The 72,089-nt window shown below is 37.6% G+C and overlaps 2 protein-coding genes and 2 long non-coding RNA genes across 7 annotated transcripts; all 4 read left to right on the forward strand.

The window, feature by feature from the left end:
• Positions 1–21,350: 21,350 nt before the first annotated feature.
• LOC131220078 (uncharacterized) lies at positions 21,351–23,924 on the forward strand. Its single transcript, XM_058215050.1, has one exon. The coding sequence runs from the start codon at positions 21,351–21,353 to the stop codon at positions 23,922–23,924; it is 2,574 nt and encodes an 857-aa protein (XP_058071033.1).
• A 13,968-nt stretch (positions 23,925–37,892) lies between these two features.
• LOC131220079 (uncharacterized) lies at positions 37,893–41,090 on the forward strand. The gene is made up of 6 exons (XM_058215051.1): positions 37,893–38,063; positions 38,923–38,967; positions 39,538–39,840; positions 39,926–40,105; positions 40,205–40,486; positions 40,560–41,090. Exons 1-6 carry the CDS (start codon positions 37,893–37,895, stop codon positions 40,848–40,850), a joined length of 1,272 nt encoding a protein of 423 aa, XP_058071034.1. The 3' UTR covers positions 40,851–41,090.
• A 77-nt stretch (positions 41,091–41,167) lies between these two features.
• LOC131221400 (uncharacterized) lies at positions 41,168–47,184 on the forward strand. Its single transcript, XR_009159242.1, has 2 exons — positions 41,168–41,276; positions 46,869–47,184. It is a non-coding gene; the product is annotated as an uncharacterized LOC131221400 (long non-coding RNA).
• Positions 43,291–45,163, forward strand: LOC131221399 (uncharacterized). 4 transcript variants are annotated; one of them, XR_009159241.1, is made up of 5 exons: positions 43,291–43,419; positions 43,602–43,647; positions 43,885–44,169; positions 44,398–44,782; positions 44,915–45,158. It is a non-coding gene; the product is annotated as an uncharacterized LOC131221399 (long non-coding RNA). The 4 variants fall into 4 exon arrangements; XR_009159240.1 differs by having other exon boundaries at positions 43,602–44,169; positions 44,915–45,163; XR_009159239.1 differs by lacking the exon at positions 43,291–43,419 and having other exon boundaries at positions 43,498–44,169; positions 44,398–44,569; positions 44,659–44,782; positions 44,915–45,143.
• Positions 47,185–72,089: the final 24,905 nt, after the last annotated feature.

The raw sequence follows: 72,089 nt of genomic DNA on the forward strand, positions 1-72,089 counted from the left end.
GCAGACCCCTGTCGACCAGTCATGTGAGAGAACTTCATCTCTCTTCTGGATCCCTTTTCACGACGAGACTTCACCTCTTGTGTAGATTCTTAATCAACGAATTTGACCCTATCTTCTAGCTCGATACCATTTGGGCAATTTTTCTTTCTGTTTCCATCATTATCATACATATCTAGGACACTTCCTCATAATCGGTTCTTCCAGTCCTTCCACATATCATTAGCACGCTTAATTATGACACTTTTACAATTGTCGCTATCGTCAACATCATATTTGGCCTACATATTTTATTACACAGGGAAATTAGTCAACAATAATTATATTATAAACATTAGAAAATAAAACTCATGTATTTAAATGCTTACCAAAACAGTTGACCAAACATTATCCTTGATGGATAGATTGTAACGCTTTCATTTTCAAATTGAAATACCTACACCGAAATTCCGGCATATCTCTCCAGATATATTGATCTTGTATTTGATTCCCACGTCAAGTATCAACACAAAGTGAGGATATTTGACAATGGAAATAAATGCAAGAAACATATCCAGAGAGAAAAAGAGAGATGATGCATAGAAAAGGCAAGTGCATTTGAATTGTTAAAATGAAAGCATTACATTCTAATCGGTCTTAAACTGTCCAAACAAGGATAATTTAAGGATTTTAATGCACCAAGGAGCACACTGTATCTATGCCTGGCCACATAAAAACCCTTAAATGGGTAACTGATTGTCTTAATCTATATACAATCACATCAAAATTTTTAATCTAAATGAACATAATTCAAAATACAACTCATTTCTAAATGTATAATCAAAGCAATTAACCATGTAGAAGGCTGGTAGCCCTGCAACCAGTCTCACCAGATGACAACACCACCTGTTCTCCATACATAAACAGATAAACAAAACTCAGAGCATGACATTGAATAACATTGAATCCTCCTTTCACCAGTAGTAACAAAAAGAAAATGCTCAATACAAGTGTAACAGGTTTATCCTCCTTTCTTTTTATTAAGCATGGTGATGGGGATATTCTTTTCTAACAGATGGGTGTAATATATTTAGTCCCATACATTTTTTTTCATATAATTTTTTTTTCTAAAAACATAAATTTTGGAAAGAAAATATGAAAATGGTTCCCATAGGCAATTGATGTGTGGGGTCCACTACAACGCTTTGTGAATTAAGCTTAACCTACAACACGATGTGCAGATCTACTCTAATGTTTGCATGTCATCTAATCCATCCAGGATGAATGGACATGCTAAGAGATCAGGCCATTTCAAAACTCAAATGAGCTTAACCAAGTGGTTTTAGGCATGTAAATTGATTGTTGCAATAGAATTTCAACCATTTTCTTAAATCTCTGAAAATAAGTAATCAGACTTGTGCAGTAATAGATCCAAGTAAAGCAAGAATAGTCGGTGGCCCACCTGAGTCATTGTACACATAAATATACTTATTAGATTAGAGAAGTTCATTAGATAATGTTCTAATAATATCATCATTTGGCATATTTCTTTCGATATCATTGTGAGATTTTCAAAATCTCAACAATATCTCTCCTTAACTAAAAGTAACCAATTATAGCTTTAAACTAAAATTCAGCCCTTAAAATAATTGAATTTTGGGAGAACAAAAGAAAGAGATGGATTAGAGAAATCTCTTGTAATACAATTAGAGGGAGGGATGACATAGGAAAGTAGAATATACCTCAGTGGAGGTGAAACGGAATGCAGGGCCTTCCGTTTAAAGGTGATGGTCGATGGACGATGACACTCCAATGGCGCAGGGAGGATTTCTCAATGGGTTCGGGCATGTTTGCCATGAACATCACATAAGAAATGGCCTGGATCTCATGAATGGCTGCCCTGCTGTAGCAGGTGTTGAGAGGCCCCCTCTCCATCTCACTTGAGAGTCTAGAGATACTGTTCCTGACTGCTATCTCCAACATGCATTGTGCATTCCAATTACTAGTGCTTACTAAGTGAAATCTGATTAATAGCCAGAGTAATCTATCTTCAATTCATTACAAAGCTCTAAATGTTTTGGAATAAAAACTCGAAAATATATCTAGATTGGATAGGGCCCGTACCTGTTTGGACTCAAAACCCCAACAAGTGATTGGATGAATTAGAAGAATAGTTTTCTTAAAGAACAAAAGATATATTCAAATACTAATACAGCAACAATAAACCAGACTAACAATGTATACATGCATTAAGTCTACTGAAGAATGCATGCCACTACATCTATTGATTTTGTAGAAAATCTGAATCAGGGACCTAAATTCCTACAGACTATCACCTCCAATTTGATACAAGTCACAAAACTATGTCGTGTGAGTCTTGAGAGGACTGGTCTTATGACTATTTGAACCAGGTGGCCTAAAAAATACACATTTTTGTTTCAGGAATTTTATCAAACATGTGACATGCTTGTTGCTCATTGGAATTCCATCAAACACATTTGCATAGATCTTACACACATGTTCCAGGATGGAACATGTTGCATAGACAGGCTGCCTTACACATGTGTGGGCTTAGCAAAGCTCCCACACCATCAAGTGATTTGGGCAAACAATACAATCATCCAAGATTCAACTCAACAACATGCACACAATATTTTAATGAAATTACATCATTGCCACTATCAGCACCACCCAATGACCTAGAACATGGATATCCATGTTCTAGCATGAACAAGCATACGGTATGAACCTACGAATGCAGGTATACACGACCGACCGATTCAAGCAGATTGAAGAGAAGTTCATGCAAAGATATTTCACATTCCAGTTATATCATCTCCATTTTCAACAACACCTGCATATACAAGAAATTATCTACAATATCAAGTTTCAAAAATAAAAACACCACAAAAAAAAAATTAAAAAAAAATTTCAAGAAGAACATTTAACAAAAAACAAAAACAAACAAACGCATATCGAAAAAAGGACACCGAAGGGAGATGATTCTAATAATATGAAAAGGTGGAGAAATGGCTAAAATCGAAAAATCTGAAGAAAAAATAGACGGACGGTTCTGATTCAATTGGACCCAGATAACAGCAAATCTGGAAACAAATCTGCCCAAACCACCCATTTACATAAACGGAAACTCAAAATCGGTTAAAACCCACCACCAAATCCAATGCCGATTTTTTGCATCGACGCCTGAAATCCCTCAAAAAACTCGAAGAACGAGAATAAATCCAATTCCAGCTATCAAAACCGGTTTCCTCGAGCAATATCGGATCGAGAAGAAAAAAATAACTGAAAGGATCATCGATCGTAAAACATGAAACTGGAGAAAGATCGGAAACGAGATTTCATAATGTATAATGGAAATCACAGTGGGTGACGAAGCTCCTATCTGGATGGAGTCCGTCCTTGCAGGGCCGTGTCCATCTTAAATGGTGGGGGCCACTCATCTACCGTCTACATGTGCATGTGTAGCTAGCAATCACTCATCATATACCCATCCAAAACCACATTTCCAAAGCCACAAGACATCAGAGAGAGACATCTACAAGCCCCGATTGTTTCAATGGTGGACAGGCATTAATTCAACAGAAAGTGGAGATCTAAACAAAATAGAAAGTGGTGTGGAGAAAGAAAAACTCACCTATTTAAAGATGATGCTCGATGGAAGATGACGCTCCAACGGTCCTGAGAGGATTTCTTGATGGAAGATGAGATGGAAGATGAAGGAGAAGGAAAAGAGGAGCGGGCGTGGGATGGGTTTCCTGTTGAAAATAAGATAAAATTTTCAACTCCATATATTGTGAGTTTACCATAATTTATAACACAAGCTCTATTAATGATCGCACATGTATGGGACCATTTTCTGCATGGTTAAGATTTTTTTTACGTAATAAAATTATAAATATTTACTATTTGCACCTAGACTGATTATTTAGATGATCTGGACAACTCTGTATCTCAACCATTATTGTTATGGACGAGTCACCACTATTTTACATAAAATACAAGACTCACAATGCAAAATTGGATTCAAAACGGTAAGTTGACGTTTGGACCTAGCATCACTCTATGGGCCCCACCATGATATATTTGTTTCATCCACTCCGTCCATCCATTTCACGACATCATTTTGTATAAGATTCCCAAAAACTAGATTGAAATAAATCTTGGGTGGACAACACAATCAGAAAACATTATTGGTTGGATGTATGTGGGTCCACTAGAGCTTTGGATTTAAATCTTGGGTGGACCACATAGTCTTTGGATTTAACTTGTTCTTTGGATATTGCCTTAAAATGATCTCTCCAAATGGATGGAAGGTGTGGATACAAAACGTACATCATGGTGGGGCCTATGGAGTTTGCTGACATCACTTCAGTAGCTAGTCTCCGGACACGGATTTCCTGCCAAAGGCTTTCGCAAGAACTTCCTGTGCAAGAATGCTGGGTGGGGCCCATCGAGATATTTTGGAGAAATACACTCCGTTCATCCATTTTAGGAGATCATTTTAGGACACATGACTAAAAATTAGGTGGATCTAAAACTCAAGTGAGCCACAAGAGAGGAAACAATGAGGAAACATTCTTATGGACATGAAAGTTTGTATCAGGATATTTTTTCAGTTCTTTCACTTTATCCTATTGAGAGTGACCTTATAAACGGTTTGGATGGCGCATAGACATCAGAATAGAGCCCATGAAGGTTTTAACGATACAAATTTCTTTCCCCAATTTTCCCTCCTATGTGACTCAATTGAGTTGTGGATCTAACTCATTTTTTATCAAACGTCCTACAATGAGCTATAAAAATGTATAGACGGGGTGGATTGATCAAAAACATCGCAGTGGGCCCCACCCAGCATCCTTATGCAGGAACTTGCTGCGAAAGGCTTTTCACATGAAATCCGCATCCATAGTCTCCCCAGCACCAGCCCCTTGGCTGGTGGTCGGTGCTCTGTGGGCCCCACCATAATGTATGTATTTCATCCATTACGTTCATCCATTTTTAAATATCATTTTAGGAATTTATTCCAAAAATGAGAGGTATATAAATTTCGGGTGGACCACACCACATGAAAACAATAGTGATTGGATATCCATCATTAAAATCCTCCTAAGGCCCACTGTACTGTTTATTTGACATCCAATCTATTTATTAGGTCATATAGGCCTAGATGAAGGGGAAAAACAAAAATCATTTGGATCCAAAACTTTTATGGCCCCCGAAACGTTTTTAATGGTTGACGCTCATTAAACACTGTTTCTTGTAATATGGTCCATTTCAGATTGGGATATACCTCATTTTTGGTCTCATGCCGTAAGATGATCTTTAAAAATAGATGGACGGCATGGATGAAACACATACATCATGGTGGGGCCCACAAAGTACCGACCACCAGCCATTAGCGGGTGCCAAGGGGAGTAGTCAATCCGTTCCCTTTATTTGTAGCGTGGTCCATTTAATCTTTGGATATGATTCATTTTTTGGATAATTCTCTAATATGATCTCAAAAAATGGATGAACGATGTGGATTGATTCCAAATTTTCAGTAAATCCAAAACTCAAGTGGACCATGCCACGTGGAACAGTGTGGAATAATGATTTCCACGTTGATACCTTCATTGGGCCCACATTAATGTTTATTTTCCATCCAACCTATTCATAATATCAAAAATATATGAATGAAGATAAAACACAAACATCAGCTTGATCCAAAACTTCTTTGGCCTCCAAGAATTTTCAATGGTAGAGGTTCAATCACACTATTTCCTATGGTTTGGTCCACTTGAGCTTTGGATAAGCTTCCTTTTTGTTCTTTACACCTCAAATTATCTATTAACATGGATGAACGAAGTGGATAAAATAAATAAATAACGGTGGACCCCACAGAGTTTACTCTGGTAAGGGTAATGAGTAACTCACCTAAATATAGTAGAGAGGGGTTTCCTTGAAACATTCATAACATATATTGGGCCTGCCTAAATGTGATTCATATATTCAACCCACTCATTATGTGTGTCCCACTTGGATGAGGGGTCAGACCAAGTTTCAGCCGCATCCAAAACTCATGTGGGCCCCACCAAGTGCTTTTATATTTTTTAAGATGTCTTCACATGGTTTGTCTTCACATGGTTTTAGATGGTATGGCCCACCTAAGTTTCGTATACGGATGATTTTTGAGATATCTCATAACCTAAAGGGGACACATCAAATGCATGGTGTTGATGTTTGACACACATCATGATGGAGCCCACAAAACTTACTAACATGAATTTTTAGGTTCTCACGATGTTACTAAGTTGGGTCATAATTTTGACCAGAATATTTGGCCCATTTTACATGTCTGGTCCATTCACTCTACTGATCAATACCCACAATTTGACTAGTTACTCGATCAATCTACATATGAGGAAGATATTGGGCATACAAGATTGATCAACAATTTGAGTGAAATTTGATTTTAACGTTTAAAGGTTCAATTAGTGGATGAACCTAATAATTTATTAACAAATATTTTTTATTTCACAAATAAATTTCAATTTCTATTTAAAAATAACATTTTTTTTTTCAAAATGTATTTTTTTTTACTCTTAATTTTTCTTTGAAAACTTTTAACAAAATATCATTTTTATTATAAAATATTTCAAAAAAATTAAAATATAAATTCTGAATTTTTATTTTCAAAATCTCAAAAAATTTCGCAAATTTTAATTTTTTTTTTCCCAAAAATTCCAAAATGCCGATTTTTTTCTTTAAAAAATCATTTTGTTTTCAACTTTTCAATTTTCTTTTTTAAAATGATATATTTTTTTTCAAAATCTCATTGTTTTTATAAAATATTATGGTGGGGCCGACATTGTGAAAATTTTCACATTTTAAAATTTTTTATTTTCTTTTTTAGGATATTATTTTTTTCTCAAAATTAAATGCTTTTTTTTTTTCAAATTTATCAACTTTATTCAAAATTATTTTTTCCCACAAAATAGATTTTTATTAAATCACTATTTTTATTTTTTCAAAATCTATTTTTTTCTCAAACATTGTTAAATTTTTTTAACTTCTCAATATTCTTTTTCTTGTGATATTACAAATCATTTAAATATTAATTTTAATTAAAAAATAAAAATAAAAATTTCACTCATTTGATATAAAAAGAAAATAAATTTTCTTTTTTGCATTCAATCAATTGTTAAAAAGTAATCTTTGATACAAATATGTACAATAAAACCACTGAAATTCTATTAAAAAATAATTATTAGACTACCAAAAAACTTAATTTTCCACCATATTCCTATAAAAATGAAAAAAATTAATGTTGAGGCAAAAGGACTTTCGCGACGGACCATGATCTGTTGCAAAAGCAACTGAAAAGCGCACCATTCGGTGTTTTGGGCGAAAATGTACGACGGTCACAAAATCAAATTTTGCAATGGATTTTGTCCGTCGCTTATTAACGACGGACCAAAATCTATCGTAAATACATCGTAAATCAGATTTTTAGCGATGGATGTTGGTCCGTCATTAAATTCAGCGACGTTCAATGGATTTTCGACAAACACGAGCTTAGTGACAGACTTTTCCATTAGCGACGGATTAAATCCGTCGTTAAACCAAGAGATTTTAGCGACGGACGAAGCAAAAATACGTCGCAAATTGCCCTTTTTTGCGTAGTGTGATTTGATTTTGGAAATTTTTAATGGATGTAATTCAACTGAATAAAATAACACCCAAGCTTCAAAGTTCCACACATAGGTTAATGTTCCAAAATCATGATGACATGGATAACACAACTAGGATCTGAGCACTATGGTCAGCCTAATCGAAAAATAAAATAGTTTAAATATTTTAGTAAGTGATAAAATAATAAAAAATCATGGATTTGCACTATTGATATATATTCTCAAGCATCATTGATTTTAAGAATTCAATATCAATGAGATAATGAAAATCAAAGAAATATAACAAGTTAAAAACCTCTCCTATCTAGGAAATCTGATTGATCTAGGGTAAGCCTATCCATTAATGTGGATCTCATATGATGAAAACATATAGATCTCACAAGAGAATAAAAAACAAAACCTAAATAATAGATAACATGCATACACCATTCTTCCCATCATTAAAACAATCAATCATCATAATCTTAAAGAATTATTAGACCCATGTGCTTCCTTTCTAGCCTGGGCTAGAAGGAACCTAGAAAAACATAATTAAATTGCAGAAATAAAATCAACATGAAAGAAAAAAATACAAATAGAAAAGATCTAAAATTTTTTTAAAAAAAAAACAACTAATAAAACTTTAATAAAACTAAAAACTCTTTTAAAACCCTAAATTTTAGTTTAGGATGCCTTAAATAATGCTTAGGAATGCCCTATTTATAAGTAGGGAACTTCAATTTTCGTACAAAGTTAAAAAATCCTAAAAACTGCCTCAAGTATACGCAGTTTTTCAAAATAGACTTATCGCTGCATAGTTTGTTTAAAATAGATTTCCTGCTGTACAATTTTTCAAAATAGACCTCGGAGCTTTATAATACACTTTTTCAGGATGACTTTAGGATTCTTCACTTCAAATCTTCGATTTTTTTCATTCTTCACTTAGTTTTCTTAGATCTTTGGTATGTGAATTCTTCAATCTTGGTCTCCTAAGATCCATCCCTTGCCTTGATGATTCTTGAGCATCAAATCCATGCTTTTTAGTACCCTTTTTCAATCCAAACTCTTAAATTCACATTGCAACACATACATGAGTAAAATAGAACATTAAGTTGATTCATGTTCATAAAACCAAGATGTAAATGGGAAAAATTATGCGATATTTGAGTCTCAACAACATTCACTATGTCTTATATCATATAATCATTAGAATTCTCAAAGCGTGCCAAGCAATCTTCCAAAGATTTGAGAGATTCAGTTGAGAGGAGCTCATTCTCCGTATTGAGGTATGTGATGATATGCCAAAAGACTCCTTCATCGTATTTGAAAATAGAGGGAAGCATACTCTCTTGCTCTTCATCTCGGTTTGAGTAAATTAAATCGTCACCGGATACATCTCGCCTTACCCTGCATAGACATATTACGAAACAGTAGGCAAAGATTTAATGTGAAGACTCGGTTACTTGATACTATTCAGTAGAGGCATTGTATCGTTAAAGGTTGATTGCTCAAATGGTGGCCTCCACTGAGTAGTTTCAAATACCGATGTCGTATTAAGCAAGTCCTCCATCTCCCTAATCATATCATAATTTAGATCAGGAGAGTGGGCTGAGCATAACTTAAAAGAGTCATATGGTTTAAATCACACCCGATGAGGAGTCTCGAACATAAGACCTCCTGCTTTAATACCAATTTGATGCAAGACAATTAACCACTTGCTTTAAAAGCTTGAACTGTTAAAGCATGATGAATCAATCCATTTATTTCATTGGCCAGGCCCCACATCTCATGGGTTAGAACCTCAGTCGAACCCCCTCGTGGGCCCCAAATGACATGGGTACCACCTCACATGAGTCACCTACCTTATTCGGGTCGCCCACTGCCTCTGCTTCCCAGTGTATGTACGAATTGATTTTTGTATTTTCGAATGTACATAACTCCCCTTGCCTTATGGCAGCTGGAAATTTCAGAAGCTAGCATATTGGCTTGTGTACCACACACCACCGATCTGGCTAATGTGTTGACGTTAGCAAGTTATGTGGGTCTCATCATGAGGTATGTGTTATATCCAAACCATCCATTCATTTGGCAAGCTCATTGTAAGGCTTGAGCCGAAAAATAAGATAGATCTAAATATTAAGTGGACCACAGTGCAAAAAGTAGTGGGAGATTGAACATCTACCATTGAAATTCTTTTGGAGTCATGAAACTTTTAGATCAACATGGTATTTTTTTTTCCTCCTCATCCATGTTTGTGTGACCTTATGAATAGGTTGGATGGAAAATAAATGCTATGGTGGACCCTATAAATGTTTTAATCGGTGAGAATCATTGTCTCATTACTATTTGTGGTCTGGTTCACTTGAGCTTTGGATATGAATCGTTTTTGGGATCATGGTCTAAAATGATCTCACTAGATGCATGAACGGTGTGGATATAATAAATACATCATTGTGGGCCCAAATAACTTTGACGTCCTTTGAATCGTTTGTACAACTTGGAACTCGAGGAACGTTAGCGCTTGTTTTAGCATGATATCGTACCAAATCAACTAGGTCGGTGGTGTGTGATACACTAGCCAATCCACAACCGCAAATTGTACGTGGGGTCCACCTTGATGTTTGTAAGAAAACCACCCCGTCCATCTGTTTTCCAGTTTATTTGAGGGCATGGACCCAAAAATGAGGCAAATCCACAGCTCAAAGTGGGCCCCACGATCGCACTAAGATATTTCTACGTGGATGTTATTTCCTACCGTTTTCTGTCCAGTAGCCCACTGTTTTATGTCCAATATATATTTGCGTCATTTTCTTGCCCATGCCCTAATTAAGTTGAGTAAACTATTGGACGGAGTGGATTTGTCAAAAAATATCTGTAACCCCATGAATATTTCCACGGTAAGCTTTAAATCCTCAATCTTTATGTTCGTGTGGCCCACTTAATCTCTCTAATAGCCTCATTTTCTAAAACGTAGACTAAAATGAGATGAAAAATCGATGGACAGGGTAGCTTCGTAACAAGCATCATGATGGCCCCAAATACTGCCAACCCACCCTTGACATGCAAGCTTAAATGTCGGACTACTCCTTTGAAACACATTTATTGGTGTTGATTGTCGTGCAACAGTCACCACGACGACCGGTGAGTTCCACTTTTGCTTTTTTTTTTTCTTATTTTTTTCTTTTTTTCTTTGGTTTTTTGGGGTTAACTTGTTAGAGCACACCAATGTCAGTACACACACTCCGTGTTAGCCACCACCACTAGGGATCGATACCAAAGACCTGAGTGTGGAAACGAGGTATCTCCACTTAGTCTGCCAGTTGAGCAGTTGAGCTATAGATCCCTCTATCTATTTTGGCAGCACATTTTAGGGCATGAGAAATATATTTCATCCATCTATTTTGGCAGCACATTTTAGGGCATGAGCAACAAAATCAGGCATATCTAAGGTTCAAGGTGGCCCACAATGGCCTGAAGATATTTTGACGGTGAGAATTCTTTCACACTGTTTTCTAGTGTGTGGCTAAATTGAGCTTAAGAAGTATCTCTTTCTTGGTCACATAGCCAAAAATGAACTGAAAAACAGATGAACGATTGGATTCGTCACAACCATTATAATGGAGCCGACCTAAGACAAAGTGAGGTTTGCATGAAAATAAAAGTACTAAAACCTGTACACGCAGATTGTTTGGGGCGCGGATTAACTAATGAACCCAACGGTAAGAAGATTTGCTACTGAAGTGACGTCATCAAGTTTTGTGGACCCCGCAATGTATGTGTGTTGTATCCACACCGTCCATCCATTTGTAGAGAGAAATTGAGGGCATGACCCAAAGAATGAAGTAGATCTAAAGCTCAATTGAACCATACCACAAAAAATAGTGGGCCAGTAGATGAATGGTGTAGATAAAACACATATATCATGGTGGCACTCACATAGAACTGCCTAGCCCCCATGCTACTGGCAGTTTCAAAATGCAATCTACAACGATCTTAGAACACATTAACCGAATCCACTTTGATTATGACATTTAAATGGGCTGAGGGTTGCTCTTACGGTCATGGCTTTAAGATATTTAATAGTGAGTTTTTTTTTATTTTTTTAATTTTACAGTATTTCTTGTTGTGTGGCCCATTTGAGCTTCTGATCAGCCTTATTTATTGGACCATCACCTAAAATTGAGATAAAAAAATAGATGGACGGTATGTATTTCTTATAAATCCATATGGCCCCATGAATGTTTCAATGATAGGCATTTGATCCCACTGTTTTCCATTGTGTGGCCCACTTTAGCTCGTGGATATCCTCATTTTTATTTTTTTTATTTGACAGTATTTCTTGTTGTGTGGCCCATTTGAGCTTCTGATCAGCCTTATTTATTGGACCATCACCTAAAATTGAGATAAAAAAATAGATGGACGGTATGTATTTCTTATAAATCCATATGGCCCCATGAATGTTTCAATGATAGGCATTTGATCCCACTGTTTTCCATTGTGTGGCCCACTTTAGCTCGTGGATATCCTCATTTTTGAGATTTAGCCTAAAATGAGCTGGCAAAATGGATGGACGGCGTGGATAAAACACAGGTATCATGATGAACCTATCGAGCAAAATGAGAGGGTACTACGGTCATTTGGCAAGTGTAAAAGCGGAAGATGGGAACAAACAGTAATAAATGTGGCCAAGTAGGGGTAAAACAGACTTTTTGAAAATTAACCACTAAATCCGTTAATCATCCGTTAGTATAGGTGGATCTGGTATATGAATTAGGTAAGCGGAATTTAGGAAATAATTTAAGGCGTGAGGTTTTTGGTCCACAAAAGAAAAGGTAGGCCACCATGATGTTTTTGCTGTTTATCCAAGCGATCCTTTTAAAAAATTAGCTGCATAGTTATTTCACCTCGGGACGGGAGGGGATAAGGTGCTGCTTACTGACCAGTGCCACCATGATGTTTTTGCTGTTTATCCAAGCGATCTATCAATTTTTCCCTCTCATTTTAGGGCATGGTCCCAAACACGAAGCAGATCCAAATCTCAATTCGATCACACCACAGGAAACAATAGGGATTGAATGTCTTCCGTTCAAAACTACCTGGGGCACACTAAAGTTTTGTAGGACCTTATCAATAGGTTGGAGGGCAAATAAAACTAACGGATGGCATGGGTATACAGCACATACATCAAGGTGGCCCCACAGTACCATGCTGTTAACCTCTCTTTTTTTTCTTTTTTTCTTTTTTTTCAAACACGCACGCACCCCTGGCACACTCACGCAAGTGGAATTCCGCCACTTATGGATGCTCGAACCCTTGACCGGGTATCTAAACTCCTTGCCACTGCCCGTGCAAGAGTAAGGATCCAACCACGCTGTTAACCTGCTAATACTATAGCGGCTCTCACCTTAGGCAAGAGGATTAACTTCACCTCTATTTGGACGCTCACCCTTGATTTTTGACGGGTCTACAGTGATGGCATGTGATATCCATTGCAACCATTAGATATGTAATTCCATTTTAGGCTTAGATTTAAAAAAACAAAAACAAAATAAATAAATAAATAAAATAAAATAAAACCAGCCAATCATGTAATTCAAGTAAGCGACAAAAATGAAATCGTTGAGATCGAGAGACGTGCACCCTTAATTTTTACAGGGCCCATCCACTGTGATAGTTATATTGAATCCAATCCAACCAACAGATTCCACATATACTAAAACCTAGTCATGGGGCTCGAAAATCAAGACGATTGGTATTCAGGTAGGACACAAAAAAGACATTATTGGTGCCATTGCTCCAAACTTCCTCTTAGACAGTTTGGAGGGTGAGTTTTACCCTATCCAGTGTTTATAAGAGTGTGGTCCACCTTAATCAAGGAGAAGGGTAGATGTAAGAAAGGTCATCGGTTGCAGCTCCCCGTCTCTTTCTCCTGACCACAGGTACTCTTCTTCAGCCTCTTTCGTGGTTCTGTTTGTGTTGTGCAGATGCACTGGAAGTATCCATGTTGAAGGTATTTTGCTTTGTTTGGGTTATTAAGATAGGTGAGGTACAACCTTTTCTTGTGATACCCATCCAGAGTTGTAAATCGTTTCAGTTTATCAATATAAATAAAGATACGTTTCTTAAATAAATAAATAAATAAGAAAGAAAGAAAAAGAAAAAGCAAAAGGGTAATTTTTAGATTGTGCCCCTAACGTCGGGTGATGCATATGGTCCACCAAGTGGCTAATTATCTAGTTAAGTTCACATAACCATTCTAATAGGTTGGCCCCAGCATGAGAATCACGTAATGCAAAAATCATCCTTATCTATTCATCAGGTGGACCACACCATGGAAATAATTCGTAGTCATTGATAAAATAGATAATCGAAGGATGGTCCAGTCCATGAGTGAATATGGCGGATTTTTTCAGAAGATGATCCACAGGATGAAGTCAACCTATTGTATGGGTAGTGTGCCATACAAACACGAAAGGTTGGAAGGTGGAACGTAACTTATTGTCCACCCTTGGACTTATAGACCTCTCTTTCTCCTTTCTTGAAAGGCCATGAACCAAAAACATCCAAGATGGAAAGGTCCCTGCAATAGATTTTTCAGAAGGAAAATGCCGCAACAGTTGCCACTAAACTGGGAAAAGGCCCAACCATGTGCTCCATTTGTAAGTGAGTAAAAAACTGCCAAGATACTATTCAAACTCACAAGCCAATACATCATTTGAGCTTGCGAGCTCAAATAACGAGCTCGATGCTACATTTTTTGGCACACATTAGCTGGAGAAAGGCTCGCTCATAGGACTCAGCCTCTTTTCCTCACCATGAAATGATCTAGATTGTTTGTACATGGGCTACATTGCAAGATTGACATAGTTCGGCAAATCACATGGGCCACATTGCAATAGAATGGGGTCGCCGATGCTTTGGCACGTTTGGGCAGTGATTCTTTGAGAAAAAACTACTGGGTTGTCAATCAGCTCTAGTCCAAACCCGCAGGTGCCTTTTCCTCGACAAACTCGGGTTGGATTCCTTGAGGGAAGTTTAAAGAGTCAGGGTTCTGCGGATCTGTGGGTGTTTTGGGGGTTCCTGCTAGAGACTCCTGCTATGTTTCTTCCTCAGTCCAGTTTTCCTTTTCGTGGTTTGCTGCTTTGTGGGCCCACTGAGATGTGTGTGCTGGGGTCTGTTTCGGGCCTTAGTTTTGTTCTTCTTACTCTTTGCTTTCTTTATGCTGTATATGAGTGGGATAGGATAGGTGAGGCATGGTGGTTTTTTAATTTTTTTGCCCACCCGAAAGTTTGTACAGAATTTCCAATCATCATAGTTTTAGGTGGTCCGCAGCCACCTTTCGTTGAAAAAAATAAAAAATTCCTCGCCGCCCGTGTCAAGGGGTAGCAAGAAACTGTTTTTCTCGACCATTGTTTCTGATTCACGTTTAACTGGACATTGGATGTCTGATGACATACGCATTTTTCCATGTGCCCACGTGATGTTCAAGAAGAATTGATGAATGGCCCAGATCATTACGTCATGGGGAACGAATGGAAAGCACCTGGGGCCACCCTTAATAATAATAATAGTTGCTGTAGTGGGCGTGAGAACAGTTCTGCAGTCCCAAGCTGATCGAGGAGAAGAAGGTGCAAGAGTAGCTCTTCTTTTTACCCTTAAGGAAATTGGGGGAGGGGATATGACAACGAAAGATTTGCTTGTTTCACTATTTGGGCAATCTGAGAAACCTCCCTCCACTTGCATGCCAGATGTTTGTCAAAATGTCCAACCTAAGAAAGGCGATTTTCAGGCAACCTAAATCTCATATGGACCTTTAGGCTCTTGCTCATATATGTCAATAGATTTGGTTGGACTTCCAAACCTAGTTGTGGATGTCAATAGGGTGGACACAACAATGCATATGGGGCCTCTCCGAGCCCCAAACAATCTTTAAGTCCCTAATTTTGCTCCCCCTCTTTAGCTGATGTATTGACCAGTCATCGACCCACCCGTCCCTTGTCCAAGGGCTTGTTATGGTGGAGCCTGCCTCCTTGGCGTGTCTTGTAGCATCTACTCTAGAGAGTGTTCCCCCTCAGTAGTGGAAGGACAAGGGGAACCTATCCCTATGCCCTTCACTCCAGATAGAAGGAGGATCTATCTCGAATTGCCTAGACGAAGAAAGCTCTTGAGAGTGAGCAAAATCCTGGAACCTCTGACTTTGGCCCACCCAGGGTTGATGAAGGTGGGGCTCCCATGCATTAAAGTCCAAGGAAGCACCTCAAGGATGTATCAGTGGGATGCAACCCACTCGAGACAGGTATGGTTCCCCTTTCTTAGCCTTCCAACATATTAAGATCAAGTGCGAGGTAGTGGGGAGCTCAGTCCTTCGAGATTGGTATACTCATTGGAGGCTAAGGGTGGTCATGATCTACACTAGGAATGTCACAAGAGAAATGAACCCAATGAGGACTTATAAATTTTTATAGATATATCCTCCTATTTTCAGAAGACTGCTAGTGAACAATGTATATATCTAGAATATCGAGCATGATCAGGTTATTTATTCCAAATAGGCCACGGTGAGGAAATTAGTCAAGAACCGACCCTTAATAACCCTTTGAGGTATATATTTAAAATAAAATTCTAAAAGTGCTAGAATCCATTTTCTAATGACACCCTTATTAATCGGCCGTGTAAGCATATATTTAATAAGTTCAGTCGAGGTAATAACATGGACTATATCAGTCAATAAATAGTGTTGAAGGTTGGTTGCTACAAAATAAAGAGATAAGTATAATTATTTGTAGAAGAATAGAATCTCTTGAAATCATGAAGGGTCCTAAAGAGATAATAGATTGCCTGAACATTTCTATTATTATTTTTTTGTGCCAATAATGCTTTGATCAATTCTTTGGTCACCGCAATATTTAGACAGAATGTCCGATCCTTTGTGGGGGAATCAACACTAGCGGTTTCATGAAGTATTATTTGATATGATTAGAAGTTGTTTGATGCTCTACTTTTCATACGAAATTCTCCCACCTTTAATTTAATTTGTGGAGAGAATGTGTTAATTTTTTCGATTGAATTTGAGATAAAACAATACAAAAAGATTAATTTGATCAATAAATTTCTAGAGCTCCTTGTTCTTTAGTGACTTCATTTTATGGATGGCTCAGACATTGTTTTAGTTGACCTCTATTCTCCATTGATATGTGAGAAATCCTAGAAAGTTCCCTACTGAGATCCTAAAGGCGCACTTAAGGAGATTCATTTTAAGTTTATGTCTCATTATGCGCTCAAAACCTCCTTAGATGTGTTAGGTAATTGCTTGGGTTAATCAGTTTTACTACCATGCCATCAATATAGACCTCCATGAATTTGTCAATCAAGTCATGAAATATGACATATTCATGGTTCTCTAATATTTTGTACAAGTATTTTTTAGTCCAAAAGACATTACAACCAACCAATAGGTCCCAATTACCCACGGACACCTAAAGGCTATTTCAAGAACATCTTTAGTAGCATTGTAGATCTAATTATATCCTAAATGGTCAACCATGAATAACATATTCTTATGTTCAGTGGCTATATCCACTAGTAGATCAATAATCCACATCAGATACTATTCGTTCGGAGTTATTAGATTGAGAATCCTGAAGTCAATACAAGCTCTTAGCTTTCCATTCTTCATGATGACCAACATAATGTTTTAAATCTAATTAACAGAATGAATCGGCTAGATGAAATTGATTTTAGTAGCCATTCGATTTCTTCCTTTACTTTTAGGGTGACTTTAGGAGTCATTCTCTTTATTGGTTGTTTGATTGGTTCAGATCCTTCTTTTATTAAGAGACAGTCCTGACCAGGTATTTATCTAGGTCAAGAATCTCATGGTAATTGTAGAAAAAATAGTTAGGGAACTCCTTAAACAATATAATCATCTCCATCTTAGCTTGAGATTCCATAGCTACACTGATACAGGTCGGTCATGGTTTGCCTTTTGCAATGAGATTGACCTCCAATAGGGGTGCTGGATGTCGGTTCTAGCATCATTTATGGTTGCTGGTGTTGATTTGAGTTTATAGAATGACAAACCATCTCTAACTACCTTGTCTTTTTTAAGCTAATATTTTCTAATATTGATGTGGCATCGATCATAGACTTCAACATGTTTAAGATAATATTTTATTTTTTCAAGGATAAAAGTGGTTTTGGCTTCTCTTTATTTTCATTTTGTAATCCATCAGGGAGCTTCTTCGACAAATTAATTTATAAGTGGTAAATGTGGGGATAATTGGATTCGACTTGCTTAATAGTTCCTACAATAGACCAGGAATACTACTAATTAGGGAGTCGAGGTCAGATTCAGGGTCTATTGCAACAATGATCGCCATTGGATGACCATATTTATCTTGATTAATGAATTGCAACAGCCCTATTTGCATGTCGTAAAGGTGGGCTTCAATTCTGTTCATCGTAGCAAGTTCATCTTCAAATAAATAGGGCCATTGATTATGTGGGTCGTCCACCACTTGGCTTCATTTCCTAGTACTTAATTTACACTTCTAGTCTCGATCACCTTAGTACAGTTGTCATTCAACAAACATCAGTTGGTCAAGCCTAGTGAGTGAACTCATCATGGTTCATGCATGACACAATTAAGATAGCATAGTACAACAATTAAGGTATAGAAATGTAGAAATGTGTATCAATGCAGGAATGAGTATGAATGCAATCATAATGCATCAAGTGAGAAAATATCCACTTAGCAGATTTCTACTATATTGGGTCGGCACGTGCATGGCCCACATGGTGGATTTCTACCATACTGGGTCGAATATCCATTCACCCACGTATGCACTTAGCAAATTTCTAGTATATTGGGTATGCATGCGCAAGACCCGCATTTAATCCTTGAGAGTAGGCTTCCACTAGTATAGTGCACATCCAGTAATGATTCCACTAGGTAAATCATCCTGGAATATCCCCTAGGAACCTAGGCATAAAGTTTGCATACAAATCATTTAGAGCTACCCTCTAGGAATCAACACAGGAGCATTATGCAATGCATTTGATGCATGCTTAATGCCGAAGGCATCAACTTACATAAGTTGTCATATACATCTCTTTGTATGAAAGGAAACTCTAATTTCATAATTATAATAATATAATATCTCAATATAAGCAATTCACAATAATAGTCGATCAATATAATCATTCTTACATTATCAAATCAATTTAGCATCACAATACAGCAAATATGGCAATCAAATCCATCTTAATCGTAACGAAGAGGAGACATGTTAGGATTCAATCACCTGAACTCAGTAGAGATAAATCCATAGGATAGTCGACTAGGTTTGACCTTAAGGTCCTTAATAAATCATTTAAACATAAATTATTAATTGATCCAATTATTCTATCAAATGGGGCTCACCTTTGATCAAATTACGGTGGCCAATTGACATTCATCAATTTTTAATTATTCCAAACTGAAATGGATGTATTAAGGGCTTATTAATTCCAATTATCATATTTTATAATCTGATAGATCAACCCATGAGTCTATTGATCGAACCTATCGATCGATCAAGTCAAATTGATGCTCATTAATTGATCGAATCGAGAAAATCAAAATTAAAATAGTTTGATTACTGGATCATTGTCAACATCTTCGATCGAACCCTTTGATCAATGATTCATTGATCAAATCGAGGATAGATCGATCGAATTGAAAATTTTAAATTTTCACAGTTTAAGTCTCTCGAAATATTTGGATCCATTTTGATTGATCGAAGCTTCCTTCAATCGAATCAAGAGAGGTCTGATTACTCTATTATACGATTTGATTTCGCAAAATTTCAAAATATTTTCTTATTTCTAAATGTTAAGAATTTATCATTGGTTCCCACAAGATCTAAACCGTCCATTAACTCCCACAAACAAGTTAAAGAGAAGTGAAGGAATTGTTCAGAGCTAGGTCATTCAAGATCCACAATCATCACATGACATGTTTTAACATTAATACTATCCTTTGATTGTTGTCGACCATCCAACAATCAAATCCATCTATGATTTTAGATAAAGCCTCATATTTAATCCAGAGTTAATATAAACGGTATAGATTAATCTGATACATCGGAAAATCCATTGAATTATCCAAGATACAAAAAAAAATTAAAGATAACCAAGATCTAAACTGATTGATGAGGCTCGCCCAGTAGTCAGATTGTTCTATCCCACACCAATCTTTACAATAAGAGATCTCGCTTAAAATCTGCATCTTATTATCGAATCAACTCTAAGGGGTTGTTTGACACCACGTATTTGGGGGGATTTCAAATTCCTTGGTTATTTTCCAACATAAAGTAACCAGGGGTTTCAAATCCCCTCAAAGAGGGGGTTTAAAATCCATAATGAGAGCTTGGATTACATCTAAAATCCTTCTAAGAGTTGCATGTGTAACATGTGTGTCACCAAACTATTATTCTATTGGGTACATGGCCCACTAATGATATCCCAAAACCATTAGATTATCAATTACATCACTATAATTAATTTAATATGATGATCAGCACCATCCAAACATTGTCCATGTAAATCAATGATTAAAAAACGTTTAGTTAGTCATTCAGACATGATTTTGTGCTTGTGGCCCATCCAAGACTTGGAATTTCATCATTTTCGAGCAAAACATATATTTCAGCGGGCTTATTACAACCATTGTGTCGAACATCACATACGCCACTAATTAGAGATATTAAAGTTGATTTAGTAATTAAATTTAAACCCCTGTAAATATACAATGCATAGCTACCTTTGGATTAAAGTTGATTCCCAATCCAAGGTGCCAAACACAATAGAAGGATTTCAAATCCAGGGGGTGGTTTCAAATCCATGAGTTCCCGGGTTCCAAATCCATGCTCCCAAACAGGCTCCCTTTCCTCTCTTCCTTGGGATTTTTTCAGATCCCCTCTTATAAGAGAGGACTTCCCCACCATATTAGGAAAATCTTATCCGGGTGAACTCATTTTCTCACCAGCAAATAAGAGTAACGGTGGCACAAGTCAATCCTTCCACATGTTCTTCATCCAAGAGTGTCTTTACCATATGACCAATTAATTGTTTTGTTATTAATTACAAAGTTAAAATTTTAATCCAAATTTTAAAAAATAAATGTGTACTAAAAAATTCAGATACATTGCACAATCACTTAAAAGTATTTGTTTCGAGTCTTCTAGGGAGTTCGGGTGGGATAAGACGTCTTTCACTATTTTTGAAGTTTAACATTTGATGAAAGTTTACTGTTTCCAAAAAGTTATGAACCCATGGCTTTGGTAAGTCATATCAAGTACATTTGTAACTAGTCAATAACTTCTGTTTACGATTCTCGATAGAATTTTTTCTTTTTCAAAGAGGATTTTATATTGTTTGGTCAAGTTCCTTTTGATTACACTTGAGGTCTTGGTATCGATCCCCAGCGGGGGTGGCTAACATGGAGTGTGTGTTGTGTACTGACATGGGTGTGTACTAACACGCTAACTCAAAAAAAAAAAAAAAAAAAGGTTTCTTTTGCATTCAAAGATTTTATCTTTGGAAGAAGAAAATGGTAATTTACTCGGCCACTTTCCTCATGCATCCGTTGCCTTAATTTCTTAGATAAGTAAAATGAATAGGAAATCCATATCTGTTTAAGGTGAGTTGTTGGTGTGATACATGATCAGAGGGAGAGAAGCAAAGGAAGCTATGAACATCCCAGGCAACCAGCACGTGCCCATGGTACCAGGTGTACCTGACTTCTCCAACTACATGCCCAACGTACCAGATGTACCGAACTTCTCCGACCTCATGCCCAAGGTACCAAATGGACCTATGAACTTCTCAGACGACAAGAACCTCTTGGACATGCTCAAGGGCAAATACAACAGACCAGCATACATCGTAGTGCTCTTGATTACCAGCCTCGTTCTTGTAGCTGTTCTCATCATGTTCGGTTCATACAGGCGTCAATCTCACCAGATGTTGCTCAAGTTGGCTCTGTTGGGTTCCTACTCTCTGCATCTCTACATCATATCAAACACCCTCGGTCTGATGCAATCGCCTCCCTATAAAATCGAGCTATATGCTATCTGGGCTGTGCTTTGGCTCCTCATTCATGAAACAGCGTCCTCTACACTCAGTAAACTGCGAGACACCCAAAATGGAGTGAGCAAACTTTTGCAAGATATCTTTCTCTTATATTTAGTATGTTGGGTGTATTACGTGCATCACAATCAAAGCTGGTGGACCGGGCCACTCGCATTGGTATTGCTATTCAGTGTTCTGAAGTGTGGTGTTAGGCTGATACGAAGCGCCCTTACTTCCTTACACTTGTGTCATTCAGTTAGCTTAGAAACGAGAACCATACTGATCACAGATTTCATGAGATATGAGGACAAACTAAGCAGCAATGGTGAAGAAATCGACCCAGTCAATATGCAAGGGTACAAGTACTTGGTCAAGGGAGAAGAAAGATTAAATATGGAAATGGCTCATCCTCCCAACAAAATGGAGATCGATGATGGAGTCATTACAATTGAAAAGGTTTTTCAATGTAAAGAGAAGCTATTGAAGTCTGATGGTGGTGACCCAAGTGGGCATTTGAAAGACATGTGCCTCTCGTTTGCCTTGTTCCGGATGCTGATGAGGAGATTTCGGGGACACCCATTGCACGAGTGCGGTCTACCAAAGACTTGGAAATTTGTTCACCGTGGGCTACTTTCCAAGACCGATAGGGATCATGAAAGAGCTTATAGAGTCATTGAAGTAGAGCTTTCATTTCTCTACGATTGCTTCTACTCCAATTATCCTGTCATTTTCAGTGATCGAATTTTATTCTTAGGTGGGACTGTAATATATATGATCAAGGAGATTGTCAAATTCAGCGCTGGTCTTTTGATAGCAGAACAGCTTATGAAGTTGAATTCAAACTTTGAGAAGTACGACTCGAGTCCTTTATTCTGCAAGTCAAACCAGTTCATGGCCATGCCACCTATGTCCATGCCCCCATCTATGCAACGACAGATGAATGATATCCAAAAGAATATCGATGACATGCAAAAAAGTATCCAAGATAGCATCTGCGGCGAGATATTGTCAAATCTACCTGGCAAAAACCATGTTTTGGGTACCTTCGTTGTTATAGGTCTGTTCTTCTTCCTTCAGATTCTGCAGTTTCTCACCTTTGTGTTTTCGGATTGGACAAAGGTATCGTTGCTCTGCAAACATGTACAGAAACCCTGTTGGCTAAGGATTAAGATCTTCAAATGGGCATCCGAGTTTATTTGTCGACATCAGTTCATTAAAATGAAGCCTTGGAGGAAGAAAATGGGGCAGTACGATCTTCTTTCTTCATTCAATTACAACCCTATATCATTCTTCCTATTTTGTGCCTGCGCTGACATGACTAAACGAGGGCAGAAAGACAGTGACTTCATAGAATTACATCCAGACGTGAAAAGAGCCGTTCTCAATCCTCTAATGCTGGACGACCCTCAATTAGAAAACCGTCAATTGACAAATGGGGTCTCTTCATTGCAGCAAAATAAAGTAGATCAAGCTCTCTCTTGGGCTTGCGAACTCGAGACAAACACGCACACCATCTTGGTTTGGCACATCGCAACCACTCTTTGTGAGATGGAGAACACTCTCGATTGTAAAGCTATGGATTCTGGTGAGAAGAAATCAAAACCCGGCATTCAAACCAGCTCATCTGATGAAAATGATTCTTGTGAAGAAGAACAAAATCGCCGCATCGCCACCAGCTTATCTGGATATTGTGCCTACCTTGTAGCTTCTGTTCCAGCACTGTTGCCTGATCCTACAGATACTACTGAAGCTGTATTTGATAAGACAATATTACAAGCGAGAGAATTACTTGAAGAATGCGCTACCGTAGCTGACAGATACAAGAAGTTGAGGGAAATCAAGGACAGCTCAAATATAATAAAAAAAGGTGCTAAGATGGAAATCAAGGACAGCTCAAATATAATAAAAATGGGTGCTGAGATTCAAAATCAACTGCTATCGTTGTTTCCAGTCGAAAGGTCTCGGTGGAAGGTGTTGGCAGAATTTTGGGTGGAATTGATGTTATTCCTTGCTCCATCAGATAATGCCATGGCCCATGCAGAAAACCTAGCGAATGGTGGTGAATTCATCACACACTTATGGGCATTGCTCACTCACGCAGGTATCATCGAAAGAAACTCTTCTCTCCAGCATGATGAAGAGAACCAAAATTCAGCTTCTTAGAGTCTTGAAGCAAAACCAATTTCAGCTACTTGGCCTGTCGAAGAGAAGCAGCCATTCCAACAGGATGCAAAACTGTCTTCCTAAGCCAATGGAAACTGCAAGATGGAATTTCGAAGACTCCTTAGGTTTTATTTCTATAAATATCTTTCATTCTCTTTGGGTTGTGCCATCTCATGCATGCAAGTTAGTCTTGTTCTTGTTCATAGAGTCATGATCATCGCTGTGAAACTCTATAAGCATTGTGTGCCTTCGGTGTTGTACCAGAAACCTGTATTATTGTGGCTATCGATATGTATTTCAAGTGTTCCTCTATGCTTATATTTATCACCTTAGTCAGTCCATTCTATTGCAGGTATGATGACATCAAACTAGCCCTAGAGGGTGGCCCCAGGTGCTTTCCATTCGTTCCCCATGACGTAATGATCTGGGCCATTCATCAATTCATCTTGAACATCACGTGGGCACATGGAAAAATGCGTATGTCATCAGACATCCAATGTCCAGTTAAAAGTGAATTAGAAACAATGGTCGAGAAAAACAGTTTCTTGCTACCCCTTGACACGGGCGGCGAGGAATTTTTTATTTTTTTCACCGAAAGGTGGCAGCGGACCACCTAAAACTATGATGATTGGAAATTCTGTTCAAACTTTCGGGTGGGCAAAAAAACAAAAAAAAAAAACCACCATGCCTCACCTATCCTATCCCACTCATATACAGCATAAAGAAAGCAAAGAGTAAGAAGAACAAAACTAAGGCCCGAAACAGACCCCAGCACACACATCTCAGTGGGCCCACAAAGCAGCAAACCACGAAAAGGAAAACTGGACTGAGGAAGAAACATAGCAGGAGTCTCTAGCAGGAACCCCCAAAACACCCACAGATCCACAGAACCCTGACTCTTTAAACTTCCCTCAAGGAATCCAACCCGAGTTTGTCGAGGAAAAGGCACCTGCGGGTTTGGACTGGAGCTGATTGACAACCCAGTAGTTTTTTCTCAAAGAATCACTGCCCAAACGTGCCAAAGCATCGGCGACCCCATTCTATTGCAATGTGGCCCATGTGATTTGCCGAACTATGTCAATCTTGCAATGTAGCCCATGTACAAACAATCTAGATCATTTCATGGTGAGGAAAAGAGGCTGAGTCCTATGAGCGAGCCTTTCTCCAGCTAATGTGTGCCAAAAAATGTAGCATCGAGCTCGTTATTTGAGCTCGCAAGCTCAAATGATGTATTGGCTTGTGAGTTTGAATAGTATCTTGGCAGTTTTTTACTCACTTACAAATGGAGCACATGGTTGGGCCTTTTCCCAGTTCGGTGGCAACTGTTGCGGCATTTTCCTTCTGAAAAATCTATTGCAGGGACCTTTCCATCTTGGATGTTTTTGGTTCATGGCCTTCCAAGAAAGGAGAAAGAGAGGTCTATAAGTCCAAGGGTGGACAATAAGTTACGTTCCACCTTCCAACCTTTCGTGTTTGTATGGCACACTACCCATACAATAGGTTGACTTCATCCTGTGGATCATCTTCTGAAAAAATCCGCCATATTCACTCATGGACTGGACCATCCTTCTATTATCTATTTATCAATGACTACGAATTATTTCCATGGTGTGGTCCACCTGATGAATAGATAAGGATGATTTTTGCATTACGTGATTCTCATGCTGGGGCCAACCTATTAGAATGGTTATGTGAACTTAACTAGATAATTAGCCACTTGGTGGACCATATGCATCACCCGACGTTAGGGGCACAATCTAAAAATTACCCTTTTGCTTTTTCTTTTTCTTTCTTTCTTATTTATTTATTTATTTATTTAAGAAACGTATCTTTATTTATATTGATAAACTGAAACGATTTACAACTCTGGATGGGTATCACAAGAAAAGGTTGTACCTCACCTATCATAATAACCCAAACAAAGCAAAATACCTTCAACATGGATACTTCCAGTGCATCTGCACAACACAAACAGAACCACGATAGACGCTGAAGAAGAGTACCTGTGGTCAGGAGAAAGAGACGGGGAGCTGCAACCGATGACCTTTCTTACATCTACCCTTCTCCTTGATTAAGGTGGACCACACTCTTATAAACACTGGATAGGGTAAAACTCACCCTCCAAACGGACGCGGATTTCCTGCGAAAGCCTTTCGCAGGAAGTTCCTGCGCAAGGGTCTGGGTGGGGCCCACTATAATGTATGTGAGAAATCCATTCCGTCCATCCGTTTTGAGATCTCATTTTAGGCATGAAACAAAAGATGAGGCGGATAAAAAACTCAAATGGGTCACACAAGAGGAAAAAATAGGGAAAGAAATTTCTACCGTTGAAATCTTCCCAGTCTCTACCTTGATGTTTATATGTTATCTAAACCGTTTATAAGGTCATTTTCAATGGGATGAAGTGAAAAAACCAAAAATATAGACTGATGCAATGATTTTGGGGGCATAAGAATGCTTCAACGGTGCTCACTGAATGATCACTGTTTCCTCTCGTGTGTCCCACATTAGATCTATATACACCTAATTTTTGATATCAACTCCTTAAATGATCTCGAAAAACGGATGGACGGAATGGATTTCTCACATACATTATAGTGGGCCCCACCCAGACCCTTGCGCAGGAACTTCCTGCGAAAGGCTTTCGCAGGAAATCGGCGTCCCCTCCAAACTGTATAAGAGGAAGTTTGGAGCAATGGCACCAATAATGTCTTTTTTGTGTCCTACCTGAATACCAATCGTCTTGATTTTCGAGCCCCATGACTAGGTTTTAGTATATGTGGAATCTGTTGGTTGGATTGGATTCAATATAATTATCACAGTGGATAGGCCCTGTAAAAATTAAGGGTGCACGTCTCTCTCAACGATTTCATTTTTGTCACTTACTTGAATTACATGATTGGCTGATTTTATTTTATTTATTTATTTATTTTGTTTTTGTTTTTTTAAATCTAAGCCTAAAATGGAATTACACATCTAATGGCTGCAATGGATATCACATGCCATCACGGTAGACCCTTCAAAAATCAAGGGTGAGCGTCCAAACAGAGGTGAAGTTAATCCTCTTGCCTAAAGTGAGAGCCGCTATAGTATTAGCAGGTTAACAGCGTGGTTGGATCCTTACTCTTGCACGGCGGTGGTAAGGAGTTTAGATACCCGGTCAAGGGTTCGAGCATCCATAGGTGGTGGAATTCCACTTGCGTGAGTGTGCGGGGGGAGTGTGCGTGTTTGAAAAAAAAAAAGAAAAAAAAAAGAGAGAGGTTAGCAGCGTGGTTGGTGTTTCCGTTACTGTGGGGCCACCTTGATGTATGTGCTGTATACCCATGCCATCCGTTAGTTTTATTTACCCTCCAACCTATTGATAAGGTCCTACAAAACTTTAGTGTGCCCCAGGTAGTTTTGAACGGAAGACATTCAATCTCTATTGTTTCCTGTGGTGTGATCGAATTGAGATTTGGATCTGCTTCGTGTTTGGGACCATGCCCTATAATGAGAGGGAAAAATTGATAGATCGCTTAGATAAACAGCAAAAACATCATGGTGGCACTACGGTCAGTAAGCAGCACCTTATCCCCTCCCGTCCCGAGGTGAAATAACTATGCAGCTAATTTTTTTAAAGGATTGTTCTATATGGCCGCCTACCTTTTCTTTTGTGGACCAAAAACCTCACGCCTTAAACTATTTCCTAAATTCCGCTTACCTAATTCATATACCAGATCCACCTATACTAACGGATGATTAACGGATTTAGTGGTTAATTTTCAAAAAGTCTGTTTTACCCCTACTTGGCCACATTTATTACTGTTTGTTCCCTTCTTCCGCTTTTACCTTTGCCAAATGACCGTACTACCCTCTCATTTTGCTCAATGGGCTCATCATGATACCTGTGTTTTATCCACACCGTCCATCCATTTTGCCAGCTCATTCTAGGGCAATATCTCAAAAAATGAGGATATTCACGAGCTAAAATGGGCCACCCACTGGAAAACAGTGGGATCAAATGGCTATCATTGAAACATTCATGGAGCCACATGGATTTATAAGAAATACATACCGTCCATCTATTTTTTTATCTCAATTTTAGGTGATGGTCCAATAAATAAGGCTGATCAGAAGCTCAAATGGGCCACACAACAAGAAATACTGTAAAATTAAAAAAAAAAAAAAAAAAAAAACTCACTATTAAATATCTTAAAGCCATGACCGTAAGAGCAACCCTCAGCCCATTTAAATGTCATAATCAAAGTGGATTCGGTTAATGTGTTCTAAGATCGATGTAGATTGCATTTTGAAACTGCCAGTAGCATGGGGTGCTGGGCAGTTCTATGTGAGTGCCACCATGATATATGTGTTTTATCTACACCATTCATCTACTGGCCCACTATTTTTTGTGGTATGGTTCAATTGAGCTTTAGATCTACTTCATTCTTTGGGTCATGCCCTCAATTTCTCTCTACAAATGGATGGACGGTGTGGATACAACACACATACATTGCGGGGTCCACAAAACTTGATGACGTCACTTCAGTAGCAAATCTTCTTACCGTCGGGTTCATTAGTTAATCCGCGCCCCAAACAATCTGCGTGTACAGGTTTAAGTACTTTGATTTTCATGCAAACCTCACTTTGTCTTAGGTCGGCTCCATTATAATGCTTGTGACAAATCCAATCGTTCATCTGTTTTTTCAGTTCATTTTTGGCTATGTGACCAAGAAAGAGATACTTCTTAAGCTCAATTTAGCCACACACTAGAAAACAGTGTGAAAGAATTCTCACAGTCAAAATATCTTAAGGCCATTGTGGGGCCACTTTGAACCTTAGATATGCCTCATTTTGTGGCTCATGCACTAAAATGTGCTGCCAAAATAGATGGATGGAATATATTTGTCATGCCCTAAAATGTGCTGCCGAAATAGATGGATGGATCCATAGCTCAACTGGCAGACTGAGTGGAGATACCTCGTTTCGACACTAAGGCCTTTGGTATCGATCCCTAGTGGGGGTGGCTAACATGGAGTGTGTGTACTGACATTGGTGTGCACTAACAAGTTAACCTGGAAAAAAATAATAATAAGAAGAAGAAGAAGAAAAAAAAGTGGAACTCACCGGTCGTCGTGGAGACCGTTGCACGACAATCAACACCAATAAATGTGTTTCAAAGGAGTAGTCTGACATTTAAGCTTGCATGTCAAGGGTGGGTTGACAGTAATTGGGACCATCATGATGCTTGTTACGAATCTACCCTGTCCATCGATTTTTCATCTCATTTTAGGGTACGTTTTAGAAAATGAGGCTATTAGAGAGATTGAGTGGGCCACACGAACATAAAGATTGAGGATTTAAAGCTTACTGTTGAAATATTCATGGGGTTACAGATATTTTTTGACAAATCCACTCCGTCCATTAGTTTACTCAACTTAATTCGGGCATGTGCAAGAAAATGACGCAAATTTATATTGGACATAAAACAGTGGGCTATTCGACAGAAAACAGTGGGAAATAACATCCACGTAGAAATATCTTAGTGCGATCGGGGCCCACATTGAGCTGTGGATTTACCTCATTTTTGGGTCCATGCCCTCAAATAAACTGGAAAAACAGATGGACGGGGTGGTTTTCTTAAAAACATCAAGGTAGACCCCACGTACAATTTGCGGTAGTGGATTGCCTAGTGTATCACACACCACCGACCTAGTTGATTTGGTACAATATCATGCTAAAACAAGCGCTAACGCTCCTCGAGTTCCAAGTTGTACAAACGATTCAAAGGACGTCAAAGTTATTTGGGCCCACAATGATGTATTTATTATATCCACACCGTTCATGCATCTAGTGAGATCATTTTAGACCATGATCCCAAAAACGATTCATATCCAAAGCTCAAGTGAACCACACCACAAATAGTAATGGGACAATGATTCTCACCTATTAAAACATTTATAGGGTCCACCACAGCATTTATTTTTCATCCAACCTATTCATAAGGTCACACAAACATGGATGAGGAGGAAAAAAAAATACCATGTTGATCTAAAAGTTTCATGACTCCAAAAGAATTTCAATGGTAGATGTTCAATCTCCCACTACTTTTTGCACTGTGGTCCACTTAATATTTAGATCTATCTTATTTTTCGGCTCAAGCCTTACAATGAGCTCGCCAAATGAATGGATGGTTTGGATATAACACATACCTCATGATGAGACCCACATAACTTGCTGACGTCAACACATTAGCCAGATCGGTGGTGTGTGGTACACAAGCCAATATGCTAGCTTCTGAAATTTCTAGCTGCCATAAGGCAAGGGGAGTCATGTACATTCGAAAATACAAAAATCAATTTGTACGTACCCTGGGAAGCAGAGGCAGTGGGCGACCCGAATAAGGTAGGTGACTCATGTGAGGTGGTACCCATGTGATTTGGGGCCCACGAGGGGGTTCGACTGAGGTCCTAACCCATGAGATGTGGGGCCTGGCCAATGAGATAAATGGATTGATTCATCATGCTTTAACAGTTCAAGCTTTTAGAGCAAGTGGTTAATTGTCTTGCATCAAATTGGTATTAAAGCAAGAGGTCTTATGTTCGAGACTCCTCATCGGGTGTGATTTAAACCATATGACTCTTTTGAGTTATGCTCAGCCCACTCCCCTGATTTAAATTATGATATGATTAGGGAGATGGAGGACTTGCTTAATACAACATCGGTATTTGAAACTACCCAGTGGAGGCCACCATTTGAGCAATCAACCCTTAACGATACAATGCCTCTACTGAATAGTATCAAGTAACCGAGTCTTCACATTCAATCTTTGCCTACTGTTTCGTAATGTGTCTATGCAGGATAAGGCGAGATGTATCCGGTGACGATTTAATTTACTCAAACCGAGATGAAGAGCAAGAGAGTATGCTTCCCTCTATTTTCAAATATGATGGAATCTTTTGGCATATCATCACATACCTCAATACGGAGAATGAGCCCCTCTCAACTGAATCTCTCAAATCTTTGAAAGATTGCTTGGCACGCTTTGAGAATTCTAATGATTATATGATATAAGACATAGTGAATGTTGTTGAGACTCAAATATCGCATAATTTTCTCCATTTACATCTTGGTTTTATGATCATGAATCAACTTAATGTTCTATTTTACTCATGTATGTGTTGCAATGTGAATTTAAGAGCTTGGATTGAAAAATGGTACTAAAAAGCATGGATTTGATGCTCAAGAATCATCAAGGCAAGGGATGGATCTTAGGAGACCAAGATTGAAGAATTCACATACCAAAGATCCAAGAAAACTAAGTGAAGAATGAAAAAAATCGAAGATTTGAAGTGAAGAATCCTAAAGTCATCCTGAAAAAGTGTATTATGAAGCTCCGAGGTCTATTTTGGAAAACTGTACAGCAGAAAATCTATTTTAAACAAACTATGCAGCGATAAGTCTATTTTAGAAAACTACATATATTTGAGGCGATTTTTAGGGTTTTTCAACTTTGTACGAAAATTGGAGTTCCTTACTTATAAATAGGGCTTCCTAGGGCATTCTTAAGCATTATTCAAGGCATCCCAAAGTAAAATTTAGGGTTTTAAAAGAGTTTTTAGTTTTATTAAAGTTTTATAAGTTGTTTTTTTTTAAAAAAAAAAAAATAGATATTTTCTATTTGTATTATTTTCTTTTATGTTGATTTTATTTCTGTAATTTAATTATGTTTTTCTAGATTCCTTCTAGCCCAAGCTAGAAAGGAAGCACATGGGTTTAATAATTCTTTAAGATTATGATGATTGATTGTTTTAATGATGAGAAGAATGGTGTATGCATGTTATCTATTATTTAGGTTTTGTTTTTTATTCTCTTGTGAAATCTATATGTTTTCATCATATGAGATCCACATTAATGGATAGGCTTACCCTAGAGCAATCAGATTTCCTAGATAGGAGAGGTTTTCAACTTGTTATATTTCTTTGATTTTCATTATCTCATTGATATTGAATTCTTAAAATCAATGATGTTTGAGAATATATATCAATAGTGCAAATCCATGATTTTCTAATATTTTATCACTTACTAAAATATTTAAACTATTTTATTTTTCGATTAGGCTGACCATAGTGCTCAGATCCTAGTTGTGTTATCCATGTCATCATGATTTTGGAACATTAACCTATGTGTGGAACTTTGAAGCTTGGGTGTTATTTTATTCAGTTGAATTACATCCATTAAAAAATTCCAAAATCAAATCACACTACGCAAAAAAGGGCAATTTGCGACGTATTTTTCCTTCGTCCGTCGCTAAAATCTCTTGGTTTAACGACGGATTTAATCCGTCGCTAATGGAAAAGTCTGTCACTAAGCTCGTGTTTGTCGAAAATCCATTGAACGTCACTGAATTTAACGACGGACCAACATCCATCGCTAAAAATCTGATTTACGATGTATTTACGATAGATTTTGGTCCGTCGTTAATAGGCGACGGACAAAATCCATTGCAAAATTTGATTTTGTGACCGTCGTACATTCTCGCCCAAAACACCGAATGGTGCGCTTTTCAGTTGCTTTTGCGACAGATCATGGTCCGTCGCAAAAGTCCTTTTGCCTCAACATTAATTTTTTTCATTTTTATAGGAATATGGTGGAAAATTAAGTTTTTTGGTAGTCTAATAATTATTTTTTAATAGAATTTCAGTGGTTTTATTGTACATATTTGTATCTAAGATTACTTTTTAACAATTGATTGAATGCAAAAAAGAAAATTTATTTTCTTTTTATATCAAATGAGTGAAATTTTTATTTTTATTTTTTAATTAAAATTAATATTTAAATGATTTGTAATATCACAAGAAAAAGAATATTGAGAAGTTTAAAAAATTTAACAATGTTTGAGAAAAAAATAGATTTTGAAAAAATAAAAATAGTGATTTAATAAAAATCTATTTTGTGGGAAAAAATAATTTTGAATAAAGTTGATAAATTTGAAAAAAAAAAAGCATTTAATTTTGAGAAAAAAATAATATCCTAAAAAAGAAAATAAAAAATTTTAAAATGTGAAAATTTTCACAATGTGGGCCCCACCATAATATTTTATAAAAACAATGAGATTTTGAAAACAAAAAATATATCATTTTAAAAAAGAAAATTGAAAAGTTGAAAACAAAATGATGTTTTTAAAGAAAAAAAAATCGGCATTTTGGAATTTTTGGGAAAAAAATTAAAATTTGCGAAATTTTTTGAGATTTTGAAAATAAAAATTCAGAATTTATATTTTAATTTTTTAGAAATATTTTATAATAAAAATGATATTTTGTTAAAAGTTTTCAAAGAAAAATTAAGAGTAAAAAAATATATATTTTGAAAAAAAATGTTATTTTTAAATAGAAATTGAAATTTATCTGTGAAATAAAAAATATTTGTTGAACCTTTAAACGTTAAAATCAAATTTCACTCAAATTGTTGATCAATCTTGTATGCCCAATATCTTCCTCATATGTAGATTGATCGAGGCGAGTAACTAGTCAAATTGTGGGTATTGATCAGTAAAGTAGAGTGAATGGACCAGACATGTAAAATGAGCCAAATATTCTGGTCAAAATTATGACTCAACTTAGTAACATCGTGAGAACCTAAAAATTGATGTTAGTAAGTTTTGTGGGCCCCATCATGATGTGTGTCGAACATCAACACCATGCATTTGATGTGTCCCCTTTGGGTTATGAGATATCTCAAAAATCATCTGTATACGAAACTCAGGTGGGCCATACCATCTAAAACCATGTGAAGACATCCTGAAAAATATAAAAGCACTTAGTGGGGCCCACATGAGTTTTGGATGCGGCTGAAACTTGGTCTGACCCCTCATCCAAGTGGGACACACATAATAAGTGGGTTGGATATGTGAATCACATTTAGGCAGGCCTAATATATGATTATGAATGTTTCAAGGAAACCCCTCTCTACTATATTTTGGTGAGTTACTCATTACCCTTACCAGAGTAAACTCTGTGGGGTCCACCGTTATTTATTTATTTTATCCACTCCGTTCATCCATGTTAATAGATAATTTGAAATGTAAAGAACAAAAAGGAAGCATATCCAAAGCTCAAGTGGACCAAACCACAGGAAATAGTGTGATTGAACCTCTACCATTGAAAAATTCTTGGAGGCCAAAGAAGTTTTGGATCAAGCTGATGTTTGTGTTTTATCTTCATTCCTATATTTTTGATATTATGAACAGGTTGGATGGAAAATAAACATTAATGTGGGCCCAACGAAGGTATCAACGTGGAAATCATTATTCCACACTGTTCCACGTGGCATGGTCCACTTGAGTTTTGGATTTACTGAAAATTTGGAATCAATCCACATCGTTCATCCATTTTTCGAGATCATATTAGAGAATTATCCAAAAAATGAATCATATCCAAAGATTAAATGGACTACGCTACAAATAAAGGGAACGGATTGACTACTCCCCTTGGCACCCGCTAATGGCTGGTGGTCGGTACTCTGTGGGCCCCACCATGATGTATGTGTTTCATCCATGCCGTCCATCTATTTTTAAAGATCATCTTACGGCATGAGACCAAAAATGAGGTATATCCCAATCTGAAATGGACCATATTACAGGAAACAGTGTTTAATGAGCGTTAACCATTAAAAACGTTTCGGGGGCCATAAAAGTTTTGGATCCAGATGATTTTTGTTTTTCCCCTTCATCTAGGCCTATATGACCTAATAAACAGATTGGATGTCAAATAAACAGTACAGTGGGCCTTAGGAGGATTTTAATGATGGATATCCAATCACTATTGTTTTCATGTGGTGTGGTCCACCCGAGATTTATATACCTCTCATTTTGGAATAAATTTCTAAAATGATATTTAAAAATGGATGAACGTAATGGATGAAATACATACATTAGGGTGGAGAGCTCCGACCACCAGCCAAGGGGCTAGTGCTGGGGAGACTATGGATGCGGATTTCATGCAAAAAGCCTTTCGCAGCAAGTTCCTGCATAAGGATGCTGGGTGGGGCCCACTGTGATGTTTTTGATCAATCCACCCCGTCCATACATTTTTATAGCTCATTGTAGGACGTCTGATAAAAAATGAGTTAGATCCACAACTCAATTGAGTCACACAGGAGGGAAAATTGGGGAAAGAAATTTGTACCGTTGAAACCTTCATGGGCTCCATTCTGATGTTTATGGGCCATCCAAACCGTTTATAAGGTCACTATCAATAGGATAAAGTGAAAGAACCGAAAAAATATCCTGATACAAAACTTTCATGTCCATAAGAATGTTTCAATGGTGCTCACCGAATCCTCATTGTTTCCTCTCTTGTGGCTCACTTGAGTTTTGGATCCACCTAATTTTTGGTAATGTGTCCTAAAATGATCTCCTAAAACGGATGAACGGAGTGTATTTCTCCAAAATATCTCAATGGGCCTCACCCAGCATTCTTACGGAGGAAGTTCCTGCGAAAGCCTTTGGGAGGAAATCCGTGTCCGGAGATTAGCTACTGAAGTGATGTCAGCAAACTCCATACGCCCCACCATGATGTACGTTTTGTATCCACACCTTCCATCCATTTGGAGAGATCATTTTAAGGCAATATCCAAAGAACGAGTTAAATCCAAAGACTGTGTGGTCCACCCAAGATTTAAATCCAAAGCTCTAGTGGACCCACGTACGTCCAACCAATAATGTTTTCTGATTGTGTTGTCCACCCAAGATTTATTTCGATCTAGTTTTTGGGGATATTATACAAAATGATGTCGTGAAATGGATGGACGGCGTGGATGAAACAAATCTATCATAGTGGGGCCCATAGAGTGATGCCAGGTCCAAACGTCAACTTACCGTTTTGAATCAAATTTTGCATTGTGAGTCTTGTATTTTATGTAAAATAGTGGTGACTCGTCTATAACAATAATGGCTGAGATACAAAGTTATCCAGATAATCCAAATAATCATTCTAGGCACAAATAGTAAATATTTGTAATTTTATTACGTAAAAAAATCTTAACCATGCAGAAAATGGTCCCATACATGTACGACCATTAATAGAGCTTGTGTTATAAATTATGGTAAACTCACAATATATGGATTTGAAAATTTTATCTTATTTTCAACCGGAAACCCATCCCACGCCCACTCCTCTTTTCCCGCTCCTTCATCTTCAATCTCATCTTCCATCAAGAAATCCTCCCAGGACCGTTGGAGCGTCATCTTCCATCGAGCATCATCTTCAAATAGGTGAGTTTTTCTTTCTCCACACCACTTTCTGTTTTGTTTAGATCTCCACTTTCTGTTGAATTAATGCATGTCCACCATTGAAACAATCGGGACTTGTGGATGTCTCTCTCTGATGTCTTGTGGCTTTGGAAATGTGGTTTTAGATGGGTATATGATGAGTGATTGCTAGCTACACATGCACATGCAGATGGTAGATGAGTGGCCCCCACCATTTAAGATGGACGCGGCCCTGCAAGGACGGACTCCGTCCAGATAGGAGCTTCGTCGCCCACTGTGATTTCCATTATACAGTATGAAATCTCGTTTCCGATCTCTCTCCAGTTTCATGTTTTACGATCAATGATCCTTTCAGTTATTTTTTTCTTCTCGATCCGATATTGCTCGAGGAAACCGGTTTTGATAGCTGGAATTGGATTTATTCTCCTTCTTCGAGTTTTTTGAGGGATTTCAGGCGTTGATGCAAAAAATCAGCATTGGATTTGGTGGGTTTTAATTGATTTTGAGTTTCCGTTTATGTAAATGGGTGGTTTGGGTGGATTTGTTTCCAGATTTGCTGTTATCTGGCTCTAATTGAATCAGAACCGTCCGTCTGTTTTTTCTTCAGATTTTTCGATTTTAGCCATTTCTCCACCTTTTCATATTATTAGAATCATCTCCCTTCGGTGTCCTTTTTTTGATATGCGTTTGTTTGTTTTTGTTTTTTGTTAAATGTTCTTCTTGATTTTCATTTTTTATTTTTTTGTGGTGTTTTTATTTTTGAAACTTGATATTGTAGATAATTTCTTGTATATGCAGGTGTTGTTGAAGATGGAGATGATATAACTGGAATGTGAAATATCTTTGCATGAACTTCTCTTCAATCTGCTTGAATCGGTCGGTCGTGTATACCTGCATTCGTAGGTTTATACTGTATGCTTGTTCATGCTAGAACATGGATATCCATGTTCTTGGTCATTGGGTGGTGCTGATAGTGGCAATGATGTAATTTCATTAAAATATTGTGTGCATGTTGTTGAGTTGAATCTTGGATGATGGTATTGTCTGCCCAAATCACTTGATGGTGTGGGAGCTTTGCTAAGCCCACACATGTGTAAGGCAGCCTGTCTATGCAACATGTTCCATCCTGGAACATGTGTGCAAGATCTATGCAAATGTGTTTGATGGAATTCCAATGAGCAACAAGCATGTCACATGTTTGATAAAATTCCTGAAACAAAAATGTGTATTTTTTAGGCCACTTGGTTCAAATAGTCACAAGACCAGTCCTCTCAAGACTCACATGACATAGTTTTGTGATTTGTATCAAATTGGAGGTGATAGTCTGTAGGAATTTAGGTCCCTAATTCAGATTTTCTACAAAATCAATAGATGTAGTGGCATGCATTCTTCAGTAGACTTAATGCATGTATACCATTGTTAGTCTGGTTTATTTTTGCTGTATTAGTATTTGAATATATCTTTTGTTCTTTAAGAAAACTATTCTTCTAATTCATCCAATCACTTGTTGGGGTTTTGAGTCCAAATAGGTACGGGCCCTATCCAGTCTAGATATATTTTTGAGTTTTTATTCCAAAACATTTAGAGCTTTGTAATGAATTGAAGATAGATTACTCTGGCTATTAATCAGATTTCACTTAGTAAGCACTAGTAATTGGAATACACAACGCACGTTGGAGATAGCAGTCAGGAACACTATCTCTAGACTCTCGAGTGAGATGGAGAGGGGGCCTCTCAACACCTGCTACAGCAGGGCAGCCATTCATGAGATCCAGGCCATTTCTTATGTGATGTTCATGGCGAACATGCCCGAACCCATTGAGAAATCCTCCCTGCGCCGTTGGAGTGTCATCGTCCATCGACCATCACCTTTAAACGGAAGGCCCTGCGTTCTGTTTCACCTCTACTGAGGTATATTCTACTTTCCTATGTCATCCCTCCCTCGAATTGTATTACAACAGATTTCTCTAATCCATCTCTTTCTTTTCTTCTCCCAAAATTCAATTATTTTAAGGGTTGAATTTTAGTTTAAAGCTATAATTGGTTACTTTTAGTCAAGGAGAGATATTGTTGAGATTTTGAAAATCTCACAATGATATCGAAAGAAATATGCCAAATGATGATATTATTGGAACATTATCTAATGAACTTCTCTAATCTAATAAGTATATTTATGTGTACAATGACTCAGGTGGGCCACCGACTATTCTTGCTTTACTTGGATCTATTACTGCACAAGTCTGATTACTTATTTTCAGAGATTTAAGAAAATGGTTGAAATTCTATTGCAACAATCAATTTACATGCCTAAAACCACTTGGTTAAGCTCATTTGAGTTTTGAAATGGCCTGATCTCTTAGCATGTCCATTCATCCTGGATGGATTGGATGACATGCACACATTAGAGTAGATCCGCACATCGTGTTGTAGGTTAAGCTTAATTCACAAAGCGTTGTAGTGGACCCCACACATCAATTGCCTATGGGAACCATTTTCATATTTTCTTTCCAAAATTTATGTTTTTAGAGAAAAAAAATTTATATGAAAAAAATGTATGGGACTAAATAGATTACACCCATCTGTTAGAAAAGAATATCCCCATCACCATGCTTAATAAAAAGAAAGGAGGATAAACTTCTTACACTTGTATTGAGCATATTCTTTTTGTTACTACTGGTGAAAGGAGGATTCAATGTTATTCAATGTCATGCTCTGAGTTTTGTTTATCTGTTTATGTATGGAGAACAGGTGGTGCTGTCATCTGGTGAGACTGGTTGCAGGAAAACAACTCAGGTTACCAGTTCTTTTGCTTTGATTCTACATTTAGAAATGAGTTGTATTTTGAATTATGTTCATTTAGATTAAATATTTTGATGTAATTGTATATGGATTAAGACAATCAGTTACCCATTTAAGGGTTTTTATGTGGCCAGGCATAGATACAGTGTGCTCCTTAGTGCATATAAATCCTTAAATTGTCCATGTTTGGACAGTTCAAGACCGGATAGAATGTAATGCTTTCATTTTAGCAATTCAAATGCACTTGCCTTTTCTATGTATCATCTCTCTTTTTCTCTCTGGATATGTTTCTTGCATTTATTTCCATTGTCAAATATCCTCACTTTGTGTTGATACCTGACGTGGGAATCAAATACAAGATCAATATATCTGGAGAGATATGGGGAGATGCTGCCGGAATTTTGGTGTAGGCATTTAAATTTGAAAATGAAAGCGTTACAATCTATCCATCAAGGATAATGTTTGGTCAACTGTTTTGGTAAGCATTTAAATACATGAGTTTTACTTTCTAATGTTTATAATATAATTTTGTTGACTAATTGCCCTGTGTAATGAAATATGTAGGCCAAATATGATGTTGACGATAGCGACAACTGTAAAAGTATCATAATTAAGCGTCCTGATGATATGTGGAAGGACTGGAAGAACCGATTACGAGGAAGTGTCCTAGATATGTATGATAATGATGGAGACAGAAAGAAAAATTGCCCAAATGGTATCAAGCTAGAAGATTGGGTCAAATTCGTTGATTACGAATCTACAGAAGAAGTAAAGTCTCGTCGTGAAAAGGGAAAGGAATCCAGAAGAGAGATGAAGTTCCCCCACACGACTGGTCGACGGGGGTCTGCTAGGACGGCAGAGTTGATTGTAAGTTTTTAACATAACTTTAATTTCTTTTAATCCAATTTAAGAATACAGAATAATTAACATGATTTCTCATTGTAAATTACAGCAACAAAAAAATCCAAATACTCAAATCACGAGAACTGAATTGTTTCTGGCAACTCATACTAGATCCGATGGGTCTCTCCCTTCACAGGAGCTGAGCATCACAACGGAAAAAATAAAAGAAATAGTTGCCAATGACCCGGCTTGTATGCATAATGATTTAAATCACGACCCAGTGGCACAGGTTTTTCATTCATTCTCTTCACTTTGACATACTTAGCTTTCTGAACATTTTTTGTTACTAATATATATGCATTACTAATAATGGCTGATTATCATTTAGGTTTGTGGTCTTGATAAAAGAGGACGTGTAAGAGGGTTGGGTCATATTCCAAAAACTACCATTATTGCTTCAACCCCTTACATTAATGAAATTAGTGAAGGAAAGGGCGAAATTGCTGAGGTTAAAGCATCGATGATTGTATTAAAAGAGCAACTGGAAAACAAGTTCAACGAGTGCAAGAACATGATATTGAACATTGGAGAATGTTTGGTTGAAGTTCAGAATCAAATAAATACTCTAATTCAACCAATGCAATGCTCTCCTGGCACTGCTGGTTCTCAGGTATTTTAACAATTAAAGAATAATGTATAGTTACTATTTTATCAATGAAAATAATAAAAATTATTTCTTGTAGGGGTTTTATCAATCTGGCGATACCTCAAGTCATCGTGATGAGTCAGCTCCACCTCCACCTCCACTTCTACGGGTGGAACAAATCTGTCATTTGATAGATATTTGTAGTCGAGTTGTTGCACGTGGGTGTATGATTAGAGATAATGCAGGCATCCCTCCGGATTGCATCAAAGTTATATTGGATGTTGTTGAAGTTCCCAGTGCGAATGTGTTTGGTGATATTGAGAAGACGTTAGCCGATTGTGACATGGGTGATGTTCTCGTTAGGCCTAGAGTGCTGACGAAAACATAGATATTAAAGGAGTTTACTTAAAACTTTTCCTAAGTCAAGAACATATTTTTGTAATTTGGTCAGGACATATGGATTGTGTTTGAGGTTATTTTGGATATTATTTGACTAAATCTTTATCTTGAATTATTTAGTAGTTTTGCTTGACTAATCTAGTGATTTGTTTCAGCTTTTCATCTTCTTATGCGTGACAGAAGGTACACATATTTCTATTATGACTTGTTTTGATTTTTTCTTTGCTTATGCGTAAAATGTTCTGATTTAAATATTAAGAACTACGTAGTGGCTTGATCTCAATCTTCCAACATTGCATACGTAGGCAGCCGTTCATACTAGACCATATGGGTACAGCCACAATTTTTTTTTTCCCCTTCTCGTAGTGTGGATGCATTTTCATCAGGACTACTTGGCAATAAGAGTGAGGTGGATGTAAGTTCTCGAAACCTTTAATTAAGCTTGAATCATTTATATCTTTATCGCTTCATTTATATGCTGTTGTCAAGGTCAACTTGTAACTCCTCAGAACCCGCTCTGCCGTAAGACATTACGGTGCATGATGGTTCCTAGTAGGTTAAGTTGCAAATTATTATTAATAGTTGGTTAGATATATTTTATTTTTTGTAAATGTTGTTAATAGTTGGATGGATGATGAATGTATTTGTGAATGTAAATGAAAATAAAAAACTTATGATATATATATATATATATATATTGGTGAATGGATGATGAATGTATTTGGGCTGAACTATCTATTGGTGTGATATTTGTAAGTTACTTGTGATGTTTCTTATAACTTGAAAATTGTCTTTTCATCTTCTTTTGCCTTGTGGAAATTTGATTTCATCTAGATGGGAAGTAGATCCCTAAGCACATGATTAAAATTGCTTCCCTCACCTGAACATGTCATTGCTTCAATTTAGATTTTGTGCAGTTAGACATGGCTGTTGTGCAATGCTCAGTACCTGTGTCCAATATCATGCAACGTGGGTATTAGATCTGTCTCAGAAATGGCCAGCCATATCCAAATAATTTATATTAAAATAATAACTAAAATTATAATTTAACAAAATATGTTAGTAATATGATCATCAACATAGCCTTCTCCACACTATATGGGGTTGTCTTTTGTGTAACTTGTTTCACAAATCATATTTAGAACAGGAATTCTTTTGTGTACTTGGGCAGACTGCTAAAGATTGGTAGTTTAATTTCAGCATCTACTAGAATTGGGGTTGTATCTTTTGCAATTTACGGTTGTTTCTCTGTTTGCAGTTGTACTACACGTAATTTTTTATAGTATTTAGCAGCAACTGGCATCGAGTATTGGTGCAGCTCTTGTGACAGTGTGGTAGCAGTCTGTAGTACTGACTCTATTGCATCTTAAAAGTAGTCCATGGGGATCTATTTGTTTTGATGAGTGCAGGACTTGCATGTCATCTTAATGCTTGTTGTGCATTGCCTTTGTATTCTTATTCAGAACGGGAATTCTTGTGATTTTCTTTTTGTAGATGGATAACATGGAGTGCTTTTTCAAGGAGAAAATGGGTGTCATTGCTGAACTTCGAAGTTCTGGAGTACCTATGGAATGTGCCTAGCCATTACATAACATGGAAGTGGGTAAAATCATGTACCTAAGCTTCGAGTACTAGTTTACAGGTATAATATGTTTTTTTAAGATTCTCTTAATGACCACAATTGTAGCGAGTCTAGAAACTGATCTCCATGATCCCATTGCACCTCTTGGCTCCATAGCTTTTTTTCTTTTGGAGTTCGATGTATGCAATATAGAAAATCCACCCTAAAACTGTTCTTTGGACTTCTGTTCACTTTATTTTTTTTTTCTTTTGAACTAACTACTTTGATTTGTTAGTGCTTTATGTATGTGCTTGAGAGTTCATCTTTTGGGTGTTCTATATTTCTTCCATAGTTTGGTAAGGACAAGGAAAATGAAAAGGAAAGCAGCTAAAGTGCAAGGTTTGCAGTTTTTGTATTATGAATGGTACATCGTCTACAGGGCTATAATCAGAGTTGTAATCTGAAACAAGGGAGGATGGCATGTTTATCCCTTATTTGAAGAGTAATATTTATTTTTCATTTGTCATCTTTGTCTTTGAATCATTTATTTTATTTATTTTTTCCTTCTTTCTCCTATTTCAGGGCTTGGTTGCAGAAATATGTGCTTTGACTATAGAAATAGCATGGAACTAGAGCCGGGAAGGTGCAGAAGAACAGATGGAAAGAAATGGTGATGCTCTAAGGATGTGGTGTCGGATCAAAAGTACTATGCCACATGCATAGAGGCCATCAACGTTCAAGAAAGCCTGTGGAAGGCAATGCCACTGCCAACAACAACACCACCACCACCACCAAATACACCATCGATTCCAACACCAATCTCTCCATTTCAATCTTCTTTAATTACGGAGAAAATATTTTGTATGTTCAAATTTAAATAGTCTTACTAGGATCCACCACATTGCTTGTAGAAACTAGCACAGCCGAATTACACTGCTGTGGCCTCACCATAAAGCTGATTGCAAGGATTGATCTACAAGCTATGGCCCAAAAACTGGTATTCACCTTTTTTTTTTTTTTACTAGAAATTTGATTTGGCAGTGATTTTGGTCATGCACAGTTATCAAAGTCGATGTTATAAAACATGTTTGAAAGTTATTTGATTCAATATTTTAATAGTAACATATGGCCCAATTAATCTGACCATGTCAAGAATACCAACTTTGAATGATTTGCCAGGTTTACTAAATACATGTCACATTTTAAGGACAAGCTCAAACATAATGTACATCCAAAATTAAAGTGGGCCACATCATTAAAAACAACAAGGATGCAAACACCACAATTGAAACTTTCTCGGGCCCACTTTTTTTTTTAAAATTTTTTTATGCCCCAACTGTTCATAAGTTGATTCCCACTTTGATTGAGGGCAGACACAAATTCAGCCTATATGACTCCTCATTGCATTGTATCTTTTGTCAATAATGACTAATTTTCCTTCTCAAATTGTTTTTTTCAACAGCGTTTTGCTGCAGTCATAATGCGGATAAGGGAGCCGAAAACAACAGCTTTAATATTTACGTCCGGTAAAACGGTGAGTTATTACTTCATGGGTTATGAGAGACTTCTAATCGTAGAAGGAAGATCTTGTGGCTGATTAGATTGCAACTCTTTTAAGAGAATAAGTGCTATGAACCTTTTCATGATAATGTCGTAGGACTTAAATACCACAGCAGGCATCTGTGCTCTAAGCACCTAGATGATGCGAGTTTATGGTTGTGCAAGGAATGAAGATTGGCAAGTCCAGGTACATGTTTGCTTCCCTTCTGTTGGTATTTGTTGTAAACCGAAAGTTGAAGTATTGGGTCTTTTAACTAGTACTTTATCTTTGGAATTATGTATTGCAATTGCTTTCAAGTTGCCCTTGGATTTTGTTTGTAAACCAGACTTGTCAATTTGGTTGAAGAATTATTACATTGTTGTTGTGTTTGGATGCAAAGTAGATTGATTTACAATCATTCTGTTTAATTTACAGGAAATGACAGAAACTGATGAAATTTCCTAGTATTTATGGCGAAGAGTTCTACCTCAAATTTCAGCAGGCACTTGTTATTGGGGTTTTATAAGTAGGGACTGCAGCAGCTAGATCTCGTGTCACATTTCAATGATCCAAACCGTTTATATGATGGGCCTCAAAGCAGATGGGGGTTAAGTAAAATAACTCTCAGATTTGGATATTTTCTTTGTTACTTCTTTTTCTGTCTTTCTCACATCAAATTCCATTCTGAATTTGTAGGCTGCTTGGATGTCCTGCTCACATTTGGGGCTTATTCAACAGCTAGAGGCATGGTGATCTCAAGGCTGTTTATTAGATTCTTTTGGTTTGGACTCAGTTCAGTATTTGTAACATATATCTACATGTGAGTGTAGTATTATGTTTGAAATTTACATTTTCATATTGTTGTGGCAGACCCATGGTCCCTTTTTGCTATTGCTGTACAGTAGTTTTTTGTATCCTTGTACTCATACATGCTTCCCAAACTGCATTACAGGAAGGTTCTGGAGGAAAAGATAACCGGAACTCAGATTCTTTCTATTTTTGGATTTATATTCTTGTATTGGGAGTTTATACTGGCATACACATATTTCTTGCTTTGCTACTTAAATTCCCAGCTTGTCACACCTTGTCAGAGATGTTTGATCAGTGGTCATTCTTTCAATTTTTTAAGTGGATTTATCAGGTACTTTTATAACTCAAAATTTGATTTTTGAGTCACTCGAAGCAGGTGACACCATTGTCCAGTCAATTACATCACTCTTGGCACTAATAAAAGCCCACAAGGAATTTCCTGACATCACTCATTTTGTTTCTTTAGTAAATGGTTTCCTTAAACCTACCAGTATTCTATATTGGTGATCTTGTTGGTCTTAGCAGAGCTGGGATGTACAGCTTTCATATTCTTCGACCATAGATGGAAAATTTTGAGTGTTATCTTTTCATATTTCCATGTCTTCTACTAATTCTTTAAACATCTTTGGTCTAATATCTTTTTCTAATTGATCAAGGTAATCATAGCAATAGGATTTGAATATTTGATTTCTAGATACTTGGTGATACCTAAATGGAAATCTTTATTAGTGCATCTTATGTACCATCATTGATTAGCTAATATACTTTAGGTCAGCAGTGCATCCTGTTAAATGGCCCACCCAATTGTTAAATGGGTACCCTCCTATTTGTCTTAGGAGTTGGTAACTTCACCCACTATTCCAGCCTTTCTTATGCTATCTTTAGTGAATTCGCTGACATGATTTGGTGCCAATGCTCTCTGAATTTAATACACAGGAATGCTATTGTTACTTGGATTGAGAAGAAAACAGGACCTGGTATTCACAATGTAACCACAGTTGAGGATGCTGAAAAGATATTAACTGCTGAGAGTAAATTGGTCATGGGTTTCCTTGACTCATTGGTGGTACTTTCTTAAACCCTGGATTAGTACGGCATAATTTCTAGAGGGTTGCACTTATAGTACTATTAAGACTGCATGGATAAGTGATGTGATTAATGGCAGATTAGCAGTGTTACTCAACGAACTTGTAGAGTTTACTTGATAAAGACTCTGGTCACATTGGGTAATTTAGTTGTTTTCTTTAACTGAGAATAGTTGGACACGATCATGTTCTTGAAAGTCTTGATTGTGTACTTTAAAGGCTTTAGCCTCGGTTGTTGAGAACCGAGGTTAAAAATAGATTTAGCTTCGGTTGGAGGCAATTGAGGCTAAAATTTGGATTTAGTCTCAGTTGGAAACAATGGATGCTAAAATTTTGATTTAGCCTCATTTCGAGAAAACTGAAGCTAAAAAGGTTCTTTTAGCCTCACTTGAAGAACTGAGGCTATAAAAGTCATTTTAGCCTCGGTTGCTAAAACTGAGGCTAAAGCCTTTAGCCATGGGGGTTTCAACCTCGGTTTGGATAACTGAGGCAAAACTGAGGCTAAAGGCTTTAGCCTCAGTTTTTAACCTTTTTAGCCACAGTTTTGAACCCAGGATAAAGCCCCCTTTTTTTCTTGTAGTGAAATGGTAATAGAGATGCAGTTTCATATATCAAAGCAGTTACAAGCACTGACAAGTTGTTGCTATCTTCTGATTATGCAGGTGTATCTTGTTGGGAAATAGGAATTTCGTAGTTCCTACACTTTCATTTGGTCATTTTGTTAGACACTAGTGCATTAAATGCAAATTGTATTGCGTTGTTGTGTATTGATTCCAACATCTAAAGATCTTTTCAAATTGTATTATGCTCTCCCAGTGAATATTATGAAGTAAAGAAACGCTCTTACCTGAACCTCTAATGGCTAGGATGAATTCTAATCTTTTATTTTGTTAATTGGTTTCAGTTGATTAAACTATTCACTTTTTATGGATTTGAGCTGGTTATTTGTAATATATGAAGGGTTAGCTAGTCTTTTCTTGGATTGAAACTGGTTGTTTGTAATATATGTAGGAAGGGCTCAAAAGAAGGTTGAACAAGAGAAGATACTAAGTAACCAATTCAAGGCAAGGCATAGCCAACAGTTGAAGGTCCAGGTAATTTCTTTTGTATGGGTCCTAGTTTGGGGGGGAAGTGTTTAGTTAGGAGGGTTAAAGTCAATTTTTGTTGGAGTGGGCCACTTGGGTCATTTCCTCTTTTATTGAATTGAGTTGTTACCAAATTTGTGATTAGGATTCTTATCAAACAATAGTGTGAATTATTTTTTGAATGACTATCAGGTACAAGATTTAAAAAATAATAATAATAATTTATCAATATATATTTTTTATTCACAGATATTGTAGCAACGGACCAAATCCGTCGCTAATTTCTCAACATTGAAAATCAATGACGGATTCGAGGTCCGTTGCTTACTTATATCGACGGACCTTATCCGTCTCTAATTTCTGATGACAATCGACGAATTTGTGGTCCGTCGCTTACTCATATTAGAGACGGACCTTATCCGTCGCTAATGTTTTTAGTGACGACTAATTTTTTGAATTTTACCGACGAATTTTTTATTTTTTATGACAAATTTTTTGTTGTTAGGAGGCGACGAACTTTATCTATAAAAAAAAATGACCTAGTAAACAACGACCGACTAAGCGACCGACGAAGTCCGTCGTTTATTTGGTTTTACGACAGATTTGATCCGTCGTAAATTAGCTATTTTGGCGTAGTATCATCAATTTAGTTTTTATTACTTAGTTTATCTTTTGATTTTTTCCTTCTCAGAATTCATCTCCCCGTGGGATCGACCCTGTATTCACGGGATACTACTTACGAACCTCTACACTTGGAGGCAAGTAATCAAATGCCTTACAAGACAATACCGCAGTAATTGATACTGACTGAAGGAATCATTATTCTAAAGCCCCTCCTTCCACAGATCCTAAATGTTTACCATTAAAGGAGGAGGAGCTGAAAATTGAACCAAAGTCTGAAACTTAAGAATGTGTTGAGACCACTGCCTGACGAGAATTTTTTTGAATTTCACCTACTCAGTCTCTTATTCACCATGGTGTACTAACATTGAAAACTTTTCTTTCATAGGTAAATACTATCCACTTTGAATACCTCAGGGGATTAAACAACGATTTTATGTTAAGGTTCATAAATTTCTCTTGACATTCATGCTCTGGGGCATTCAAGCCTATTGCAAAAATGGCTTTTGGATGATCTTGTTGAGAAATCTACTGAGAAATTTATCAACATACTAGCCGGAGAAGGAACTTTACTACATGACTGAGTAGTTTTCCCTTGCCTTCCTAGTTTAGATTAGAATTTATTGCATTTTTAGGATTAGTTTGCTTTCTTAGTATAGAATTAGGAACTTACTGCTTTTTTAGGATTAGTTTGTTTTATTAGGTTTAGTTCACTTACTGGAACATCTTTTGAATAGGAAGATCGCACTGACCCATCTGTCTGTCATCTTCTTCAAGTACCTTCTTTCCATGATCACTTCCCTTTATTTTTGTTGTCTCATATGCATTACCTATTCATATATTTATACATTGAGGACTATAGATTTTAGGTTTAGGGTATGGATTAGGTAGACTAATCAGTGTTTTCTTATGTTTCGAGCAAAATTTTTGAAAATTTTTAATTTTTCAAGTTAAAAAGACTTATTTGGAAGTGATAGTTTGTGTAATTAAAAATATTTTGAGTATGATGATATGATTAAGAGTATTGAATTTTGAATTGAAGGAGTTTGATCAACTGAGTATACCATTGCTAAGTCCTTCCAATTGATTGACTAGAAGAAAATTTTGAATATCACTTTGATCTAATTCACACATTCACACTTGATTTACTTTCTATGGAGAATACTAGAATTTCTTATTGTTAGTATGAATATCACTGATAAGTAGTGAGAACCAAGTTTGTAGATTTTTGTTCACCTTACAAGAAGAAAAAACCAGATAAAAAAAATACTAAGATCGGTAAAAAGACCATGTATTCAAATGAGAAATTCTCTGAAAAAGAATAAAAAGACCGAAATTAATATAAAAAGGGGTCGTCGATATAAAATAAAAAACTGGAAAAAGAATGAAAAAGGTGATAAGTTCGGAATTAGAGCTTGTGTTAATCTAATTGCCTTGAATTGATATGCATTACTAACATTATGAAACAATATTTGCTTTCTATGAAAAGTAGGTTGAGAATCACTGAGCACATTAGGAAATTGATATATGAACTTATACTATTAGTTAATTAATAAAGGAAGGCTTGATCCAATTGTTTACTCATTAGATTCGACTCTAAGTTTTAATTTTCACTCTCTCATCTTTGAAATCCAACTCATTCATACTTGATTACACAAAATGTTATTTTCCAAGAGAGGTTTTGAAATTTGAAGACTAAAGGTTATGTTACGCATGTTTTACTCGGGACTAAGAAAATGTTGGTTGAGGGGTGTGTTGAGTGTCAAATATTACATATTTCCCCTAGTTATTCCTTGGTTTTATGAACATGATAATGCTTAAAGTGTATATTTTATAGATGTTTGTATTACAAGGTGAGTCTGAGAGCTTGGATTGAAAAGAATGTTAAAATCATGGATTTAATACTAAAAAATTACCAAGGCAATGGATGGATCTTAGGAGACCAAGAATGGAGAATTCACATGTCAAAGATCCATGAAAAACAAGTGCAAAGTATGAAGAAAAGACTGAAGAAGATTGCTTGATCCGTAGCAGAAATAGGATAGTTCAGTCCAACCGAAATCGCGCAAAACAATCTAGCAACCAACGATAAAATTCAGGGATAATTCGGTTCGACCGAAGAATAATTCAATCCGACTGAAACCAAGTTCGGTCTGACCAAAGGGAGGACTCGGTGCAACCGAAAGTGCATAAAAAGCTCTAGTGTTGAAAGGAGTTAATTCGGTTCAACTGAATGATAATTTGGTCTGACCGAAACTCGGTGTGACCGAAATCGGGCAGTTGCTGAAGATAGAATCCAGTTATAACTCGAACTCGACTTCGGTTGGACCAAAGTCAATGCGTAAATCCATGGTCGGTTTGTGAAATTTCATGGTTGGTGCAAAAGTTGGAGTTCCACAACTATAAATAGGAGTCCCTAGGACGTTCCAAAGTATCTTCTAATACTTGAAAAGGAAGAGAAGGCCAAGGCGGATCGCCAAATACATTCTTCTACTTCGATTTCTTCATGGGTTTTACTTGATCTTTTTGTTTTTCTTTTAGTATGTTAGTCTTCTCAGGCTAATCTCTTAGCTAAGGCTAAGGGATGAAACCTATAGTTTATTTTGATGTTTATCTTACTTTGATTCAAGTTTATGTTGACTTCATTGATTTCTAGTTTGATTTGAGGAATATTTTTAGTTTTCTATGATTTATTGTGACTTTAATTACAGTAGATTCTGTGAAGGCTTTTGATATCTTCTTAATCTATTTAGAGTTATGAAGATTGGTAAATCCTGTTATTCACCATTATCTCATGGGCATGGTAGGGTGATGGAATCCCTTCTAATCAATGTAATGGATCTTCATGTGTGAACTAATCTAATAAAAGTTCAGATTCTATTTTAACTGCTTCATCATTCAATTGGATATGATAGGACTTCGATTTCAATCGAGTTATCGTTAAATCAAGTAGATTAATATTGAGATTACTATAGGTGGATTCCTGGATCCTTATTTTTTTTTTATCTTTATTATTCAAAAATCTTTTTATTTCACTGGATTAAAAAACCAGACCAACAAAGTTAGATTTAGATTAGTTCTAGACGGTGTTCTCCATTCCTTATGGATTCGACCTCGGTCTCACCGAGTTATTACTACATCGTAACCTTGCACTTGGGATTGTGAACAAGGACCTACATACACTCGTGCTGGAGATGCTCTTACACAAGGACCAATTCAATCTTGTATTACAAACTCTATAAGCAATCATGCACAAGGAAATAGTATATGGATTTTAAATTGATAACCTTACTTGTCAGAACCCCATTGATATGGCTTGCTTTGAGAGAGCTTTCACTTCTTAAACGTGCTTCTCTTGTGCTTTCCCAATCTTTGAAGTCAATCTTCTACCGCTTCCTTGAATCAGTTACCTTGTGCTTGATGCTCCAATACAGATACCAAGATACTGGGAGAGAGGTTGCATTTCCTACAATTATGAGATTGTTGGTTATGAATTGGAATTCACCTAGATGGGCATTTTAGAGGATGTTTACATAAGGATTTACTTATGAATGTGGAATCTAAACTCTAGAGAATGCAAGATACTATGCTCTTCATCAAATGGTGTTTGTAATTGTCATTAGAGTGATTAATTACAATGGAGAATGCATGGATCTCTTTGGGTAATAGCCTTATAGTGTGGGGAAGTATTGGAACACACTAGGTCTTCTAACTCACTTAAAACCACTGATTGTACAAAGATCTGAATGCTCATTTTATAGAGAAAAATGTACAATGAAATTATAATGACTAGTTTCAATTGACCGAGAGATCTTATTAGATCGATCGAACTATTTTGATTTTAGACAGAGAGGTTAATGGAAATTTTCTGCTTAGTTAGGTCGATCAAGGATTGATCAATGGATTGGCGATCAATCGAGATTCGTTTGATGGTTGTCATTTTTCTTTTGTTTTGGGTTTTTGATTAACAATAGCTTTGCACCTCTAAAGCCTAACTTGTTTATTGCCAAATTAAGGATTTAAGGCTATATGATGGTCAAGAAAAGGTTCCCCTATTTGAGAATGGATCATCTAAATGCTAAGTTATTTTGGACCTAAAGGGGTCTTTAGCTAGGTTCACCAAGGCAGCTCACATTTATTTATCTTCAGGCCTTGATGTAGCAAGTCTTCGAGTCATCGGTCTTCTTTGTCTTCTCATGGAGGCTCAATCGACTTGAGACTCCCCAGTTCACGTTATTAACAAATCGAGTCACTAACACTCTTTTCTGAAATTTATTGCCGGATGATGTGTATGTCATCCAAGAGGCCTATAAGCCTCTTTAATGATTTGTTGCTGCAGAAAGATCTAGTCTCATGGATTGCATGTCTAAGGGATGACTCATTTTTTAGGGCATATCATCCTACATATGCCTCCCTTGATTTTCTGGCTTTCTCTTGAGCTAGTTAGATCTTCAAACCATATTGTTGAACTTATAATTACACATGTGTCCCATCAAGTGTGCTAGAAAATAGGTGCTGATATTCAATCTGGACAACATTCACGTGTAACGAATGTCCCAATTATGATTATGTATGTGTGAGTATATAAGTGTCGGGTGTGCTAGAGCCAAATCTAGCTCAAACCGAAGTGAATAACTTATGACCCCAAGCACCTAGATAGATTGATTAAGACTGGATCTGTGTAGATTGGCTGCCTACCCAACCAGAAATTGTATGAGGTAAGATGATTTACAAAGGAGAGGGTTCGTCTTTCAAATGGATCATTCTTCTTGCCCTTCATTCGAAAGGACTTTAATATTCATGTGGTTATAACCACAGTTCATTGGCAAGACAATAGAGAAAACGTAAGCTGAAAGTGTTTTATTGATGATTTTATAGTATAAGAACTCATGATTATCTTGAGGAACGAAGATCCGATCATCATGTACCATTTCTGAGCTTCATTACAAGATGGTAATGAATTGCAGGATGACCATCTATTGCTTGACTGAAAATTGGGCTTCATGGTGAGACGGTCAATGGAGGGCAGATTTTTGACAATATGTTCGTCACTCGGTTAGTTACCAGGCTTTATGGCAAGATGGCCTGTGGGGTGACAATTAATTCGTGGACTTAATGTAAACCAAGCATCTAGTGAGGTAGTCATGATTCAATTGTTGTTCATCATTTGGTATGAACCAAACTTCAAGGTGAGATGGCGGAAGCTTCACCAAGCACGTAAGAGCAAGTACCTGCAATCTTCAATTTGAAACTAACCAATCTTCCTTATGATATAGATGGATGAAATGGATAAGGGTGGAGAAATAAAGTAAGGATAAAAACTACATACCCTTACTTTATATAGTATTATGCTAGAAAATGTTGAAGAGCTTAACTAAAATAAAATAAAGAGGTAAGTATCCATGAGGGATAAAGGATTGATAGGCAAAATTGAGTTAAAGAAGATTGTGTGATTATGTTTGCATGTGGCTTGGAGCTCTTCATTTTGTGCTCTATTTGTAGACCTGAGAGGTGATGTTCATGAGATCTCATGCAACTATTTTTTTATTTTTATTTATTTTTTTATTTTTATTTATCACCCATGTAAGTATAGTTTAATGCAGTTGGCCACGTGTATTAAACAAATCACACAATGTGATTACATATTCTTTTCCCTTACTATTTAGGTCAACCAACGTGCATGAGAAGCTTTGCTTGAGTTAACATTGTTGGACTATTCCCTTTTTAGAGAATTTATTTTGTTGAAACTCCAACATTTAATGCTTATTAGAGAGTTACTTTTGTTAGATACTTGTTTTACAGAGAATTAGTTCTGTTCAAACTCCATCATGTAATACTTCTCAACTCAAACATGTTTCCAATCAATTGGCTTGGATCTCATCTTGATCACGTGGTGTACATAAATAGCATATGATGTCTTATAGGCCATTTGATCTAGTCGTGATAGGTCAGGTGTAAATAGTGGCCCCATGTCTCTTTGCATTCAGAGAATGTGAAGAGATGTTGAATGACTTTTTTACATTTCTTTATTAAATTGGATGTTAGGATGGTGATTTCTCAACTGTCCTCTAAATTTTCTAATGTAAAGGACACCCTGGAAAATTTGGCCATTAAATCAGACTTTTTAATCGTTAATTTGATAGTGTTGGGTTGAATTGGCTGTTAAATTGATCATTCAGGTGGTAAAATCGGATGTTTTGGTCTTTAATTTGATAATTCGATCTGGTCCAATCAAACGTTAGGTCGGTCGTTTCGACCATTAATTTGGCCATTCTTGTTGAATTGGACTTTGAGCCACAAGATTTACAATTGGTGGAGTCAGCAGAATTGGATATTTTCCATGACTAGATTAGCCCTTGGGTAATTTTGATGGTTAAGCCCGCGGTAAAGGAGGTTACCCCAGAATGCTAGATTCTTGTATAATACAGTGTGGCAAGAGGTATGCAAGGTTGCCTCCCCCGAGATGGTCAGTGCCAATGTAACACTACCTCCCCATGTTTGAACTATGGGCATCATATTGGTCGTATTGGTCATATAGTGGGCAATTGGTTTTTGTTTCAATCAACTTAGGAAACAATGATCTTATTTAATCGGGCAAGCTTGGTTGAGGTTCAACCATTCTTCTCGAGCTTACATTCACTAGATGAGTAAGTATTACAGGGCTATTGTAAATAAGTGGTATTCTTCTTTACGAATTCCCATCAACATATTGATGTTCTTAGTCTATATTCTTTTATATTCTTAATATTTATTACAGGAGAGTGTTTGTCATTCAAGAGGCTTATAAGGCTCTTCCGTTAGTTGTTAGAGGAGAATCCAGTCTAACCAATTGTACGTGCTTGGAGATGATTTCTTTCTAAGGGCCTATCCTCTTGGACATGCCTTCCTTGATTTTCTAGTTTTTAAAGTCAATTAGGTCTTCAAAGTGTGATATTGTGGTATCGAAATAAACGTCCAAATCTATAATACCTATCTACTTCTGAGAAAAAAATTATTCCTCTTACTAATAAAAACATGTGTATACATAAATTTAATATACATTCCGTTAATCTAAACTAGAAGAATAGATAGACTAACCAAAATTTGCTAGACAAAGTATAACCAAATCCAGTGATGAAAATAAACACCTCATATTTTTGTCCATTGACCCACGTAAAAGCCAGGGTCATCTCCGAAAGGCATCTGTAATGTCGAGCTTGACCTCAGAATTGTCAAAACTATATTTCAGTTTGTGGGTTAGATCTGATCTTAAATGCACTACAACAAATTAGACTTTTTACAATGATTTTTTTTAGCGATAAGTTTAATTTTATCACAAAAGGTCAATTTTTTACAATGATATTTCAAGTTGTCGCCAAAAATAAGCTATTTACGATGACAATTTAAATTATTGCTAATAGTTAACTTTTTTGCGACGGGCTTCAATTGTCGTCGCAAAACTTGTCACGAAAACTTGTGGCATGATTTTTTTACAACGAGCTTAACCAGTTGTCGCTAATACCAACTTTTTATGACAAATTAGGTGTCGTAAAAAAAAATAATTTTTTACGACGACACAAAAGTTCTTGTGATCCATCTGAGATTTTGATCTGCCTTATTTATGGACAAAACATTAGAATAATGTATAAAAATGAGAATAATGCATAAAAATGATTGGACGGTGTATAATCACCACTATTTCCAAATAGTGTGGCCTACCTGATTTTTGGGTCACTAGCATAAATTGATGTGGGCCATCTTGTGGACAGAGTGGATTTAGAACACGCATATCATGGTGGACCTCACTGGCTGTACGTTTTTCACTCGTAAGAAGGTTTCAACAGTGGGTGTTTAATTACCACTATTTAAAATGGTGTGGCCCACCATTTTTTATTTTTTATTTTTTGATCTGCCTGAAATTTTTGGAGCATGGCCAACATGATGCTGGTCATCTGATGGACAGATTGGATATGTCATACACACATCAGAGTGGGGTTTCAATTTAGAACCCACTACCTGCCCTCTTTGGCCACAACGTCCAGATGTAGGTTGTGCATGGAACGTGCATTGGTTTCATGTATACTTATTTATTTATTATTTTTCGTTTTATTTATTTGACATATATACACATACTAAAAAAGTTTAAAGATCATGGACTTATCAGCCTTTATACACACGCATACTAAAAAGTTATAAAAGGGACCTATCAGCCCTTGGATAAAAAAAATAAAATAAAAATAAAAATAAAAATAAAAATAAATAAAAATAAAAAACAAAAACAAAAACAAAAACAAAACAAAAACAAAAAATAAATAAATCATGGATGATCTTAATGACTTCAACGCCCGGAAGAGGCGTGGCCCACTTAGTTTTTGGGTCCACCGCAAATTGTGGATCATGTCCAGAGCATGAATGAGCCAAGCTTTCTGGTTGAATTGAATACAGACCGCTGTATTTTCTCGCCTGAGACCAGTAATCTACAAGTGCTGCTAGGGTTGCGACTTGGGTTGGGTCAACCAGAGCTTGATTGGCCCAACCCGAACTTTGAGCCATATTCCACTGGGATCTACCAAGATTGGTGGATTTTTAATTGTGGGGCTCACTGTGATGTATTTGCCTTAAATCTAGGTCGTCCATCAGTTTTGACAGCTCATTTTAAGGCATGAGCCAGAAAATGAAGCAGATCTGAATGGGAGCGGATTAGGTGAGACCCCGAATCCACCAAGGTGGGTGGGACCCCTGACTGTGGGGCTCACAGTGATGTATGTACCTTAAATCTGCACCGTCTAACCATTTTGAAGGCTCATTTTAGGGCATGATACCAAAAATGAAACTGAGTCAAATCTTAGGTAGATCACACCATAGTAACAGTCGTGATTGAATCCGCACCATTAAACTTATGGGTTTCCACAAGAATGTTTATTTGCCATCCAAACATGTTGATAAAGTCACACAAATACCTAGATAAAGAGACCACACAAATATCATATGGGTCCCGCATCCACCCCAGTACCACTGTAGCTCACCTCTTTTTTAAAAGAATAGTAATGCTAGCAAGATTTTAAAACAGTTACCTGTTTATTAGTAACGAAAGTGAATTGAATGGGTCACATATTTCACCACAAAAGTAAATTTGATGATTGTTGCAATGAGATGCTGTTGTTTAGTATTCAATTTATCCTTGTTAGTTACACTTGAGCAATGGGTTTGAGGGAAGATACACACCATGGTTGCTCCACACAAACCTATGGTGGCATCCAATCCATTATTCCGTAAGGATGGCTAGCCTCACTTGTGGATTTGGCTGATCTCTATTGCCTCGTAGCTTAGACTCAAGGATAGAACCTGATGGATATGGTGAATTTTACATATAGAACTGGTAGGCCCCACTGCTCGTGGGTGTTTAATGCATTGTGTAAAACTGGTGTTGAGGGTCCCATGTAAACAGAAGCTGTGGAACCATGTAAAATTGGGAAGCTGATTGCGTACTGAGTAACTCAGTACGCTAAGCGTACTAAGTAAACTCTGTGAGGTTTACGATGATTTATATATTTAATCCCCTCTGTCCATCCATTTTACTGATAATTTTAATGCTTGAGTCAAAAGGTGATTCATATTCAAATCTTGAATTGACCACACTATAGGAAACAGTGAGAATTAGGCATATACCATTGAAAAATTATTGTGGGCCATAGAAGTTTTTTTTTTTATTTTACTGATAATTTTAATGCTTGAGTCAAAAGGTGATTCATATTCAAATCTTGAATTGACCACACTATAGGAAACAGTGAGAATTAGGCATATACCATTGAAAAATTATTGTGGGCCATAGAATTTTTTTTTTTTTATCAAGTTTATATTTGTGTTTTCCATTCATCCATGTCTGTAAGATCTTATGAACAGGTTGGATGGCAAGTAAACATCACTGTGGAGCCCAGAAAGGTTTCAACGGTGAAAAATCATTATTACCACTGTTTCCTGTGGTATGATACACTTGAGACTTGGATATTCTTAAAATTTCGGTTCAACCCCCTAAATGAGCGGAAAAATCGGATGGACGGTGTGGATTGAATACATACCTTCACAGTGGGCCCAAATAAGTTTACTCAGTACGATAAGAGTGTACCGAGTAACTCGGTACGCAATCCGATTTCGTAAAACTGGACTTAGAGAACTCCTATCTGGAAGCCGATTGCGCAGTGTGTAACTCAGTACGCTACGCGCACTGAGTAAACTCTATAGGGTTCACCGTGATTTATATATTTTATCCACTCTTTCCATTCATTTTTAATTTTAAGGCTTGAACTCAAAAATAAAGAATATCCAAAGCTCAAATAAACCACGCTATGGTAAACAGTGTCAATTGAAAGTCTACCGTTGAAACTTTCTCGAGGGCCACTAAAGTTTTGGATCAAAATTTTATTTGTGTTTTCCCTTCGTCAATGTTTTTGTGATCTTATGAACAGTTTGGATGACAAATAAACATCATTGTGGGGCCTGTCAAGGTTTCAATGGCCGAAATCATTATTTCCACACCGTGGGGCCTGTCATGGTTTCAACAGCGGAAATCATTATTTCCACTGTTTCCTATGGTATGGTCCACTTGAGATTTATATGTGCTTCGATTTTGGTCTCAACCTCTTAAATGAGCTGGAAAAACAGATAGACAGTATGGATTAACCACATACATTCATGGTGGGCTCAACAGAGTTTACTCAGTACAATAAAAGCATAATGAGTAACTTAGTGTACAATCTGATTTCATCCTATCTCAATCAATCTTATTTCATCCACTAAAGTGGATTGCGTAGTGAGTAAATAATACCGTGGGGTCTAACGTGATTTATATATTTTATCCACTCCTTCCATCCATTTTATCGGATAATTTTAGGGTTTGATCCAAAAAATGAAGTATATCCAAAGCTCAAATGGATCACACCACTGGAAACCGTGTGAATTGAACATCAACTGTTGAAAACTTCTTTAGGGCCACTGAAGTTTTGGATCAAGCTTATATTTGTGTTTTCCCTTCATCCATGTTTTTTTTTTTTAATCTTATGAGAAGGTTGGATGACAAATAAACATCACTGTGGGGCCTAGAAAGGTTTCAACGGTGGAAATCATTATTCCTATTGTTTAATGTGGTATGGTCCACTTGAGATTTGTATATCCTTCAATTTTGGTATCAACCCCTTAAATGATCTGAAAAAAATGGATGGAGCGTGGATAAACCACGTAAATTCATAGCGGGCACAAAAGAGTTTACTCCGTATGCATAAAAGCATGTTGAGTAACTTAGTAGGCAATCCGATTTCTCGTAGGATCCTGTAAAACCGGCATTGCAGAAAGCCCCCACCTACAACTGCGGTTATATGGAGCCCATGTAAGCAAAAAGCTGTGGGGTCCACTGTGGCATGGGTGTGACATCCACTTTGTCCAGCGGTTTGGCCAACTCATCTTAAGACATGAGAGCTCATAAAAGAGGCGGATCCAAGACACAAGTGGGCCATCCACAGGAAATAGTGGTGATTAAATGCCTACCATTGAAACCTTCCCAGGGTCACTGAAGTTCTGGATCAAGCTAATAATAGGGTCTCAGCAATATAGCTTATCTTGTGAATAAAATTTCTTTTTGCTGAAAAAAAAAAGAAAAAAAAAAAAGACTAATATTTGTGTTTTCTGTTCATCCCCATGGGAATAACCGTATGAACAGTTCCATGACATAAACATCACGGTGTGCATAAGGAAGTGTCCAAATGTGTGTTTTGGTTCCCACTGTTGTGTCATGTGGTGATAGATTTTTGGATTTTACTTCATTTTTGGTAAGGACAACCGCAGCTTATTGTGGTGCAGCTCACCTGATATTTGAATCTGTTTCATTTTTGGTAAGGACAACCACAGCTTGCTTGCTGTGGTGCAGCTCACCTGAGATTTGAATATGCTTCAGTTTTGGAATCATGCCCTAATATGAACTTTCAAAATGGATAAACAGTGTGGATTTAAGAAACATGCATCCGGTTGGCCTGCAGTTAGGGATAGAGTTGTACATGAACCGAGTTAGCTTGTTCAAAAGGAGAAGAAAATTCTGTTTTTCCATCGCCTAGACTTTCCTTTGCATTGCTTTCATCAAGGTCTCTACTAAGGATACTCATGTGAACAAAACATATTCCTACTGTTGCTCAGATGTATCAACATGGGACATGCAACATCTAAGATGTTCATTTGATAAGCTCCATTGTATGCTCTGTCCCTAAAATTGGCCAGCGTGCGAGCATCTCTTCCAAAAAACTTGTGGTTAAAATATTGGCCAGTGGTCCACATTCCACCTACATCATGTTCCACCTAATGAGAGGACTAGCTGATTTATGGGCCACAGTATATGCAACCTGCATGTTGATATGCCTAGATGTTGAACACATTCCATGATTGTATGTTTGACCCATCGTAGTCATGTTGATTTGGATAAGGCTATGAGGAGGGCAGAGCCGGTAAAGGCAACGTCGGCTGAGCTGTGAGAGATGATAAATGATATGAAGACACGACATGCTCAGTTAGAGGAAATGTTGCATACCCTCATGTCATAGCAACCCTAATCACATCCTCAGTGATAAGTTGATTGTCATATTTAAATTATGCAAGTAGTATAAAATAGTTACTAATAATATTTTATTTTAATAATTTTGTAGATTTTTCCACAGATTGGTGCTATCTTCCCAGGCCCCACCACATTATTGATGACGCGCATTTCTTTTCTTTTTTAATTTATTTTTATTGGACAATTTGGACATGTGTACTTTTTTATGTTCTTGATAATTATAAATTTAATTATTTTAATATTTCAATGGATGATGATGAATATTGATTAGTATAGGTAATTTTGTTTGATTAAGTTGGTTCAAATAAAATAAAAAAATTGATGCCATTTTGTGATATGTAATGATACGTGTTAGCTCATCGCTAATATTTTGTGACAAGTTGTTATGTCGTGGCAAATAATTAACTCATTAGTGATGACTTATTGCTTTTGTCACTAAATAGAATTTGTGACATCGTATTTGCGATATAATTGATGACAATCAACACTCGTCATCACAAAGGCTTTTGCAATGACTTTATGATTTCTTTAGTAATAAGTGGACTTGTCGCAAAACTTCTTTATTCACGATGACTGTTATGTTTAGCTATGTTTTACGATATGTAATAGTGACATGTAAACTTGTCGCAAATAAACTATATTTACTGCTAATTTATTAAGTCTTGTAAATAATTAGTATTTGCAACAAAATTGGCGACAAGCAACACTCAACGAAAAAAATCTTTTGCGACAAGTGTGACGTTATTAGCGACGATGAGGACTTGTCGCAAAACGTTTTTATTCGCAACAACTGTCATATTTAGCAATGTTTTACGATGTGCAATGACGATGTGTAAACTCGTCGCAAATAAGCTATATTTAGCGACGATTTATTAAGTTGTCATAAATAATTATTATTTGCAACAAAATTGGCGACAAGCAATAGTCGCCATAAAAAACTTTTTGTGATAAATTTGGATTTGTTAGCAATGACGAGGACTCGTCGCAAAACTTCTTTATTCGCGATGAGTCTTTATTTAGCGACGTTTTACGATATGCATTGGCAACGTGTTAACTCATCACTAATTATCTATATTTTGCGACAAGTTATTAGATCGTCGCAAATAATATAGTTGTTGGTGATGAGTTGTCATTTTCGTCACTAAATAGAATTTGCGATGCTTTATTTGCAACAAAATTGACAACGAACAACACTTGTCACTAAAAGTTTTTAGCAACGAGTTTGGAGTTTTTAGCGACGAGTTGACCTATCGCGAAAAGGCTGAATTATTGTAGTGATGGTTGTCCAAAATGAACAGATAGCCGATCCTCATGGTCTAGATTTAGTATCAGAAATAGATCGTAATCAACGGCCATCATAAGCAATGGTTCGGATCTAACTTCTAGACCAAAAACTCTGGTCCTAAACCTAACCCAAACTTTTCTTTTTCTTTTTGTTAGCATGTTAGCACACCCCACTTCATTGTTAGCCTCCCCCACTAAGGATCGATACCAAGACCTCAGTGTTGAAATGAGGTATCTTTCACTCAGTCTACCACTTGAGATATGGATCAGGGTGTAAACCCAACCCAAACTTGAGCACAAGGACCATCTATATCTGCACTGAAATTGATCCATATAAGAAACGGTTTAGATCAATTGCCAAATATGAACCACGACCTATATTCAAATTTAGCACCACAAGCCAAACTTGATTCATGCACCCAAAGGTGGCTGGGGAGACCCTGTCGGGCCCTTCCTCCCATCCAGTCCAATATTCTAGGCCTGGCCCAAGTACTAAATGGGCAACTAATGGCAAAGTAGTGAATGCACCAAATCTTATCGGTCAGGCCCATGCATCAAATGAACCAAAACACTGGATCAAGCCCAAATCTAACTCTTGCCCAAATTGAAAGCTAACAAAAATATGAATTTGGTCCTTATGTGATGCGAAAGAATGGCTTAGATCCGAGCAAAACTTTTGTGAAAAACTGTAGGCATAATATCATCCTGATATAAAATTTTTGTGCCCCCGCAAAGTTTCCAACGGTGGGCATTCAATCCCTATTGTAACCTATGGACCTTGCCAGTAGGCAATCATTGCTGGTCGGTGCATTGTGGGCCCACTATCATGTGCGTGTTTAATCCACATCGTCCATCCAAAATTAGGAGAATAACATGATTAAGACAAATTGGACACTTATTATTATTATTTTTGTCGAAAATCATGAAGTCCACTAGAAATCATGATTGTCTATAAATAGTAAGTTTACTATTTATAGTAAGTCACATTTTTTAGGGAGTTGGAGTTGGAGTTTAATTCTAAAACTTCTTCTTAGGTTTGATATTACTATTTAAAGGATTGTAATTTATTTATTTATTTTTTTTTTAATTTTTTTTTTATAGTCGATCAATTTATTTTAAATTACTAGAAATTATTTTCTATTTCTTGCCTCGTGGACTCGCGGAATCTCTATGAGTCCAAAGAAACTCAGTGGATTCAAATTAGTTATCTCTGAGGAAGACGGTGAGCGACCTCATCACGTCCATCCCTGCATCAGGCCCACTTAGATGACCCACTTAGTAGTTACACTTTTTTCTTTCAACATCTCGACTTTGATCGCATTCCACTCTGCACATCACACCTACATGCACACTCTTTTCTATCTTCACTTTTACAACACTTCCATTACTTTTATTTTACTTCACAACTTGCCTTGAGCCATCGGCTCTATGAAGAAATGTTGGGTTATTTTCCTTCTTTTTCTTTTTCCTTTTTTGTTCCTATCCTTGTCACTGGCTTAGTTAAGCAAGGCTAGATTATTTTTCTTTTTCGTCTGACTTGGTTCACCAGCTATGTGAAGCCAGGCCTAATTACATTTCTTTTTACATGCCCTAAGATACCGGCTCCATAAAAAAGGACAAGTTGCTCTTTCCTTGTAGTCTGCCCTAAACCCATAGTTTTTGCGAAGCACGGTCTAAGTAGACACTACAAGAAAGAGGAATTTTGGCGGCGAAACTTTTAGCGATAAAACTTTTTTTCGTTGCTAAAAGTGACTTTTAGCGACGAAAATAATTTTCATCGCTAAAAGTTTACTTTTACCGACGGAATTGTAAATTCGTAGCTAAAAGTCACTTTTACCTATAAAAAAATTCGTCGGCAAAAGTAATTCTCCCGCTATTGTGAAAATTTTCCCGTTGAGAGTTTTAGTGACGAAAATTTTCGTCGCTAAAGGGTGTTTTGAATTTTTTTTTTAAAATAAAAAAAATCAAAAAGTATCCTTTTAGTGACAAAATTAATTTCGTAGCTAAAAGCCACCTTTAGCGACAAAAATTTTCGTCGCTGAAGGGTGTTTTGAATTTTTGAAAAAATAAAAAAAATGAAAAGCATCCTTTTAGCGACGAAATTAATTTCATAGCTAAAAGCCACCTTTAGCAATGAAAAGTTTCGTCGCTAAAGGGTGTTTTGAATTTTTGAAAAAACAGAAAAAATGAAAAGTTTCCTTTTAGCTATGAAATTAATTTCATAGCAAAAAGCCACCTTTAGCGACGAAAAGTTTTGTCGCTAAAGGGTGTTTTGAATTTTTGAAAAAACAGAAAAAATGAAAAGTTTCCTTTTAGCTACGAAATTAATTTCATAGCAAAAAGCCACCTTTAGCGACGAAAAGTTTTATTGCAGAGATGAACAGTACTGATATGTGGATTTATTGAGCAGGAGTTGCATACTCATTCATTTATTCATTCACTATCCACTCGAGCTGGTAGTTCGCAACTATTTGTTACGTGTACCTTCGCAATGGCCAGGATTTCGGTTGGGGCGCGCGACTAACCTAAGATTAGGAGTTTACCACATTGAGTCCGACTATCCAAATTTAGGTATGAGACTGGTTTGGATAGAAGTCCCTTGTGATAGACCCCATAGCCTACGATACTACATACTATCATCCCGACTTCACACTCCAACATGGTCATTCCATTCGCACCGCATATTACATTGCATTTGCGACATATGACATTTTGGGTTACCTATGTTTCTGCATTTATATGGTTTAGATACGACATCTGATATTTGACTCTTTATGACTCTTCATTTGTATAGTTGATCTGTATCGCGTATTCTGATATTGTTCCTCATTTGTATAGTTGATCTGTATCACGTATTCTGATACTGTTCCTCATTTGTATAGTTGATTTGTATTGCGTATTCTGATATTGCTTGACTCATGGACTTGTCAGTATTTTCGCTTACTCTAATAACATATGATTCAGGACCTTGCACTTATTTCAACATTATATGATTATGACCTTGCGTTTAATACTTGGCACTTACCTTGTGCATACACTTACACCACCCTCTAAGCTTTCTATAAGCTTATGCACGATAGATGCGTGCAGGTGATGTTAGGTTGCAGCAGTGTTGAGCTTGGAGCGTGCAGCGGTCTTCTAGAGCTTGATTTTCGATTTATGTATTTTCCTTTCAGCGTTGTATTCAAATGTTTATATTAGTGGATATATGATGATGATGTTGCCTTTGTGATTTGGGTATGCTTGTGGTTATGCTTATTACGAGTTAAATGTACAAAAAAATCCTCCTTGTAGGATCCCAGGATCGGAATCTGGTGTATGGACGCTAGGAGCCGAGAATGGGGTACTGCGGAGGTTGTCGGCACCGGATTCGGCGATCGAAAATTTTGTGAGCCCGGTTTCTGAGTTTGGGGCGTGACAGAAGTTGGTATTAGAGCATAACTTGGGAATACCTGAAGATAACATCACATATCTGCTGATAGCTACCCTTCACTCGATGATTATTGAGAACTTAGAATGATTAGATCCTCGAGTTCGAATAACTTAGAGATTTTCTGATATAGCTCCCTACTGTTGAGATTATGAGGCTGAATAATATTCTAGTTTTGATTATTTCTGATTTAAGATCTGAGGTTCAGTAAAGTCATCGTAGTACTGGTGAGGCGTCTTGGGAGCGCGATGTTGAGGTTCGTGGGCGTTATCCCCATCTCTTGGGTGTCAGATGATGTTAGAATGTTGTGTTATGATTATAACTCTAGCGATAGGGTTTTCCACCCTTGTGAACTCTGTATTGGTTGAGTCATGTTTTAAATTTCGAGGATGAAATTTTTATTAGGTGGGGAGAGTTGTAAGGCCCGTATCCTAGCCCGTACTGTTCTGTTGGCTTTCGCAGTCCTCCCGGTCGAATTCCGGTGACTCGCGATCTGTAATCGGTAGTTGTGCGTGACCCTGAGTCGTATCACATTTTCTAGAGTCGGCTCGACCCTTGCGACCGAACCGTCGCTGCGGTTCTGACGCCGAGGCGATACCTGTGCCAGGATATGTTGGCCAGCGTTCAGTTCGAGGAAAATGCCGCGCGTTGCAATCTCAAGAATCCATCACATCAATCTCGAGAATCCATCACATCAATCCCATTAATCAAAGTACACATCACACTCCATCACTCACCCATCCCCAAGTACAACTACCCCTCCCCTAAAGTCAACTCTCTCTTACACAAGTACACATCACACCCATCACACCCATTTCTCTCTCTTACACCTCTCTCTCTCATCTCTCTCATTCTCCAAGCAAGCATCCCACGTCCATGGCTCCATGAGAGGAGCTAGTGTGGCCCACCTTTCTATCTCTCATCTCCACCCTCCGAAATCAATCTCAACCGTCAGAATTCTTTTCTTGGAGCTCTAAGACCTATTGGAGGAAGGAGGAGTTCAATATCAAAAGTGGGTGCTTCTTTCTCCTTCTCTCTCATTCCTTATTTCTTTGTGATGATGTGGCCATGTGGCCCACTTGAATAGACCCCCACCATGATGTATATCCACACCATTCATCTTCATGGGACCAACCTGATGCATGTGTTGGACCTACACTGTCCAGCCCATTAGCGGGCCTGGATGGAAGGAAAAACACACATATCAGGTTGATCCATCCAAGTGGGCTACGTCCATGTGGGACCCACCTTGATGGAATGTATATTCACGCCGCCCGTCCAGTGTCTCTGGACGCTGGACGTGCTTTAGTGAAATGTGAAAAGACCGTGGGTGTACTAATAGTAACAGAGAAGAAGAAAAAGAAAAAAAAGATAATAATGATAATAAATTATTTATTTAAGGTTTTTGGGTGGGCCCCTCATGTAGGCCCTACCTTGATGTATGTTTTTAATCCAAGCCGTCCATCCTCTTTCCTACCTCATTTTAGGCGTTGAACTGAAAAACGGAGCCAATCCGAGGTTCTGACGAGCCACAGCATAGCAAATGGTGACTTTCACCGTTAAAACTCACCCTGATGTTTCGATACACCAAAACATGCTGCATATTGGGCTCATTTGGTTCGTCTTGAGCCATGGAGTGCAATGGATGGGCTGGATTCAGCTGGTGCAGGCCCCACGTATGAAAAACCTCAAATCTCGGTTTTTTTTCAAAAATAAAAATAAAAACAAGAACAGCAGCATTACTCTGCTGCTGGCAGAGAGAGAGGACGCACAAGCGGCTGTGGGCGGACGACCAGGGACCCACAGTCCCAGCCGTGGGCCCCACCATGATGTGTATTTTTCATCCATGCCGTTCAATTAGTGGGCCCCTTCTTGAAGTGGGCTCCCTCCAAAAATCAGCTTGATCTGGGACTTAGGTGGCCCACGTCATAGGAAACAGTGTTGAATTAAACGTCTACCATTGAGACTCTTCGAGCGTCTAGAAGCTTTGGATCAACATGAAATTTGTTTTCTCTCTTCATCTGGTTCTACGTGACCTTATCAACGGGTTGGATGGCGTATAAACATTATGGTGGGCCTTACCTGGTACCCACAATGATATACGTGTTTTATTCATACCGTCCAGGTGGACGGTGGAGCTCACATAGATGTATGTGTTTTATTAATGTCGTCCAGCTGCTGCTAGACGGCTAGTGGACCCTACCAATGACATATGTGTTTATTCACACCACCGTCCACACCTAGTGGTGGGACCACCCCACGTGTGGGGCTGATGTGTGTGCGTGTGTGTGTGTGTATATATATATTATATAGATTTTATATTATGTTATATAATATGTACATGATGGTGGGCCTTCATGGGACCCACCATAATGCATCTGTTGCATCTAAGCTGTCCATCCATTTTGAAAGCTCATTTCATGGCGTGAGCTAAAGAATGAGTCAGATCCATAGCTCATGTGGACCCCGCCCTTGATGCGTGTGTTGCATACAAACCGTCCAACCATTTGGCAAGCTTGTCTTAACAGGCTTGAGACTAAAAATAAGTCAGATCTAAAGTTCAAGTGGACCCCACCATTTAAGGTAGTGGACAATGACGTCCACCGTTCAAAATTTCCAAGGGCCATGGGAGTTTCCTATTAAGCTGATATTTGTTCCACTTCATCTATCATTACGTTAATTTATGAACATGTTGGATGGGCAACATATGTTATGGTGGGCCTTAGGAACTTAAATGGTGGAAATCATCATCACCACTTTTATTTGGGTGTGGCCCATTTGATATACATGGGGCCCATTGGTGTGGCCCATTTAATGTACATATGACCCATGTGAGGAGGCCCGTCTTGATGTATTGTGGCCTGTCTAGTGGGGCCCACCTTAATATATAGGAGGCCCATGTTATGAGGCCCACTTGATGTATTTTGTGGCCATATGTGAGGCCCATCTTGATGTATTTTGTGGCCCATTTGTCGGGCCCACTTTGATGTATGTTGTGGCCCGTTTGTTGGGCCCACTTTGATGTATTTTGTGGCCCATTTATCGGGCCCACTTTGATGTATTTTGTGATCCATTCGAGGTGCCCACCTTGATGCATGCACTCTATATTCACATCGTCCAGCAGCTACTGGGCGGTGGGGCCCTCCTTATTATATGCTATTATATGTGTTGAATAAGTATACCGTCCATATGCAGTGTGGGCCAGCATGATGTATTTATTTATCCACACCACCCAATCTCTGGCCGTGGGATGCGGAACCCGTGTGACATGTATTTCATTCCATGCAGTCCATTTGTGTGAGGCCCACCTTGATGCATCCATTGTACACATGGATCCCACATGATATATATGTTTTTATATCCATACTATCCAACTATTTGGATGGGATGCACCATGATGTATTTTTATCCCCGCCATCCAGGGCAGGCACCCCATTATGATCTATATCAGGGCCCATGGGTTGAGGTCCATTGAGATGTATTCAAAGCCCATTTGGTAAGGCCCATTGTAATGTATTTGGAACCCGTGAGCAGAGCCCACCTCATATGTTCCACCCTAACCGTCCACGTCATGTAGGGCCAGCCTCGATGTATGTTTTATTCACACCGTCCGTGGGATGTGTGACCCACTAGATGTATGCATTCTATATCCACACTAACCATCTGGTGGGGCCCATCTGCTGCATGTGCAGGGCCTACCTATTGTGCATTTGTGTGGCCCATTGATGCAACCCACTTGATGTGTATGAGCCCCATTAGTGCGGCCCATTGATGCAGGACCCATTATGATATGTTAGAGGCCCATGGTTGAGGCCCATTAGGATGTGTTTATGGCCCATTTGGTAAGGCCCACTGAGATGTATTTTCGGCCCATGGGTCGAGGCCATTGTGACGTATTCCTGGCCCGTATGTCGAGGCCCATTGTGACGTATTCCTGGCCCGTAGTCGAGGCCCATTGTGATATGTTTCTAACCTAGTTATCGAGGCCCAACTTAATGTGTATAAGACCCATTAGTGCGGCTCATTGATACGACTCACTTGTTGGATATGAGGCCCATTGGTGTGACCCAATGATGCGACCCACCGTGATGTGTATATTAGGCCAATGGTGCCGCCCAATGTATCGACCCTCCGTGATGTGTAGGCCCACGTGCTGCATGTGTAAGGCCCACGTGCTGCATGTGTAAGGCCCACCTGTGATGCCTATCTAAGGCCACTTGTTGGATATTTGGGCCCACCTTATGTTTGACTCTATGTGGACCACTGCTTGGGAGTAGTGTTGGTTGAATGTCTACATTTTGGGTAATGATGGTTAAACGCCCGCATTGTGACCTTCCCCTAGGCCTAGTTAGGTCCATTCTCATTGATATCGATTGTATAGGCTGATTCATCAAGGCCGATTCTGATTACCGAGGCCGAGTATCGAGGCCGGTTCTGAGTGTCGAATCCGATGGTTAAGGCCGATTTGAATTGCCAAGCCCTATTGTTGAGACCTATATGATGTATATGCGACCTGTAATTGAGGCCCATTGAGATGCGTATTTAGCCTGTATAATGTATGTATAGCCCGTGTTTAAGACCTAATGTGATGAGTAGGAGGTCTATGTGATGGGGCCCATTGTGATGTACTTAAGGTCCATGGGCAAGGCCCATTGTGATGTATTCGTGGCCTATGGGCGAGGTCCATTATGATATGTAATAAGCCCATGAGGCATGGCCCATTTGATATATTCGCCATGAGCAGGGCCCACCTGCTATGTATATGTGGCCTTAAACAAGGCCCATTGTGTTGTATATTAAGTCCTTGTGTGAGGTCATGGGTCCACTATATGTTAGGCTCTATGTGGGTCCTTCCTTGGAGGCAATGTTAGTTAAATGTCCACACTGTAGAGGTTGATGATCGATGCCGGTTATTGATACCGATTATGAGTATGTGACAGCATAACTTCATGATAAATGCCCATACACATCATCTGCATGTTGGTTATGAGATGTGGTTGATCATTGCATATGTCATTGAGCATGCTGTTATGAGACTCCCTGATAGGTGGAGGTTATCTCACATGAGCGCACGGTATGCACAGGATTGATGCATGACTGGATTGTATGACTCATGCATCTTGCATTATAATTACTGTACACCTTAGCAATATCAGGGTCATAGCCTCCACAGGCATATCGTGGATGGCTGAATGAGACATTGAAAATGTTTGGTTCTAGCATACGGGCACCATAGATGTCCCTGAGTGAAAATCCCTAAACCTCCGTGGCTAGGAGATGCCCCAACGTCGAGACCGAGTGGATGTATATGAGCGCAAGAGGGCCGTATACTAGTAGGTCACGTCTCCCACTGTGTCGTGGTTTACCTGCTTGAGTGAGGGGGCAATATCTAGGTTGAGTTTGACCAGCTTGAGGAACGGGTCAACTATCGACGAGCCGGGCCCGATATTGGCAGGCGGATAGTGAGGTCTCTTCCACTTACCCAGTTGTGCGCTTGGATAGGGGCGACAAGCTGGCGTAGAGTGTAATAGACCCCGGTGATGATCCCAGAGATGAACAGTACTGATATGTGGACTTATTGAGCAGGAGTTGCATACTCATTCATTCATTCATTCACTATCCACTCGGGCTGGTGGTGTGCAACTATTTGTTACGTGTACCTTCGTAATGGCCAGGATTTCGGTTGGGGCACGCGACTAACCTGAGATCAGGAGTTTACTACATTGAGTCCGACTATCCAAATTTAGGTATGGGACTGGTTTGGATAGAAGTCCCTTGTGATGGACCCCATAGCCTACGATACTACATACTATCATCCCGACTTCACACTCCAACATGGTCATTCCATTCGCACCGCATATTGCATTGCATTCGCGACATATGACATTTTGGGTTACCTATGTTTCTGTATTTATATGATTTAGATACGGCATCTGATATTTGACTCTTTATAACTCCTCATTTGTATAGTTTATTCGTATCGCGTATTCTGATATTATTCCTTATTTGTATAGTTGATCTGTATCGCGTATTCTGATACTGTTCCTCATTTGTATAGTTGATTTGTATTGCGTATTCTGATATTGCTTGACTCATGGACTTGTCAGTATTTTCGCTTACTCTGATAACATATGATTCAGGACCTTGCGCCTATTTCGACATTATATGATTATGACATTGCATTGAATACTTGGCACTTACCTTGTGCATACATTACACCATCCTCTAAGCTTTCTATAATCTTATGCACGATAGATGCGTGCAGGTGATGTTAGGTTGCAGTAGTGTTGAGCTTGGAGCGTGTAGTGGTCTTCTGGAGCTAGATTTTTGATTTATGTATTTCCCTTTCAGTATTGTATTCAAATGTTTATATTAGTGGATATGTGATGATGATGTTGCCTTTGTGATTTGGGTATGCTTGTGGTTATGCTTATTACGAGTTAAGTGTACAAAAAAAAATTCCTCATTGTAGGATCCCAGGATTGGAATCTAGAGTATGGACTCTAGGAGCTGAGAATGGGGTACTGCAGAGGCTGTCGGCATCGGATTCGGCAATCGAGAATTTTGTGAGCCCGGTTTCTGAGTTTGGGGTGTGACATTTAGCGACGAAAAGTTTCATCGCTAAAGGGTGTTTTGAATTTTTGAAAAAATAAAAAAAATAAAATCGAAAAGCTTCCTTTTAGCGACGAAATTAATTTCGACAAAACTTTTCGTCGCTAAAGGGTGTTTTGAATTTTTGAAAAAATAGAAAAATCGAAAAGCTTCCTTTTAGCGACGAAATTAATTTCATAGCTAAAAGCCACCTTTAGCGACGAAAATTTCCATCGCTAAAGGGTGTTTTGAATTTTTGAAAAAAAAGAAAAAATGAAAAGCTTTCTTTTAGCGGCGAAATTAATTTCGTAGCTAAAAGCCACCTTTAGCGACGAAAATTTTTGTTGCTAAAGGGTGTTTTGAATTTTTGAAAAAGCAAAAAAATAAAATGAAAAGCTTCCTTTTAATGACGAAATTAATTTTGTAGCTAAAAGCTGCCTTTAGTGACGAAAATTTTCGTTGCTAAAGGTGTTTTGAAATTTTGAAAAATAGAAAAAATCGAAAAGTTTCCTTTTAGCGACAAAAATTTTCGTCGCTAAAGGGTGTTTTGAATTTTTCACGTATCAAATTTTCGCGTTGTGTTGGAAATGTTCGCGGTAATACTTTTACTGATGAAAATGTTCGTCGATAAAAGTGTTTTTCCTAAA

Source organism: Magnolia sinica, chromosome 12 (genome assembly GCF_029962835.1).
Source record: "Magnolia sinica isolate HGM2019 chromosome 12, MsV1, whole genome shotgun sequence".
In the NCBI taxonomy this organism is placed as follows: domain Eukaryota; kingdom Viridiplantae; phylum Streptophyta; class Magnoliopsida; order Magnoliales; family Magnoliaceae; genus Magnolia; species Magnolia sinica.

Coding starts and splice junctions, on each gene's coding strand:
- LOC131220079 (XM_058215051.1), top strand. CDS start 37,893: ATGGAGAGGGGGCCTCTCAACACCTGCTACAGCAGGGCAGCCATTCAT. Junction 38,968..39,537: donor GTTGCAGGAAAACAACTCAG/GTTACCAGTTCT, acceptor TGAAATATGTAG/GCCAAATATGATGTTGACGA. Junction 40,106..40,204: donor ATCACGACCCAGTGGCACAG/GTTTTTCATTCA, acceptor ATTATCATTTAG/GTTTGTGGTCTTGATAAAAG.
- LOC131220078 (XM_058215050.1), top strand. CDS start 21,351: ATGATCAGAGGGAGAGAAGCAAAGGAAGCTATGAACATCCCAGGCAAC.